General features: G+C 49.8%; 9 protein-coding genes across 18 annotated transcripts in view; 6 read left to right on the top strand and 3 right to left on the bottom strand.

Annotated features, from left to right (window-relative positions):
* Positions 1-1,322, top strand: part of LOC125958038 (potassium voltage-gated channel protein Shab) — an 82,990-nt gene extending 81,668 nt beyond the window's left edge. For 3 of the 4 annotated variants that reach the window (XM_049691134.1, XM_049691135.1, XM_049691132.1), the window contains 2 exons: positions 1-71; positions 138-1,322. The exon at positions 1-71 is cut by the window's left edge and continues 111 nt beyond it. In XM_049691134.1, the coding sequence (XP_049547091.1) occupies positions 1-68 (68 nt within the window). In that variant the 3' untranslated portion in view covers positions 69-71; positions 138-1,322. The remainder of the gene's footprint in view (positions 72-137) is intronic. The other variant, XM_049691133.1, reaches the window with a different exon arrangement.
* Positions 1,323-6,968: 5,646 nt separating this feature from the next.
* On the top strand, positions 6,969-11,854 carry LOC125958050 (retinol dehydrogenase 11-like). Of its 2 annotated transcripts, none has more exons than XM_049691158.1 (4): positions 6,969-7,990; positions 10,600-10,705; positions 10,780-11,345; positions 11,410-11,854. In XM_049691158.1, the coding sequence occupies exons 1-4, from the start codon at positions 7,482-7,484 to the stop codon at positions 11,621-11,623; spliced, it is 1,395 nt and encodes a 464-aa protein (XP_049547115.1). In that variant the 5' UTR covers positions 6,969-7,481; the 3' UTR covers positions 11,624-11,854. The 2 variants fall into 2 exon arrangements, with proteins under 2 accessions (XP_049547115.1, XP_049547116.1); XM_049691159.1 differs by lacking the exon at positions 6,969-7,990 and adding an exon at positions 8,684-8,807.
* A 362-nt stretch (positions 11,855-12,216) lies between these two features.
* On the bottom strand, positions 12,217-13,741 carry LOC125958063 (27 kDa hemolymph protein-like). The gene is made up of 5 exons (XM_049691181.1): positions 13,407-13,741; positions 12,875-13,327; positions 12,637-12,781; positions 12,425-12,542; positions 12,217-12,326 (listed from the first exon to the last, which is right to left on the bottom strand). Exons 1-5 carry the CDS (start codon positions 13,447-13,449, stop codon positions 12,312-12,314), a joined length of 774 nt encoding a protein of 257 aa, XP_049547138.1. The 5' UTR covers positions 13,450-13,741; the 3' UTR covers positions 12,217-12,311.
* Positions 13,742-13,789: 48 nt separating this feature from the next.
* On the top strand, positions 13,790-15,178 carry LOC125955685 (uncharacterized). The gene is made up of 5 exons (XM_049686827.1): positions 13,790-14,242; positions 14,321-14,405; positions 14,476-14,619; positions 14,679-14,779; positions 14,842-15,178. The coding sequence occupies exons 1-5, from the start codon at positions 14,214-14,216 to the stop codon at positions 15,176-15,178; spliced, it is 696 nt and encodes a 231-aa protein (XP_049542784.1). The 5' UTR covers positions 13,790-14,213.
* Positions 15,179-15,200: 22 nt separating this feature from the next.
* LOC125958059 (27 kDa hemolymph protein-like) lies at positions 15,201-17,769 on the bottom strand. Its single transcript, XM_049691176.1, has 7 exons — positions 17,612-17,769; positions 16,995-17,271; positions 16,332-16,659; positions 16,089-16,252; positions 15,868-16,027; positions 15,668-15,797; positions 15,201-15,572 (listed from the first exon to the last, which is right to left on the bottom strand). Exons 2-7 carry the CDS (start codon positions 17,041-17,043, stop codon positions 15,459-15,461), a joined length of 945 nt encoding a protein of 314 aa, XP_049547133.1. The 5' UTR covers positions 17,044-17,271; positions 17,612-17,769; the 3' UTR covers positions 15,201-15,458.
* A 277-nt stretch (positions 17,770-18,046) lies between these two features.
* Positions 18,047-23,008, bottom strand: LOC125958064 (calcyphosin-like protein). 2 transcript variants are annotated; one of them, XM_049691183.1, is made up of 4 exons: positions 22,853-23,008; positions 19,060-19,337; positions 18,824-18,976; positions 18,047-18,753 (listed from the first exon to the last, which is right to left on the bottom strand). In XM_049691183.1, exons 2-4 carry the CDS (start codon positions 19,335-19,337, stop codon positions 18,537-18,539), a joined length of 648 nt encoding a protein of 215 aa, XP_049547140.1. In that variant the 5' UTR covers positions 22,853-23,008; the 3' UTR covers positions 18,047-18,536. The 2 variants fall into 2 exon arrangements, with proteins under 2 accessions (XP_049547140.1, XP_049547139.1); XM_049691182.1 differs by lacking the exon at positions 22,853-23,008 and adding an exon at positions 21,800-21,978.
* Positions 23,009-24,913: 1,905 nt separating this feature from the next.
* LOC125958067 (uncharacterized) lies at positions 24,914-28,977 on the top strand. 5 transcript variants are annotated; one of them, XM_049691188.1, is made up of 5 exons: positions 24,914-25,032; positions 27,063-27,198; positions 27,287-27,363; positions 27,432-27,576; positions 27,644-27,862. In XM_049691188.1, the coding sequence occupies exons 2-5, from the start codon at positions 27,105-27,107 to the stop codon at positions 27,757-27,759; spliced, it is 432 nt and encodes a 143-aa protein (XP_049547145.1). In that variant the 5' UTR covers positions 24,914-25,032; positions 27,063-27,104; the 3' UTR covers positions 27,760-27,862. The 5 variants fall into 5 exon arrangements, with proteins under 5 accessions (XP_049547145.1, XP_049547142.1, XP_049547143.1 ...); XM_049691187.1 differs by having other exon boundaries at positions 24,937-25,045; XM_049691190.1 differs by having other exon boundaries at positions 24,943-25,028.
* On the top strand, positions 25,501-26,941 carry LOC125958069 (uncharacterized). The gene is made up of 3 exons (XM_049691192.1): positions 25,501-26,269; positions 26,356-26,432; positions 26,591-26,941. Exons 1-3 carry the CDS (start codon positions 26,158-26,160, stop codon positions 26,741-26,743), a joined length of 342 nt encoding a protein of 113 aa, XP_049547149.1. The 5' UTR covers positions 25,501-26,157; the 3' UTR covers positions 26,744-26,941.
* Positions 28,978-43,735: 14,758 nt separating the features above from the next.
* The window catches only part of LOC125958040 (uncharacterized), a 49,885-nt gene continuing 27,126 nt past the window's right edge, over positions 43,736-66,494 (top strand). Inside the window, exons 1-2 of the mRNA XM_049691139.1 lie at positions 43,736-43,895; positions 53,766-55,011. Of these exons, the coding sequence (XP_049547096.1) occupies positions 54,102-55,011 (910 nt within the window). The 5' untranslated portion in view covers positions 43,736-43,895; positions 53,766-54,101. The remainder of the gene's footprint in view (positions 43,896-53,765; positions 55,012-66,494) is intronic.

The following is a 66,494-nucleotide window of genomic DNA, read 5'->3' as shown; positions in this document are numbered from 1 at the left end:
CCACCAGCCGGGGGAACTCACTGGAGAACCATGGTGGTAGCAGTGGCTACGGTGCTTCATCGTCGTAGCAGGTACCCCCCGCATGAGGCAATACAAGTTAGTGCGTGCAGGGTGCTAGTAATGTGTTTCTTTTCCAGCAGGACGAGCTGATAGCAGCATACGATGCGAATGGAGAGGATCGTCTTTATCACAGCACAGCCAGCAATCACCTGGTCATCTGAACTGTTCATTATCGGCCAAAAACAAAAACGAACAACCATTACTCTAGCTACGATGACACGATTACGGAATGGAACGCCAAGGATTAGGTATCGATTGTATAAAGGTATCGATCGATTCGACCACTAGCACAGCAAGCCGTTAAAGGGAGGCATGGTGCCCGGACCATAAACCTATCAATGGATCAACTTTCGAAACATTTCGCTGCCACCGCTGCAAAGTACTGCTGCAACGGATGGCGGCGATCGTGGCTGTGGGACCCATTAGTAGGAAACCGCAAGAGAACACGGGAACCCGAAGGAGAACGTGAAGAAGAAATCAAGCATCAACTGCCCTCCATACGAGAATCGTTTTAGTACGTCTGTGTGCGTGTGTATGTGTGTGTGCGTGTGCGTGTGTGAGTTAGTATGTGCAGCACGCAACACGCTATAGGGCGCATATAGAGCGCAATGTGTGAGAATGGCAGACGTCGACAGTAGTAACCAATAGGTAGAAGTCAAACAATGCCTCTCGATAAAGGCAACAAAGAGGCAGCAACACAACGTTTATCTAGCATAATTCAACGGTACGACGACCAACTAAGTGTCGTACAAGTGTTATTAGCAAGTACCCTAGAGCCTAGAGACAGAGAGAGAAAGAAAGAGAGAGCAAAAGAGCGACACCTGTGAACCAACTTGAAGCTGTACAACAAAACCAAAGATAAAACCCGTGACGTTGTACATAGTACACACACATACACAAACGGACCGGGCCATTGCAAAATGGCATTCTGGAGGGACCCAGAATGAAGATCAGAGGAAGCAAAAAAAGAAACCGAAACAAAAAACACTTACTCGAATCCAATGCACTGAATGTTTAAGGAATTCTCTTTTTCGTAGAGCTAAGGCTAAGGTAGATCGTAAGGAATTCGAAGCTGCTTGCCTCCTCCCGGTACCCGGTTGTCGTCCCTAGTCCTATGTTGGCCGAACTCGAACCGGTGGGGCAAAAAGGCAAAAACGAAATAGGAAAACATTGCAAAAAAAAAACACAGAAGAACACTTCCTACAGGAGAATTGACCGTGAAACAATCGACTAAACTACGCTCGGGTGATCGAACAAGTTCCATCCACTAAATACCACTTTGCCCCGGTTTTATCGCGCCGGGCCCCACTCTAGCAAGCTTAGCGCTTTCCGCTTTGTACACGTTTTTACCGGATTGACGACAGTCGAGTAACAGGGCTGGCTGGCTGGCTGGCTGGCTGGTCAGTTGAGGGTGACATGAGGATAATCAAAACCTACTACTCCTTCCGCCGCATGCTGTCAATCAGGAATCGGGATTCTGTTAACGTTTGTTTGACATACTGAAAGCAGAAGGAAAACGATATGCAATTTAAACAGGAATTTTGATACCAACGCGACCTACCCCCTTCCACTGGCAGTTGGGGTGGTGGCCCGGGTGGTTACCTACCTTTTTAAAACGATTACTCTTATTCCAGTTTGCTAATTACCTTGTAAACGAAGCTAGCGCGAGCAAAGCCGTGCCGTGAGTGAATCCAAAACAAACAAACAAAAAAACAACAAAACGACGAAAAAAAAAACAAAACAAAACAAAACCTATCGTTCCATACACGTTACATACAGTACACCTCATCCGTATACTCTATTCCTCGGAGTGAAACCTTTTCGATTACTCTCAGACAATCAGTATGATTTTTGGAGAAAAATAAAAGTTACAAAAGGAAAGGGTCCGGCGCAGAGTGCAGCGATTGGTTCAATCTACTAATCTACGCAATATGCGAAAGCTGGCTATTATCGTGATCAAATGGATACTAAAAATCAAATGACTCTTTGGCTTCTCTATCTCGATACTCCTCAGCTACATCATCTCGCGAATGATCATTCACTCACACACATACCAACACAGGACGTATGGGGAGCGTCCGAGAAGGTAAATGGCAAGGCCAGACAGGAGGCTACCGGATGTTGATGAAGGAGGGGAAGAAATACCAAAAACCTACCACTAAGCTGTACTAATCGAAAGCAATACAATCCTTCAACCCACGAAATCCACAATAATGCATACTTAATACGCTAGTGAGGGTGATCGATGCGTTACGGTCGTGCGAATCTGTAATCGGTATCGTTATCGCCATTTTTAACGTCTCTTTACTCCTCTGCTCCCACGGCTGGCGAAGAGCGAAGTACGAACTAGCGATAATCAAATTCGATTCGATGCGCGACAGGAGCAACTAGCGGTGCACTTTGCTGTAAACGCAGATATAACGCCTGTAACCCAGTGTGCTTCACGCGAAAATGGCAACTTACCGTACACTAACGCTTACCGTCGATAACGCTTGCACAAGGAGAGCTGTCACATTGCTTGCTCTACTACGCCTGGCATCGAGCATACAAATCGTAAACAACGCGCAAGAGGGTGCACAAAATAGAAAATGGAAGAGATGTGGAACATCTAGTCACAGACACACTCACACACACAACAACACTACTCCATTAAAATGCTTGCCTACCTTTTAACCGCTCGCAAAAGCACCACTACGAAGCGCTGGGAATCATCACATCGAAACCAAGGGTAAAACAATGATAAATCTCTAATCTGTAAGCCGATTTCGATAGCATGACACAATCAAACGGTGACAAAAGGATGGCCATAGGAGGTACCCAATGCAAAGTATCAGCAGCAGTGATGGCGACTTACGCTAGCCAACAAATAGGTGAATAACAAGCAGGCAGCAAATCACGAGCAACAAACACAAAACATAAAAACACACACATAGTTATTATATTACACACTTAAAAAGAATAAAAAAAAAAGATGGCTTATATCTGTGATTTAAATAATGAAGGTAAAGAGAAGGATTAAAAAGAAAAAAACGAAGCAAAAATACACAAAAAACAAACAAAGAAAACACTTATAAATTTAACGAAACTGTTAAAAGAGAACATGGGAAGCGGTAGCAGGGAGCGATAGCATAGTTTAACCAGTCATGGTTGGTCAGGTACAGCAGGAAATGGCACGAAGTGTCAAGCAGGAAACGGAAAAGAAAGGTGAACAAAGTGTGGTTAAACGGGGAAGGGGAAGTAATGGAGTAGCAGGAGCAGGTACTACGTTAACATGGAATTAAAAGAACAGAAAAAAACCAAAACAAAAAAGGTAACAGAAAACATTGAAATGTGCTTTTTAAATATTTTCTATATGAAGACATAACATTATATATACTTATACATATACAGATATACATTTACAAGTACTGAAGAGACAAACGGTAACGATACACTCACTCATTCACTCACTCAAACTCATCAAGCGCAGTAACGTATATAAAATGACCTAACCGAAGCACAATAGGAGCAACCGGGCGGTTGCTAAGAAACCGATATAAAGAAGAAACCGAGAAGAACATCGTACAGTACATTATCAAGATATTAAGTGAAATTATGAATCGGATACATAGAGGAACAAACAAAAAGAAAACAAATGGGAGAAAACTTGAAACCACAAATCTAACAAATTACGAAACCAAAGTTGAAATTAAGAAATAGATTTATCCGCGAACGAAAGCCGGCAAACGTTAGGCAAAACCAAAGAAACATTAGCACACACACACACACACACACAGACAGACACACAGATACACGATAACACATGTTGTAGTCCCATTATGCCCTTATACATAAAGTAGCGGTACAAGCTATGAAGCTATATTCTGAATAGATTGATTATCACATAAGAGTGTAAAAATATAGTAGTTCTTCGCTGTTACGACCCCGTATACACACAAACACACACACACACCGTTAAACAGTTATGTGCGCAAACAAGAAATACGAATCGCTCGGAAGCTGTCGCTAGCCCGGCACCGAACGTCCACTGTTGTCAAAGCTTTCGCAATGGCGTGACACGCATCCTGCCCCATGATTCCGACCCCCTTCCGGTCACATCGTGCTAGAACGAGGAGAAAATAAGGGCTTATTGTTATATAACACACATACACACACACACACACACACATACACACACTCACACAAATACTAGACGCCTTTTGTCGCTTTTTCAGGCAAACTGACAAACGTACGACGCGCGACATTATCCCTCTATGTCGACACAGTCCTTAGTGTTAAGAGGTTCGTGCTTGCAAAACCATCTTGCTGTTACTATAAGCGAACGGATTGGATGGTGCTGCTTGAAGTAGTTCAATTAGTGAACCAGTTCCGAAAGCGCTATTTCAATTCAAGCTGGAGAAAGACAAATGTGAGGTGTACGCAGTTACAAATATGGCCGGCCAATGGTGCAACAGTAGGAACCGAGCCGCGCTGGTAACAGTAAAACCAACTGTGAAGTCCCTAGTACACTTTCTAGTCAATACTTAGTGAATGCAGATAGTTTATATACGTTTCTTTTCATCATTCTTTCAACGATAGACAAATTATTGTGTACGAAATCCAGGTTCTTGTTCGGTTTTTTACTCTTTTCATGTTGTTAGTAGTGACAGCAATTTTAAGTTAATTTTTTAATGTATACATTGTGTACCATACAGCCCTGGTCCTGGAAGAGTTTTTTTTGGGAATGTGTTTGGTATATTTGCACCTATCCCACCCCATAATACTCGCTTAGTGCGTCCTGCAATGTAAATGGTTGCTTGAGAGCAGCCTTCGGATCAACCATTTATCGTGCTATCATGTTAATTGCTCTACATACTCTACGCACCCAACGAATGAACGGCGCTGTTCTTGTATTTGCTTCGATTCTACCTAACTGTACTTTTTAATGAACACAGCAAGAGGCAGGCATCTAGGAAGTTGTTTGAGAAAAAAATACCAAATCTCAAAAAACACAGCAATCGAGAGTGGTTTAATAAGGTCTTAGATTTATTTGTTTTTCAAAACTCCTAATGTGAATACGAGAAGAGGGAAAATTACACGAAAATAACACACAAAAGACACACGATGCGACAGGAGAACGTGAACCCGGTGGGGGACAAAGGAAAGAAGAAGAACGTACGGAAGGAAATCAAATAAAGCTACTTACCAAAGTAAATGACAACTGAATTCGAATAAAACTAAAACCATGCGCAGCATTTTACATTAACCGAAAGAACTAGAACCTAACATGACTACATAATTCGAAGATATTCCGTAAGCATAAGAAACGTAAGCCAGGCCGCCAGAGAAAGGTAAATATTCATCATCACTAGCAACATTCATGTAACTTCTAAACGGGAAACAAATTGAAGACCACGAAGACAGTGTGGTACCAAAAATTTAGCAAATCAAACAAATTCATCCAGATTCTAAATCCAGCACATTCCATTGTATATTATGCTTGAAACACAACACCTGTTCTACGGATTGCTGCCAAGGGCAACGAGACGACTATCGAGGGAGACGAATCGAATGTAAAATCCCTTTCAAAACGCTTGAATATTTCAAGCATCTAATTCAAAATGAGTTCTTTATTTTAACGTTGTATCATTATGTTTGACAGTGACAGTGCGATATAGCTTTGTTCAACGAAACAGTCAAGGTGGTGTATAATACGACAAAGGATTGTGAGAAACCGAACGGAATATGCCTCTTTGTTGTACGCATAAAAGACATTGCTAGCACCAGCCGCCACCGGTGGTAGCCGCTGGGTTGCAAAACGCAAATATCGATCAAAATGAAATAGACGCGAAAAAAGAGTAAACTATATGTACACATAAAAGTGACTATTGAAAAGGATTAATAAAATTGAAAATTTTATTGCAAAAAACACATTGTCAACATGTTACGTATTTGTTAAAATGATAAAAAAGCTGTTTTAATCGTATTCAAACTAAAGATTTGATTACAGAACGAGTTAATTCAATTTTATGCTTCGTTAATTTTTCACAATACCTGTTGCATCTTAAAAATCGTGAGTTGCCATTCAAAAATATGTTCGAAAATGTTGATTAATTCCGCAAGGTAAGGTATAATAACGCAAACCTGTAATTTACGGGTACATAACGCATAACCATAAAGAATAATCATAACACATAACGCGTAACACTTGTAACGCAAATCTATTACGATTTTTAACAAATCCGTAACTCTGTAATTTTTGCTTCGATTGATGTGAAACTCTCACAGCTACTTTAAAATGGTTCAACATTAAAGGAAAAATGTTTTAATAAATTTACCACTCCAAATTCATTTTTCAAATTATGTTTTTGACCACCGATTCGCGCATTGTTTCGCGGTTTCCCATCTCGCTCACGCGCACCGCTATTTGTGGAGTGAGCGAGAAAGAAAAGTCACGCCGGCGGCCAGAAGCATATTGTACTGTCGCATAACCTCGAAACAAGTGCTGAAACTAAAAGAAAAGTAATTCTTCGCAAACAATATGGTTTTATCCGTTTAAAAGACTCTCCATATTACGACCTCAGTATGAATCATCGAGCATAAACTCCTGGAATACACTCCTAAATCCATGATTTGCTCATGTAGCTCTACGAAAGCACCATGTTCTAGACCCATCCCCAGCGTGAATGCGGAAAAATCGGAATAGAAATTTCCGAAACATGAACGCCCGCGCACTCCACGAGCCACGGGGTGGCCCGCGATCACCGTGTACCAAGACCTTACTACCTCGAGGAAACAATCGAGGTTCGTGTTCGCACACCGCAACGGCAAACGGTGCTCGCATGGGGGGCGGCCGCCCTCGCTCGGGGCCACGATCCACGTGCTCATTCTAAATGTTGCTGTCCGCGCGTTAAGATCGGCATCGGCGGATGTGTCGGCGGATGGCGAGCGAACGAACGAGTGCGAGATGCGAACAATGCTGCCTAACGTGATATAAATCGATTTATGATTGTCTCCGCGCGAGTGAATTACTGATAAATGCTGGACGATCCGTTAGAACCCGGTGGTGCTATGATAAGGGCAGCAGTTCCGTGATTAGCATTTGTGCATGTGAATCGTTGCATGTGCTCGATTAATGTGGTGTAATTCATTCAATTGAAACGTGAAGAAAGAGTGATATGTGATGATCATTTTGGTCACCGAAATTTTTAAAAGCTCAGATTGTGTGATTCTGTGCCGCTCATATTCTCAAGTGTCAATCCTTCAATCCAACACAGGAATACGTGAATGAAGAAGTTGGCAATTGATTGGTTTTGAATGAAAAACACCCGGAAAAGTTGCGTTTCCGGTCAATCGGTGTGTCCTTAAGCGTCTGCCTGTCTGTCCACTGTGTGTCCTTCCTTCCCGTGGTTGCATCCTGCATGCACACCAACGCCTGATGAATGACCAACCTCCAGCACCAACATCAGAAGCACGACCAGCAGCAGCAGCAGCAGCAGCAGCAGCAGCAAGCGATCGCAATTACTATTCGCGACACACGCACCACAGCTGAAGGAGTCACGGGCGAACGGAAAGTGAAGTTCATCGTCAATCGGACCACACCGGCAGAAGCGCAAGCCGCATTCCCGAACCAAACGCTTCCCGTGCTGCCACCATCGATGTCTCCAGCACCACCACTACCGCTGGTACCACCGGCTCCACCACAGATACCGCCAGTGGATGGAGCAGCGGCACCCATTGCACCCATTCTGCTCGATACGCCAGTAACCCACAAGGTACCGGCCAACCTCTACTACCAGCAGCATCACCAGCAGCAGCAGCAGCAGCACCACCAGCTACAGCACCAGCAGCAGTTGCTGCACCATCAGCAGCAACAGCACGACCTATTCATGATCGCGAGCATTTGCCTTGGTTCGTTCATCCTCACCTTTGCGATCGTATACTTCGTAAGGTAAGAGCGCACCTTCCTCCCTCCCCTTCCAGTCCAGAGGCTATTTGCCGATATTTTTATGCGACATTGAAACTGTCGATGGCCATCATCGCCGTTCGATCGCCGGCCGATCGATCGCGCACCGTTTGGTTGGCAAATTGTGCGCCGCGATTGACGCTGTGACCAACGTACCGTCCTGGGGACGGTCGGTTCGCGTACTTGTACTCGCTGATCGCTTAATTAGTGCCGGTGACCGTAAGCGATGCGCGCTGATCGGCTCATTGCCATGTGCCTTACCTCGCGCGGGCCCGGATCGGTGGTCGGCGGTGATTCGGATTGCAAGGTCGCATTCGCTCGGTGCTTCTAGAACCTAGATTTCTCCAGTGACTCCAGTGACACCGCCGTCGATGCTGTAATACACAAAACAATGTGCTCTTTTGCCACATTCGGTTTGTTGTGAAGGAAGCGCGATTAGAAGCGTGATACGCGCGACACGCCGTAATCACGAGAAGAAGATAATAACCGATGCTCGGTCACATTTGCAACGCGTCGCACTAACGACGTCACGGAGACACCGGTGGCGAAGGACAGATAAGATACGAGCGTTCCTTCTAGCATCATCCATGGCCACCACATGCCACCAAACACACAGCTCAGTGCGCCATTCTGGACTGTGGTGTTTAGTCAGTTGGGTGTTTGGCTCCGGTGTCACCCGAAAAAAAAAACATTTCCCCCCCCCGCGTTCAAAGCAAACAGTATCGGCCCATTTCAGCAGCAACAACAGTATAGGAAGAGACAGATATTTTTAGCCCCTAAGCCACGGCCAAACCAGCAAAATGTAGGTATTTCTGGAGTTCCAGACACACTCCATAATGAGGTGCCCGAATTTCTACGAATTACCCGAATAGGAATGTTTGTTCGTTCGAGTGTCTGTGCTCAATTATTGGGCAAAAAATGCTGCCCGCCAACGAGCACATCAGCTGTTTACGTCAGCTCGGTAGGCAGCAGCAGCAGCAGCAGCAGCAGCAGCAGCAGCAGCAGCAGCAGCAGCAGCAGCAGCAGCAGCAGCACAGGGCCAGTCCATTCAGTTCAGCTGCTCGTCAGTCAGCCTGTCGGCCGATGCCTGCAGCGATCCGTGGCACTTAATTGCAAGCTGAACGCTGAATCGCCTCGCCCGGTTTTCCTTCACCTTTCAGAGGTTCCCTTCGTTTGCGCGCGCGCGCGCACATACCCTGAGTCGCGCGATCGCGTAATTATGGGCGGTGCATTCTATTGTTTGTGCCTGGCTACCTTTATTTCAAACCTTCCATCACCTAATCCCCGTTGCGGATTGCTCGGAAAACTGCAACGAAGGTCCGAGCATCTCTCTCTCTGTCTTGCTAGAAGCATGCCGCGTGTGTGTGCGTGTGTGTGTGTATAGGGAGCGAATGACTAGATCGCTAGATGGTAGTGCAGTGTAGGCATACGCTATGGGAAGACACCAGGGAAGGGGTTTCAGGTGAAGGGATTGCGGTAAGAGTGTTCCTTCCCACGGGCACCATTGACCCTAAACCGGCCTGGCGACGATCGAATCGAACTCTAGCTATTGATCCATCGAAACTTGCCAACGGCCTGCTTAGACATTGTCAATGACAGTGCAGGTTTCTCTGCTAATCAATCGATGGGGCAATGTTTGTCGCCAAATCGGCTTGGAGTGACGGCCCGGGAGGGTGTGTGATTAGCGATATCGCCGCGTGGTCGCCACAGTTTAGATTGCTGACAATGGGATTGTTCGGTTGTTTCGATTCATGTAGTGGCGATTGATAGATTCTCGACAATTCTATGCTTAGTAATGGATACAGTTACATTGCGTCCAAGTCATTTGTCATTCGGCACCATCATGAATAGGACTCTAGAGTCATTAGATTCAACTAAAACTGGAGTCGGATAGCTTGGTTCCCATTTAAAGACAAGCAAATTGAAAGACATAGCAACCATTAGAGTAGCCAATGATGGCGCAGTACGTCATCTTACTGCGTGACAGACGTCAACTTTAATTATGGATTTGGAGCTACTAGATTGGACCACACCAGGAGGGAAATATAAAATTAAATTGAAAGCACTGATACCCCGGCGAAGCACGTGTTTTTCCGTTCCCTGTCTGGCCAGTTTGTTTCAGTTCACCCGGATACACAACCACAAAGTGGCTAGTAACGCGTTTTTCTATCGACAAATTGTTTTTGCTCGGGAAAAACTGATGAAAATCATTCGCACCCTTCGCGTCTAACCGGAAGATCGCGAGATGCATCAATGAGATCGGCCGTTTGTTCGCATCGATCCAATTTACATACCACGTCACGCCATATCGCAGGATTGTTTCTTTTTTTTATGGCGGGAGTAGCGGCTTGATGTGACCCCCCCTGATGAAAGTTGGCTTTTGCCGGTTGGTTCTGCTCTACTGGAGTTATGCATCGATGCCCCGCAACAATACTCAATTGCTCCGGCCCGGCCAGATGTTTGAAGTTATTTTTAGCATTTATAGATTGCAGTTCCATCGTCATGGCGGCGCTACACAAAACAATGTTCAACATCGCTATGGTTTTTCCTTTCATTCTTTCTATCTCTCTCTCTTTCGCTGTGTTTTTGTGCAGGAAATTCTTTCAAGGGGGTCAATTCAAGAACAAAGACATCCGATTGGATGCTAAGGTCGTGATCATAACGGGAGCAAATGCCGGCATCGGCAAGGAAGCAGCCATCGTGAGTATCTAAACCAAAGGAGGACTAAAAAAAGGGAATAATCAGTCACTAAGTCAGCATTTCTCTCCGCACAGGAATGTGCGAAGCGCGGTGCCCGGGTCTACATGGGATGCCGGGATCCGGGCCGGATGGAGAAGGCCCGCCAGGAGATACTGGATAAATCGGGCAGCCAGAACGTGTTCGGGCTGGAGCTGGACCTGGCGTCGTTCGAGTCGATCCGTAGCTTCGTCAAGACGTTCCTCAGCATGGAGCGGCGGCTTCACGTGTTGATTAACAATGCGGGCGTGATGGCGTGCCCGAAGGCGTACACGAAGGAGGGCTTCGAGATGCACTTCGGAACCAACCATTTGGGGCACTTTCTGTTGACGAACCTGCTGCTGGATGTGTTGAAGCGGACGGCACCGAGCCGGATCGTGACGGTCGCTAGTCTCGGTCACAAGTGGGGCCGCATCAACAAGGATGACATTAACTCGGAGAAGGAGTACCGCGAGTGGGACGCGTACATGCAGAGCAAACTCTGTAACATACTCTTCTCGCGTCACCTCGCCAAACGGTTACAGGGCAGCGGTGTCACCACGTACGCCATTCATCCTGGGGCCATCAATACCGAGCTGATGCGTCATCTGAATCCATGCATCAGGTATGGAGCACAAACACAAGGACAGCTACGCAACGGTACTCAACACGCGCCCCTTTGTTTACAGGACCATGGCGAAACCGGTGTTCTGGGTGTTCTTTAAGACGCCCAAATCCGGTGCCCAAACCACGCTGTACTGTGCCATGGAACCGACGATCGCGACGCAAACCGGACTGTACTACAGTGACTGTAAGCTGAAGGATCCGGAACCGCACGCGCAGGACGATGCGATGGCCGAGTGGCTGTGGAATCTGAGCGAAAGGCTAACCGGGCTGCGTTGAGTGGAGATGTATGACGGCGACGTCGATGACGATGACGCATCCTATCACTTCCTATCACTGCATCCCGTGTGCCCGTGTTCTCATTCTCGCCATCTTAGAACGAATACGTAGAGGACTTCAAGCCTATGACTACTGTAAATGAATGTTTGTTTGTCTGTGTGTGTGTGTGTTTTAGAGTGTTTATATCAAATTGATAGGTGAAGCTAATATACAACGTAATGCTCATACAAAAAGAAATGATGTTTGGCGCCGTTTTTTTTCCTTTCCTTTCGTTGAATTGCTCGCGATAGGATGGCGTTCTACTTTCATTTCTAGGAAGCTGATAACAGCTGAAATGTGCTGCTACGTCGTAAACAAGTCACTGCGCACCTCTAGCGACTCGGCCGCTTATCGCTTCTAAGTAGAAAGTAGCAGCTCAAATGCGCAAAGAGTTGTCTAAAACACTTTCTATACCGTTAAAAAGATCCACCAGCATAGACGCCCCTAATGCATTAAGCTTTGTCAGAACGAACAGGATAGAAAAAGACCGAATCCTATCACGTACGCTCTACTTTCGGACAGCAGCAGAAGATAAGAACCACGGGTCGGGCATGTGCACGTATCAACATTCCTAATTTATTTAAAATCCGGTTCGGATGCGATCCCATGTCATAACAACGCACGGTCCTGGCCACGGATTGCCCTATTTTCATCCAGAGTTGTTCTGAGGAGTGGACATGAGGAAGCAAAAAAAAGGGGAGAGCATACGTTGTAACAAATCGGTCACTAATGGTCCGAACCAGCATTAAGCATTGAACTCACCGCACACGGGGATCCCTTCTTGATGTACCGGAACAGCGATTCGACTAGATTGGCGGGCGTTGATTCGTCGCACTCCTCCAGCTCGCGGACCATACAGTTCTGCAGCTTATTGAAGTCCCTTTTTACGGAAGAATACGGCATAGGGGGTGGGGAAATTGTAATGGTTTTCGCATGACCGACAGTACACTCAAGTCAAGTAGGAGGACACTTACTCGCACTGCTTCGGTCCAATCACCAGCTTCGGTATTGCCTCGAGGTTCGTTTCCGGGACGTAGCCCGAGAACGTTTCGTTCGCGCACGCAATCAGATCGTTCTTCTGCTCCAGGAAGCACTCCGGACCTTTCTCAGCAATGAATACTGCAACACCGAGCGAAAGAGAGAAAGCGAGAGGGGGGGGGGGGGGTCAGAGTCAAAACACCCTCATGCCAAGCGAACATCCGCCACACTCACGCGCAATCTGATCACCATCCTTGTGACAAACGAAGTTGAGCAGATTCTTGAAGATGTCCAGCCCGGATCGCTTCACAACCTTCTCGTCATCCTCCAGGCACGGATCGATCGCGTTGGCGAACGTGTTGACGCACTCGATCAGCGTGTTCCGCTTGCGGCAGTACTTGTTGAAGACGGTATCGAGATCACCGGTCGGTTTGGCCGCTTCCACCTCCTGCTGGAACTGGTTAATGTCGATCAGGCCGCGACCACACTCGAAGAACGTCATGGCGGCATCGCGCGCATTATCGAACGCATCGTCCGGTGCACCCGCAGTCGAACACTTATCCCGCAGCAACCGCTCAACCTCTTCCAGCGACGGTAGCGACAGATTTCCCGGGAGTCGTTCCCGGATGGCATCGACATCGATTTGGTTCGACACACCGGACGGTAGGCTGACGATGGGACTGGCGCCTAACGCGGATTGGATTGAAAATCACTTTGATGTGCTGGCTCGCCGTCTTGCACACTGCTGTCCTGCTGTCCTGCTTACCCATAATGGCGGCTAGCGCGAGGCAAAGGTACTTCAACGCCATTGCTTCGATGGTGGTTTCGATTCGTTCGAAGGATTGTCGCGTCGTCCTCACAGTGCACTCCGTCAGTTAATCACTCTCTAACGCTCCACTGACTGATTATATATATACGTACACGAGCCGTTGATCCTGTCCTGGAAAGGGTCGTGATCCGTGTAACACATCAACTACACACGACGGACACGAATGGACTGATACGGTGAAAGGCGAAGTAAGATCGCGAGTGCGCGCACGCCGATCATCTCCGTGTTGGCAGCTCTCTATCAAAATCCGTCCGATCCCATCCAGCCTATCGACGACTGACCGACCGACCGAGCAACCGTCCGAACGACCAGCGCCCGGCCTTAATCTTACGGATGTGAGCTAAATTGAGTGCTTTTGTCCGGGTGAAACCGACAACGACTTAAGTGAAATGGTACACGGTACAGAGCGGCGGTGGGCGACCGAGACAGAGGCGGTGGGCGACGCTTGGGTTCTATCGGTAATCATCCCTTTCGACGTCAGCCCTGTAAGTAGGCCCGATCGGCAGACGCGTTGTCGTTGAATAAGCTGCTTCCGCATGATTGAGCCAATAACGGCGATCGATGCAGCTCGCAGCAACAGAGAAACGTTCTAGGAAATGCTTTATCGTTTTGTCAAAGACTCCTTTGGGCTTGGTTACGAAATTTGGTACTTTTTACTTAACAATCTTAGTATGCATAGATATTTTTCTTGCGCCGTTTATCACAGTACAACAAGCAATCTGATAGCTGCAGCATGTAGTTACGATGAACGCTGCTGAACCAGAAAATATAGAGTAAGTTTCTGGAGTTTCTCTAAATTATTATCATCATTATCTTTAAGCGCTTTCATTGGCTCTTACTGTTCCCTTCAGCCTGAAAAGGAGTGAATTCTCCGAGAAACATCAAATCGGTGACCACTGGGAGCCCTCTGCCAAGGATCTTTTGGAGCTAGAAGGTGTATGTAGAACACAGACATACTTCGCTGAACGGTAGTTGTTCTCTTACTCCGAAATTCGCTTTTCCGCAGGCAACAACTGATAGTGGTTCCGAGGACGAAAGTGCTTCTAGCGAATCCAGCAGTGACGATGTGTATGAGGCGGAGAGCAACATCCGGTGGTCCAAAAAGCGTTCGTTTGTCGATCGAGGAGGCGGTGATGCGGACGTCACTTATGTAAAACGAAACTAGGATGGTCTATGGGCTGATAGTAATAATGCTAACTTTCTTTCTAGGATTCAGATTGGAGTACGGACACGGTTATTGTGGACCGACCGTCAAAAAAGGAACCACTTCCAGAGTCAAAAAGCGAAGCCGAACCCGAAGCTAGAGCAATGTGAGTATCGGGATCGACCAGGATTAAGACGAAGAATATAAAACTATAGTTACATTTTTCAGAACTCAGGAGAAACAATCAACGGCGGACCTGCAACTGGAATCTTTATGCGAACAGATGAAAGAAATAAAATTGGAGTACCAAGATAACAGTACAAGTGTCCAGCGACCTGTTGATCAGGCGACTATTGGTAACATTTTTAAGCGATGCATGGACAACAATGACGAACTGGATCGAGAAAAAGAGGAGGAAGCGAATGCTAAAAAGCAAAAGAAACAAATCGCCAACGAAATCTTCCAGGCATGGTTGCAGGAGGAGTACAGACGTTGCGACGGTGAACATTTGTCTACTACCGAGCGTACGATGCCTCGACCGGAAGAAAGTGTATCCGACCACTAGTACCAACCGGTCACAAACCAGGTTCATTTCATCCAAATGGTCCTTTTATTCGACTCACATACACCGATGGGGGTTTGTCATTAAAATTGCAATCTTTTGATGTTGTTTCTTCAACCATTTTATCAAATTAACACTATTACCACTTTTTTACCGAATAAAACACACCGCACTAAAAAAAACCTTTGTATCATCACTAACTTGGCTATTTTGTTTGAAGAGTGCTTATCACCATTGAGCAAAAGAATAGGAACAGGAGTGCACCGAGGACGGTATGGTGGGCCTATCTTACAAACAGTTTCGCCATCATGGCCATGATCAGCGTAGATAGCAGTATGTGTAGCGATGCTTGCGATAGAGTGCCCGTACCACGGCCAGTCTTTCGGGGAACGGCTTCCTGTGAAGGTGAAATGAAGAAATGGGATTAGATATGGCTGGTTGAAGGTCACCAGAAGGTAGGCGGTGGAATTGAGACCAAGGCTCATAACTTACACCAGTCAAATTGGCGCAGGGCGTTTCCCGCCGTACGAACTTGAACAGTGACTCGACCAGATTGGCTGGCGTCGACTCCTTGCAACCTTCCAGCGCTAAAACCATACAATTCTGTAGAGTTGTCATTTCACTGGAAAATGGAAACCATTAGGAACATTACAGCACACGCTTGCTTGGATGGTTTCAGTGCGGGATCTTACTCGCATTGTTTTTTGCCCATCACCAGCTTCGGGACACCGCCCGGTGAGGACGAGGGAGCGGTTTCTTCCGTTAGGTATCCCGAAAGCGTACCATTGATACAATCCACCAGAGCATCCTTTTGATCGGAGAAACACTCGGGACCTTCCTCTGCAATGAACACTGAAGAGCGTTCTCGTCATGAAACTCGTCCACGAGTCAACAGTAAACAGCAACTACTTACACGCAATCTGATCACCATCCTTATGACAAACAAAGTTCAACAATCCGTGAACAATGTTAACCATCACGACCTTGCTTTCCTTCTCCTCGCTCTCCAGGCAAACGTCCACCTTGTTCGAGAACGTGTCGATGCATTCGATCGCCGCGGAACGTCTCCGGCAGTACCTGACGATGGGATAGGTCAGTGGAAAGGTTAATGAAGAGCACAAATGTCTCACCACCCACCTTTCCCAGTCATAATTACTTATTGAAAACGGTGTCCAGATCTCCCGTCGGTTTGGCCTTTTTGATCTCCTCCTGTAGATCGCTGAAATCGACGAGATCGCGCATGCACTCGCCGAACTTTTGAGCCGCCTGTTCGGCCTCCTCGTACGATGCGTCACTACCGGCCACCCGGGAGCACTTGTCCTTGATCACCTTCTGTATGTCCTCGAGCTTGGGCAGCGTGACGTTCTTGAACTCCGGTGGCAGTATGTCCGCCAGCTTTTCATCCTTCAGCAGCTCGTTCAGATCGATGTCCTTCAGGTCGATCTTACCCGGTTCGGCGGCATCTTGAGTGGCCGCTTGTAGCGCTAGAAAGAAGTAGAAAACACACATGAGCACATGGTTTTTTAGAGGGAATTTCTTCCCCTTTTCTCTGGCTCTCTCTCTCTCTCTCTCTCTCTCTCTCTGTCGGGCGCCACTCATCAATTATGCTTTGTTTCAGCTCCACGCGTGTGTGTGTGTGTGTGGCTTGTGCCCCAGCATGAACTTTGAACGGCTGAGCGATAACAACGCGATCCCACACGGCACAGTACTGCCTCTGCTCTTATCATGCTAGAAGGCTACATCGACACGAATGTCACTGCGGGGCTATGAGTAATATCGAAAACCTCGGTTCGGCTATAGGAGAGATCCAATTACTTACCGAACACCACCAGCAGGCACGCGACAATGCTCTGTTTCCAGGAAAACATTTCTAAATTTCAATCTCAAGCACTCGATGCTGGACGAAAAGCACGGTGACGATCCGTTCCCGAGATCACGCAAGCACCACTGTCACGGTAGGAATGTACCGAATGCCACCGCGCATTGATTCCGATGGATGGATGGATGAGAGGCAACCAACTGAAGCACTCCGAGGACGCCTTATCACTGTGCTGCACCGAAACGACGGCAACGGCCGGCTGTGTAATCGCCGATACCTGTAGACGAGTTGATAAGAAATCAGTTGATTCCGCAGCAGAGACCTTCGGCGACGGTTCTGGCCTGGCGCGCACGAACGGTCGCTCAACGGTGTCGTCACCATCTCTGTGAGGCTATTTGTTTTTGTCCAGACCGGCCACTCGCTGTGCACACATACGTGCGAGGTGTCTTTGTATGTTTGGTTTTTGCTTGACGCTGCATATTTTCAATTGAACTTTTCAATTGAACACCAACTCAATTGCTGGGATAGGATTGGAATGCTCTCTTTCCCAACCACAAAGATCAACGAACGCACGATCACGCACGAAGTGCAGCAGATCAACATTAGAAACACCTCACCTAAAACTCGACGCTGCCGCTGGAAACCACAAATCAAATCAAACACCCGAACGATCACTCGTCGATCGCATCGTCCGCTCTACGAAACGTTAACAAATCGAATGCCGCCGAGTGGACCGAGGAGCAGCTCACTGGCTGCCGCTGCTGCTACTGTCCAAGAGATGAACGCGTGCGGCCAACCCTTGCCCCGCAGTCTGCGCTGCCCGTCCAGTTGTCCATTCATTCGTGAGTTCCGAGAACGCGTGGTGGTGTGCGTTCGTTTCAGTGGTGCCCTTGAAAAATGTGGTGCCATGCTTTAACGATCGGTTTGCGGGCAGAAGCAGGTAACGAAGAAAAAAAGATGCATTTGCCGACTCGAATGCTGACCGCATGCAACAACAAGAAGAAGAAGGAAAGGTAAGAAGCAGCGCCAGAGCGAGCGAGCGAGCGAGCGTCTTATGTGAACTTAAGGCTGTTTTTATTGAAGGATTTCTTTTGCTGTTGTTGTTTTGAGGAAACACTCTTGGGGTGCACTGGTTTTAGTATCGAAACATTACTCCATAGCTCCTTGTCGTCGTAGCTCTACTCGTTCTCTCTCTCTCTCTCTCTCTCTCTCTCTCTCTCTCTCTCTCTCTCTCATCCTCTATTATTCCGGCACCTGTTTCTTCAGAATATTTTGCTCCAGCTTTGGTTTAATTTCCAGCACTCCCGCCGACGATCGCTGTTCCATTCCGCTCACGACACTATCTTCTCTAAGGCAGTTTTGTCATGTGTGTGATGTCTGTTGCACGCATGTTGGTTAGACAAGTAAACGTATATGCATAAAAAGAAGAGGTCCCCACGATCGCGATCACGGTCTCGATCCTACTCCTGGCGGCGCCGTAGGTTCCTGGTGCGTTTAGAAGGCTGTAGAAGGCTCCACTCGTACGTCATCGACCGACAGGCTTTACAGCTTGAACGCTTGACGCATCATCAGATCGAAGTAAGCGTCCGAATCAATCGACGCACTCAGCCCGGCATAGTAGTTCAGGAACTCCTCCTTCGTCACGATGCCATCCACGTTGCCGTTCTCCTCGAAGTTGGCCAGATACTTCCGCAGAATGACATCCTCCGTTTCCTCGCCGCTGATGTACAGTGGGTGGTTCTTCACCGAGTACACGTTCCTGTTGAAGAGAGAGATGGAAATGAAATTAGTAAATAGGATCACAGTGCTCTTCACAGAAGCTCCCCTACTTTAGATCATCGATCGTGATCGAGCCATCGCCCGTTTTATCCAGTTTGTTGAACGCCTGGGTCACGATGTTTACGCGCGACTCGGACATGTTGGGACGGATCGCAATCAGAAACTCGGTCATATTGATCGAACCACTACCGTCTGTGTCGAACCTAAGAGCAAAAGACAGCAACATAAATTGAATTGGCCTCTCGTGGTCACCACTCTCCTTCCGTGCCCGGGGCCCCCCGCTTACTTGTTAAACATATCGGTAGCCTCCTCGGTCGAGATGTCGAGCCCGGTATCGTGCAGGCCCTTGATGAACTCCTCCAGATTCAGCTGCTTGTTACCATCGTCGTCCATGCGGCGGAAGCAACGACCGAGACCGAGAATGCCTGATGCACCGCGGGCCAGACACATGTGGCGCAGCTTCTCGATCGAGTCCGTCAGCGTACCGGACGACAGGGCGCGCCGGCTGCGGTTAATCATTTCCGATTCTTGGCGAGACATTGCACTGACGGGGCGATGGGCCATCTGGAATGCGAGAAGAACCGCGGATGAATGAATCTGACTGACAATTCGAACAATCTTTCAACGTGCGGCGTCGGCGACTGATGTGGGCATATGATTCACGATTAACTCGATTCGACGCAACGGCATCGAGTAGCTGGAGTAGTGGACTAGAACCATGTGTTAATGACCTCGAACTAGCGACGGTTCGGTTATTGGTTACTAAATTATCTAGTAGGCCGCCTACCCGGGGCGGCCTACTGTTGTACAGGATTGCTAAGCAACACGTCACGCCCGAATGAATACGCCAGGATTGTGGCGCTGTCGGACGGAATTTGGCCGGATGTTTCGAAGGACGAAAGACCTCCAATGCTTTTCCACGATAGAAGCAAAAGGATTGTATTGTGTATACGAACACCCCCCAAAAGGAGACGAGATGATTAATTCCCTTTTGGACAGCCGAGACTGATACGAGAAGCGTCCCTGCTGACAGGAGTGCCATCGAACCCACGATGATCCATAGACCAAAGTCCTCCCCCCTCCCCATTGCCATACAGTTCCTTTGGCTATCAAACGCACCAAGAAACGCGCTCGTCGTGGGTGGTGCGAACACTTAATTATGGTGACCTCGTTTCACGACCTTCTTCTGCTTCACTCTCTGCAAAGGGAACCTCCGCTTGGGAAAAAAGGGGGTCGTCGTTGTCGTCCAATCGACCGGCGACCGCCATGAACTCGAAGCCAGAAGTCACAGTACGCGGTCTCGCGGTGATTCTCTTAGTGTTCCCCCATACCTTCAGCGGAATGCGATGATTGAATCGATGGATTGCTCGCATAGTGGTGAGTTTGAGGTACAGTTTGGACTCCAGGATGGTTTGTGACGAACGGCGACGGTAGAGGAGGAGAAGGAGGAACTGAGTGCTGTATTAATCAGAGGCGTTTTGGTGAGGTAGTTTGCAGGGGATGCGCCAAACGAGTAGTATCCCCGGATCACGCGTGTCCCCCCGTTTTTTTTGGGTCGATCCCCTTTTCGGAATCCCGTTCGGTGTTGCCCGTTAACCGTTGCAAGCGGATCCGTGTATCGGCATTGGCACTAGCACGCGGTACATTTCACAGTCACTCTCAGTGATGGCACACAAGCACACACACACACAGACAGACTGGCACAGTGATCAGAAAGGGACCTCTGACTATCCTTGCTGCTGCTGCTGCTGCTGCTGCGGTACAGCGCGGAGGCACAAATCGGACTGGACCATGGGTCCTGGCATACGCTCGGTGTCGTCGGTGTGTGCCATTACTCAGCCGGTCCTTTGCTTCTCCGGTTAGTCGCTAGGACAGCGGCCACTGTATTGGTGGTCCTACTCCCCATTCAGATCGGAACCGAACGAGAGAATGAAGAGAGTTCGTCCATTTTGCTGCTGTTGTTGGGTTTTCAATTCCCGGCCGACCGGCCTAGTGGTAGTTTGTGGGCCGTCCCCTGGTGCTATTGAGAGTAAAAATGTAAATGTATTCCATCGTCACATCGCGAGACAGCACGCGAGGGTCCTTCGGTAATGTACATGCGAGGGGTCAATCCCCAAGCGCTGGACATCCACGTGGATTAACAGGCTGGCTTAAGGACGACAGAGCGAGAGAGGGTGAGAGAGAGAGAGACACGCACACCAGCACCTGGTTCTCCGGAGTGTGGTCAATCAATAAGTGCCGGATCGTGTCACGAAGCCGCGGCCTCTCGCGGTATGTTTGCAAACACCTCGCCATTGCGGAGAGCGAATTCCATGGGTTGCTGTTGCTGTTGCTGCTGTTGGGGATCTTAAAATTCCACCATTCCGCTGCTGCGTCATATGCCTCATATATGGGTAAAGACCAATTATAGCGTGTGATAAAGGGGGGGAGTTTCAGTTGAGTAATTTTTGCCGGTAAAAATGCATTACTCATGAGATGAAACCGCGACAACACAGCGCAAGCTGGAAGCTCTGATGCATGAATGTGTCACACCTCGACTCAAACACGCACATACACACTGGAAGCTGGTATTTTCTCGCGATCAGCACATTCGTGAGCCGGATATTGAGGGGAAAACTCCGCCACAGAACGATCGGCGATGTTCGGTAGAAGATCGATTCGCCGGCGCACCATCCGTTTATCGAATTAAACTCATCTTTCCGTATACGGGCGCGTAACAAGAACGAACCAAAAACAGTGCCAACGGCGCTCCAAAAAACCCAAAACACGAAGATCGGCGAGGTCGAGAGAAGGAAGCGACGAAGGAGAAGAAGCAGAAGAAGCGAGGCTCGCGGCGAATTCGATACACGGCGCAACACTCCGTGAAGGTCGTTTTCGCGGTTCGCGCTCGGCCTAGTGTTGGTGATCGTGCGATCGTGGAAGGCCGTCACTCGCTGTCTGAGTCACACAAGGCAGTTCCGAGAAACGCAAAAACCGCCTCCAAACACTCGAAAATGTTAACAAAATTAAGAAAAGATCATATTTACACAATGGTATCCGACGCCAAAAGATGAAGCTGTTGGAGTGGGTTGTCACAACAGTATTAACACCGGGATTGGACACACAAACACGTTATCACGTCGGGGATCACGACACGCAGCGCGAGCAAAGTATAGCCGGCGGTTTGCGATCTGATCGCAACCGTGCACCGAAGACGAATGAAACGGATTGTGTGTCCGCGAAGCAGCTGCACCAAGCAACAGGCCCCCGGGGATGCCGGATCGCAAACAGTATTACGGGGTGGCGGTTTTGTGGTTGTGTTAGAAGCTCACTAGCTTGGCCTTCTCTACCCCTCTCCTTCTATATACCACCGCCTTCCGAGGAGGGTTTTCGGTTTGATGACTAATGAAGTAAAGTAGTGCAACCGATTGGCGGTGGTTCCACCACGTCAATGGCGTTGGTCAACGTTGGCATGATGTGGCCGGGGGCTGTCGATGGTTAAAAGCCCATTTCGATAGCCCTGTCCTCGCCTGCACGGTGGGGTCGGTGGTATGGTAATGATAAGTGTGCAAGTTATCAATCGTCCCCTCCCGTTGGGAACACGCAACTCGAAGGGGGGGAAGAGTAATATCGAGTCGAATATCGATCCGAATATCCGCGGTGCGATAGGATCGGTTTTCGTGTCCGGTGGCCCTGCGCAATAGTGTTTGAAGGATCCACCATCCACCAGATGGTGGAAGTATGATAGTGGCGTTAGCCAACGGCCACCGTATGATGTATTATGCACCACAAACACAGCACACTAGCGCACCGGGATAGATGGACAGACGGTGTGTCCAGAACCATTACTTTATGGATCGATTGGATGGAATCACTGGTTGCAGGACGCCAGCACATCGTTCGTTCCTGCTGCAAACGGATGCTCTTGACCTTGGCCTGCTTGGACCTGGGCTTTGATGATGGATATTGCTTTTCCCGTTCCTGCTATTATCGCTGACAGCAACACGCAAACACACACTCACACATCAACATCTAGGTTAAACTGTTTAAACAAAGTAGTTATCTTGTGGTGCAAGCCACCTTCAGCGAGCTTCTCATACCTTTGCTCTCTGATTGTGAAAGTAGAGAAGAAAAACTACCGACTGTTTCACTGACGCTGACAAAATGGCACTTGGACTCCCGTTACTAATTCCGAGGAAATGCCTAAACGACGATACTAAACGGAAGGAAACGATCTGGCTGCTCCGGAGAAGGTTGAACGAATGCAAAGCTCTAGTTAGTGCTCTCACTGACGGTCGCTGACGGTTGCTCCAATAAAAGTAGCGCTCGGCGTCGGTATCGGTTTGCCACGGTCTCCACGGTGCGTACTTTTGGCTTCTTTTTTTTTCTTCTCTGGCTTTTTTCGGAAAATTATACCTCCCCAAGGGCGCGGCATCGGCATCATCAGCAGCGGCACCCTCTCGCCCCAGAGTAAATGGTGTGTCGCAGGGGGTAGAGACGCTCCAGCTACTTCCGATCGTCTCTGCGTCCCTCCTGCCATCGGTATCGTCTGCTGTCGCCAGGAAGTTAGCGTGAGACACACGCCAGCATGCCAGCATGCCATCCGATTATCTTTGGCTTTGGCTTGCGTCGGAAAATGCCAACCAGTCAGTTGAGAATCTATCTACTTTTATATAAATCATCTCTTGGAGTAGTTGGAACACTTTATGGAGTGTACTTTCAGAGTTTTTGATGGAAAAAAACATATGATGAATGACTTTCCAAATTTTTAAGTAAAGTTAGTATACTCGGAGGTGTGTCGCTGTCGGCTACTGTCGTCTGTCGGTGTTCGGTTTGAGACGATGCTCGCTATGTGCTGGGCATGTGCTAAACAGCTCGATGGCGCCGGCTACCACCACCGCTTGTTGGCACATTTTCAATATCCGCAAAGGCACGGGGCGCCGCAACATCGGCTGCGACCTCCTCCTCCCTCTAATGCTGTTCTCCAGCAGCAGCAGCAGCAGGCTCTCCGTCCATCTGGCCTCATCTCTGCCGACGGCTGCCTGTCTGAAGCTTCCAGCACTCCAACCCCTTGACCTACCCGCTCGTGGATCGTAAACGATACACGCATCGGTGGGTTTTGTGGCCTGGCTCTGGGCACTGTGCCAGCAAGGCAGGCGGCGGATTCACTTTCAATTCCATGCCAAACCAAGCCAAGGAATCGGAAGGTGAACGGTCGGTACGAACTCACATGCGCTGTAGTCTCTGGTCTCGCGGACATCTGGTGGCCCGCTACGCAGCTTCACGCTTGACGAGCGTCCCAGAACAACAAATGGCCGTTCAATCATAACGCTCATGAGCCGAAAGAACAAAAGGCAAACCATCGGTTGATCGGGTTTGTAAAGGTTTCGATTCGCATTAGTGATTTGTCTCAAAACTAAATTACATTTGCGTTAACCAACAGCGAACAGCTTGCGGGAATTGTGCACCTTTCGCGAATTATTGAAGCAGTAACTGCTTAAGATTCAATTAGTAGTAGGTATTTGTATTTTCGATTGGCAAAAATAAGTACCCCAATTTGGTTTCCATTCTTCATGAGGACGAAGTGTCTAAAGAATAATTAGTGTAGGTATTTCCTAATCGTAGATTGATGAGATAGGGTAAGAATGTCATAGCTTAGTATAAAATAAATTATTAAATTATTTAGTTTCTACCGAATTAGTCTTTCTTTAATTAGTTTGAACACCTAAATATTTCTAGGAAACATTTCATAAACATGAATTTCAAATGCGTAAGCTTTTCGGCAGCATCAAGCATTGTAACACATATAACGCAGCAGCAGAACGAGACAGAGATACATTGTGGGACTCACTGGGCATGTTTTGATGGCTGAGTTCTTTATACAGTGTGCGCTTTAAAAACAGCGTTCGACTTTAACAACATAAACGATTTTTTCCACTTTTAATGCTCCGAACTGTCTTATGCTTCTATCTTTGTACCATTAAATCCATAAGGGACAAACATTACATGTCAATACAGTGTATTGGGATAGAAAATGTGTCGATTAATCGTGTGCCCGCCAGCTGATTGGCCAGCATTGAGGCACACATACGCACACGATGCGGTCACTCACGAGGAGGGCGTGCGTGAGCATGATCGCCCACAACGATTGTATCGTGCCACCCTCCAGTGCCAGTGCCAGTGCAGCGGACCATTTGTACGAACATGTGAAGTGAACCGCCGCCTTTCAGGTCTTCCGTCCACGATAAGCAAAGCACCTGTGGCTTCCTTCTGCGTGTAGGTATGTCCCACAGGTAACAGTAGTACTGTTAATCCCCGCCCAAACCCACCGTTGTGTAGTTTATGTTGAATCGTAAATGTGTTGTTTTATGATGAGCCTCTCGCCGTCCGGTGCCGTCATCATCCGATCGATCGAATGATGCAAGTTTATTTTTAAACATTTCTCCGCACCCATGCCTATCAGTGGGGAATGATGAACCGTGGAGAAGAGTGGCAAAGGAAGGGGCATAGATCCGGTTCGAATGTGTGAAGCATAAAAAAAGCTAGAACTAAAATTATGCTCGTACAGTATCTCACCTCCGGTATTCTCGTGTGTAAACAAACTGTATTTACAGTGCTATGACTAGCAGTTGCCATTCTCTAAATGAATCAAAAATGATTTATTTATATACTACTTAAACGAAGGGAGTTTGACAAGGAAAAGGAAAATGATAAAAAATCATTTTCGGTGTAGGTTCTGAGGAATTTCTAAAACCGTTCTACCTTTTCGTAGAAATAACATCCTGTCACTGTAAAAATTCTGACAACTTCAATTCAGAATGATTCTGTCATCCGCAGCCACTCACGCAGCCGGTGAGAAACGCTCGCACGCTCGTTCTTCGCCAACAAACCCACCTCTCATTTGAAAATACACCTCCTAACGGTCATGCGCACATGCTTTGTCGGCCCACCGGGTAGGGGTAGCATGAGAGCGAACCGATGTTTTCCTCGATGTTTCGCTAGCAACACCAGAACGCTGTTGCCGCTAGAAAATGAAGTGAAACCGTGTACGTTTTCACGAACCGTTGACTGATTTGGTTTAGAGTTTTGTCACCAGTAAAAACACGTCCAGCCGTGGTGCCGTGTAGTTGGCGGAGACCATTTTGTGTAACCTATCCGGAGCTGGCAAGAGAAAATGCTGCTCTGGATGTGTTGACAGCAGTTTTCCATCGTGCGGAAAACGAGCGCTGTCGGCTGTCGTCAACGTGTTTTAGTATCGTCTTAACGCTCCCGGTGGCAATTCTGTTGGAGGCATCCGAGGCGATGTCACGATCCCACCTTACCGCAGTCAATCTGTCTCGTTGTGTGTGAACATTGTGAAAACCGGATATTGTTCGAACGACGCTACCTGGTGCTTCACGCCAACATGTCGTCCTACAGGCTACACAAAGTGTTTCTGTACAGCTTGGCCATCTCGCTGATTGCCATCTTCATTACGCTCGCCAGCAAGATATTCCCCATCGCCAACCTGCCGATGAGTAAGTACAGCATACTCTGGATTGTCGCCCCCGCAAAAGGAATTAATTGTTTGCTGATCTATTGTTTACGTTTTTATTTCTTGAAGGCACGAACATTATCATCATCTGTACTTGCATGGCCAACTTTGCGTCTGTCATCGCCCTCATCGTTGGCATAGTAACGGTACGTAACGTCAATGCTGGGTGTTCTTCTGCACAAGAGCTCCACAGGTTGTAACGCTTCTAGCGATTCGCGCGGCGACTACATTCAGTCAGTTCCGTGTGTATCGAATCTATTTATTACTATAACTATATCTCTCTTGTGGCGCTACCTATTTCCAGCGACGTCCACGATTAGTGAAGATCGTTAAGATTTTCAGCTATGTGCAGCTTGGAGCTATTTTCGTCCTAATCTGTCTGGCCGCCGGTTTGCTGTATCTGGTGAAGGTGGACGTCGAGCATGGCGATGTGCCGGTGACACCGTCCAAATCGTGACCGACGGGTCGTTGAGGGTGGCATATGCAATGGAAACCATGGATCACCGATCGTTTGCGTTTGCTCAACGAGAAGCTAATATACAAGGAATGAGGAAAATTAGAGTGCGACAATGATTGGAACGAATGTTGTTCAGAAATCAAAATAAATAATATTCCAAAGACCGAATTTTGTACTGTTGACTGTTTGCAGACCAAACCATTTTACCTGAGGTCCCTAATTTCATCCTTCAACTAGGTGTTGTGTTTCGATGTTATCGGTGTTCCCCAATCGCACTGGACGATGTCAATAGTATGGTTTTATGTTATGCCTGTTGTAGGACCAGCAAGGCACCGGTAGCGGTAGCAGTGACGTCGCCACGATGTGCAAAGTACTCTGCATGCTAATAGCGGTGGCCAACTTTCTCGCTATGCCCGCGACCATTTATGCTATCATGCAACACACGGACGATCAACGTTTGTAGCAGCAGCAGCGAGCAGCGCATGCTTCAAGGTATGCCGAGCAAAGCGTCTTATGTTTAATTGTTTTGTTCCCTGCTTTCAGCACTACTGGAGGTGTTCTACTCGCCCTGCCTTGGAAACATGGTTTTAGCGGTGCTCTTGATGATCGGTCTTATTATGGTAACGGTGAAACGGTGAAACTTCGGTGCAGAGCAAAACCGGTGAACCATCTTGCCTCTCTGTTACAGGAAGAGTTATCGCTCGTACGGCTGTTCAAAATCTTTTTCTATGCCCAACTCGTATTCGCCCTGCTGATGGTGGTGTACGGCCACCGACTGTTCGATATCCCCAAAAGGCCTAGTACGGTTAAGATCTTCTTCAGTATTATGTTCGGTAAGAAATTGGTTGAATTCGGTTCGGTTTTCTGATCAAGTTTCATCAACCGCTCTACTCTTTCCAGTTGTCTGCGGCATCGAACTTGTGATTGTCTCTGCTTCCTTGGAATCGATGCGCAAAAAGCTCAATCCCAGCGAGGGTGTGGTGGTGTATATGCCGGCACAGTGCGCCCCAGTTTGAATGTCCGTCCTAATGTACATTTCTTTTTACGTCCAATAAACGTATACGTGTTTTTGTGGTCCAAGTTTAGCTCCAATAGTGTGCGATGAAACTCTAACCAATGGTGTACTCTTGTGCGTTGCGTAAAATAGAAAGAAAGACTCCAGTATCGGTAATTTAAAGTTGTTGAATGTTAATAATCTGTATTTTCTCCATCGTATTCTCCTTCAGATGTGCCTTAACGAGCAACCATGTTGACCACCCGAGCGTACAGAATACTGACCTACCTGTTCGGTAGCATCAACATATTTTTCGTACTTGTCATATTGAGCCAAGGAGCAGAGCAGCTACTGATTGATTGTAAGTCCCAAATTTACTTCATTTAGCAGCCCCATCGTGTTTCTAACAATGCCACAACATCTTCCTTTCTAGGGCGAGCCGCACTGTACCAGATCGTGGCACCATGTGCCTTAAACATCCTGTTCGCCATGTTCTGGATGATCGGTGCCGGGCTTTGGCGGCCTACGCTGATCGCTCTGTTCAAGTACTTCACCTACGTACAGATGCTGCTGCTCGCGGCCATCATCCTCTTCTCGGCCTACTATAGCCACGTGGAGGGTCTCTCGTCAAATCTGCTCACGGTTATGTCACTGCTGACGTCACTGTTCTGTAAGTGTCAAAAGTGACAGGCCAGCATCCGGAACTATTGTTTAAATTTCTGTGTTTCTCCTTCTTGCATTTCTTTGCAGTTCTCTCGCTGATGGAGGTCCTGATTGCGATTGGTACCGAGCGAGCGATCGCCAAAGAACGGGATGCTTATCGGCTGACGCACATCGAGATGGCTGACTGGAGCCACTCGTAGGCCACACTACGCACGATTGCCTTTAACTTTGTTAGATCGGAAGCCAAACAAATTGTTGCAAAAATAAGACATAGATTGTTAGAACGATAAGTAAGCTTTGAGAAAGCATTTTTGGTGGCCTTTGAAGCTATGCTACGCTTCGCATAAACTGCCTTCGCTATAAACGCCTTCCTCGCTACGCTGTGGCGCCTTCATTTACTCATTTACCTCAACGTATGTGTCCTACAAAAAATGATATTAAACCACGAACGCAGGGAGAGCACCATCTGGCACGACGCTGGCACTGTTTCTCGTGTAACACGATGCAGCCTCGCTACTTGCAGAGACCTGCTCGATAGATGATACGATTGTACAATAAATATATATATATTTACAGCTCAGAATGTGTCCGTCCTTTCGATTCGAGGCCCCGCAAGGCCTACAGGGCCTGCAACCGTACCCCACGTATGCCAACCGAAGCAGCTGGTGCCAATACGTCGGATGCAAATTGATGAAGGATCATGATCAACAAACATGCAGACTGGCAGGCAGTCGCAGACGCCACCATCTGTGTGGCAGCGTGTTTTGGTTTTTGCTACTATTTTTAATTTAGATCCCGGTCTACCGGTCAGGGCCGATGTGGCGACACAATAAATTCACGCAATAATGCACATAAACGTGGACTCGTGGATTTGCGTTGTAAATTCTCGCGCGAAACGACCGGCTATCACCTCGGTCCCGGTATCTCCCGGGGGGGTCAGGGCCGGTACAAGGAAGGAAGGAAGCCGAGAATCCGAGAGGACGCCATTACCGCGTATCACGTAATCATGGGCGGGGAGGGCCGGGCTTTTCCGTACGCCGGTGAATCGGTCACGCCACGTGGATGGGAGCGGAAAAACGTGCCCGATTGCGTAAACGAAATCGTACCAAGGGGGGCATCGGTGAGGTATAGCATCGGCCAGTACACTCCGGTGCACCAACAATTCCTGGGGAGGGTGCAATTGTCGCACAGGAAACCGATAGTGATCGAACGGTGCGGTCGGTGTGCGTGATCGAGAACACTTCCTGCTGGTTGAGAGGTAAGGTAAACGCAAACGCCACGGATTACCTTGACATTCGTGGTGCGTTCATTCCGTGGTGGCTGGGAAGAGTGGCGTTAGCGGTAGATGAACACTCCGTCCGTCCGTCCGCTCGTGAGATGAAAGATAAACCGCTCCGTTCCGTTCTCTTCACCGTTCGACGCTCGACGATGATATCGTCTTCTACTACCAGACACTACTACCACTACCGCCAGGCATCGCGTGTACCAGCAGGTCGGCCGTGGTTTTGGGCCGCGCGCGATGAACGTAAACAAAACTCACGTGTAGCGGCGTTGGCCACGTGCGCATGTGCGGTCTCGAGTCGAGATGGGTTGCAGCAGCGGTGGTGGTGGTAGCAAAAGTGGAGACGCTCGTTCGTTCGTTCGTTCGTTCGCTCGCTCGCGAGATTCAAGCGCGTTATGTAAGGACCGGGGCCCCGGCGTTTAACGGCGACCCTTGGCTGTGCATGCGATGCGCCAACCTTCACACCGCTGCACACCACTTCACACCTCTTGCCGTCCCACCCCATTTCGCGTGGCGTTGCAGTGGAATGCTCGAGCATCGAATGTTGATTGCATTTGCGTTGCACTTCGGTCGAGGTTCGTTGTTGTGGTACACCTCCCCCCTTGAACCGGAAGGGCGGGTTGTGCGAAACACTTTTAGCTCGCTGACGATGACGACGACAACGCCGCCAGTTGGTTCGGTTCGGTCCGATTTGAATTGGATGCTGAATCATATCGCAGAAGAAAAAAAAAACCAGTGGATGACTCGCTGGCTGGTCCCCGTTCAGTCACTGATTCACTTCGGTTATTTTCTAGTCGTTGCGTTTGCCACGTCGCTCTTGAGAAGAGGGCAATTTATTGCCCAACCTTAGCTATTGCTCTATTGCTGCCCCGTGCGCTTCGGATCACACGCAATCAGTGGTTCCACTCGGGACCGGGATGGTCTTGACTAATGCATGTCGCTTCTCGCTGTCGCTCGATGATTCTAATGCTAACGAGATCAGACAGAGGTTGGTTGGAACCCAGGAGCGTTAGAGACCGAGCTAATGCAAATACGTTCTGACCAATTATGCAAATTTTTTGGGTGGTATCGTCTACGCCAGTCAACCATTGTTGTCGCTTTGCTGAAACGCCGAAAAAAGGGAAAAGAGATTGAAATGCTTAGCACCGTCTGATGCAATCTTCAATTAGAATAACGTCTTGAGAAAAAGCAATGAGTAAGTGTCTTTGAATATGTAGAACCTGGCTTCAAAATCCTGCTTCAAGGTCTTTTGTAGCGATGCTCAGCAGACTAATTCGTGCCTGGTACAACCCCTGGGCATGAAACAAAAAACTGGGCGCCTCCATTTGTGGTGGTGGATGATGATGATGATGGAATCGGTCCTTACTCAGGCATCATCCCGTTTCATTTATTTTAAACAAACATTCAATTAAAGAACAACAACAAGGAAATCATGAACCCTGTTTGAGTTCCGTGCACAGTGCTATAGTGCAATCAGAGGCCCACAAATGAAGCACAACGCAGACGAGTGCCGGAACTGTATGTATGGGAGGTCCGTTGTTATAATTATATGCCCCTCTTTTCTCTCTCCTCGTGCGAAGTATACGTTCCTTTGCAGCATCATTAACAGAAGGAGAGACCGTTTGCATCACACAAGAGTGTGTGTGTGTGTGTGTGTCGCGGTCTTTCTGTTTGGCTCACATGTCACCGGGTTTCCCTGAAGGAATGCTCGGATCGCAAACCGTTGTACACATGGTGTAGGTTCACTCCACCTTCCCACTTTCTGGTCTGTTTCATACTCAGAATTTTCTCAATTTACTCTGTTACACCACGAACGTATGAAGCACACCGTGCCCGTGGTGTTTCATATTTGACCGTTTGGGCGTTCGCCGATTAATCCGCCGACCCGATGCTCAATGGTGGCGCAATCCGCGGTGCTGGTGGCAGAAACAGAAATAACGGTACGGTACGGTGCCCGAGACCGAGAATCGAGAACGATTTTGTGCGAAAGCAAAGGTATTTTTGTGTGCGCCTTCGCACCAATCTGCATATCTTTTGCGGACGCATCACATCACGCAATCGTTTCATCGAACGATTTCATCTTCATTGTGTCTGGTTTTTCTAGTTCAGCTCGCCTTTGGTCGGTTTCCTCATGCATTGAGCGGCTTTTTTTCCGTTGGCAACTACCGTGCGGTACTGCTGCTACTGCTGTCAAGGGGATTTTGTGTGACAGGAAGTATTGTTGTCACCGTTTTGTGGTTGAACTTGTTTTAATTAAAGCATCGAGATTGCATAACGAAAGGAAGAGAGAGCAAGAGTCCTTCGCGCAATGTGAAGTATGGGTGCTATGATGAAAGACAATGGCCACCAGACTGGCAAGCATCGTTATCAGCACCCAGTGTGCTCGACCAGAGTGCTTGAAGCTCGAAGCAAAAAAAAAAAAAACAAAAAAACTACCGAGAAAACATCGAACTATACGCTCCAATTGATTCTCGGAACCACGAAGGTTCCGGCAAACGACAAGAACGCGCTAGTGAGCAGAGGTACAGAAGCAACCCTCTCGGCGCCGGCACTGATGCGAATAATTAATTAAAAGGAAAACGAAAAAAAAAACTACGAGAAAATGGGAAAACAAAGTGGACTCGTCCTCGCCTCTCGCCGCTTCTCTTCCTTTCTCTCACTCGCTGGTGGAGGAAATTCCAACGACACACCAACGAACGGCTGACGAAATGAGAAGCAGTAATAATGAAAGCAGTAGCACAATGAATAATGTTTAAACAGATTAAAACAAGCTTCCCCCCGGGGGGAGTGTACTGAAACCATGCTAAGCAGCGGGTTTTGTTGCGGCAATGCGAAAGGAGCAACAGCAATAACCGCACGAAACGGAAGCGTGGCCTCTTTTGAAGCCAAAAAGCAGAGCGAACGAATGGTGATGGTGAGCACTTGCACCGTGAGCAGGTATTTCATCAGCGATAATGTTCCGGAGTTTCTGGTGGTTTTCGTGTTTTTTTTTCGGGCTGTGAGGCCAGGACCTGGCTTTCTATTCCATTCTAGCCATCCGGAAGAGGGAGGGAGGATCATCAGATTGTGCCTTCTTATGCATGCACCGGCATTGCACACGATGCACACAGATTTCCATACTTTTCTTATTCGATGTTTTGCTGGTGCAAAACCCCGGGCTGGCGTGCATTTAGAGGTGAGTTTTTTGTTGTTAGAACCCCCCAGACCACCTTTCACCATTTTTTGCTGTCAAGTTTGTTGCACAAAAAGTTAAGCAAATGTGCACAACGGGACTGGCTGGCACCGGATGTGCACGATGTGCGGATCGAGAAGTGCGCCACTTCCGCCATTAAGCCGCGAGCCGGAGAGGAGAGACCGTGCGAGACGGAATTCAATTTCTTAAAACTCGTTGGCACGTGTTTGTGCTGGGAAAATTCGCTTCTTTTCCATTTCTGCAAAGCATTTAGCTCCTTAGCTATTGAGGCTATGCTGTTTTGAGCGACGGTTATGTGGCGTTATAAGTTCGCTACCTTTGGGGTCTAATCTGCTACGAAGCTTTCCTGGGTTCCTGGGACGAGGCCACGTCTCGAGAGTGAGAGGATCACAAGCATCCCCACACGATGAGACCACTTGACTGGGAGTGACACTTTGGTTTGCACTGCACTACCTCGTACGCTGCGGACTGCACTTCAAAAGCTGCGTGCGAGGGCGAATTTTGATTTGCTTTAACCAAGCAGTGGGACCACTTGACCTTTACCTTGCAGGCTGTCGAGGAATTGGCTGCCGATGGCAGGCAATTTATGGTTTACGTTGGTGTGTGTGTTTGTGCTTTGCCCACAGGACCGCATGATGATGATGATGTGGAACGTTAGCTGCTCAGAAACTTCATCATGGGGTTTTATGTTAAACGAACCGAAATTGAATAGTTTACCTCCAAACGAACTTGACTTTCGATTACTTCTCTTCGTGGAGAAAGGGAATGAAATGACATTGGAACGTCTTCTCAAATTCGAATTCAAAGTCTCGCCATCTTCTTGCATTTGCTGTCATCAACTCATGAGTCTCTGCTCTGCGCTGGAGTGCGTGTTTAATTCACGAACTGCGTGGGCTCATCAAATCGGGCAATCTAGTAGGCCACCACTGTCGTCGCTGCAAATCCGACTGTCTCGACGGTGACTCCAGTGAAAATGGAATTTTCGCATGCAAATGAGATCATCTCATTGGATGGCGATGTGTGTGTGTGTGTGTGTGTGTGTGTGTGTGTGTGTGTGTGTGTGTGTGTGTGCGTGGAAAGCTGGAACAACCTCTGCTCTACTGACGCAGTGCGTATATTGGCGCCGCAGCGTACCACACGCCGAGCAGCAGCATCGAGAAAGGACCACATGCTGATGCCACGGAGCACATCCTGTTGTCAGATCCAATTTACTCCAGCGCTTCGGTCGTGTTGTTGCTGCGTGAGAGAGTGTCACCACTGTCACCCCTCCACGGCCACACGCGCTTCACGCCGAGATCGAGGTGTCGAGATGAGTTAGGAAGTGATAGAGTGAGGTCGTCATTTCTGCGACAACTTACGACCACTTCGTTTCCGTTGAGAACTCGTGTTGAATGAGCCGAAGTTGCCTGCCTCGAAGTAGTGTCCTCATAGCTGGCTCCTAATGCTACCGCCTGAGAAAGTTAATTTCATTCCGTTCCGACCTCTCCTTTTCCCCGCAAATTTCGTTCTCCAAGCAATACAATCGCAGCACATTTAAGCAACGATTGGCGTTGTTTGCAATGCTCCGATGATGATGGTGATGGCGTGATCTAATTACTCGCTCCACACGCACGCACACTATGTGACACACAGCAACACCCGGCTAACACGAGGTGAAATGTAGGTTAATTGCATGCCACATGGTTTCGGTGGCCTTCACACGGACACACCAGCCGGTCCGCAGGCGAGGTTTGACCGAGATCGAAGACTTTGTAACGACGTTTGCGATGAAAAATGGAAATTCTAACGCACGCGGCGGGTGGTCCGTCGTCGGCGACGATTGGCCAGTTGACAGCCGCGCACATCAGCAAGACATTCGTTTTCGTTGCTTGCTCCCATTTCTTCGCTCCGGGGACCAAGTATTGCTATCGAACGGAGCGAAAAAGAGAACCGTTTGGAAGGTTTCCTGATGGCGATCACACTGATCAAAAGCTAATCACATTTGCTCGCACACACACGCCTCTCGGAACACCATCTGGTGTCTGGGCGTGACTTACTGGCCTCCACTCTCATAGTGTAAGATATTCTGGCAGTCTCGAGGGGGATTTTTTTTCGTTTGGTGGCCCCTCCACACGTCCGTGCCGTCGAACCCGCTCCAATAGCGCAGTAATGGTTTTATTTTTAAGCCAACAAATCATCTGAAGCATGCCGCCATGACCGCCTGTGGCAGCGTGTGACAGGTTCGCGTCGCGTCGCTCTGTGTCGCTTTCGGCACCACCGCGGCCACCTCATGCCACACATGCGATCGTATCGCCGATAAGATAAGCCGCCTCGTGTCTCGAGAGAGCACCACCAGGATAGCGGGTAGATATGTTTCAAAACCACCGCAATACCCCCGTCCCAGCAGGGCCACTTGTTATGATGCTGTCGCTTCGAATTTGGCCAGGAATTCGATGAAATATAGAGCAAGCAGGCGGGGCCGGGGCCGAGGCCGGAGCCGGGTGTCGGATGCTTACTTTTGGGAATTGTTTGCTCGTCGGTCGGTCGGGCTAATGGTTAAGGTCGGCCCTTCTCCTTCTCCGACGATGATAAATCCTACACACATCCTGTGCTCCAAAGAGGCTTTTCATGATTTATTGTGAAGCGGCGGCAGCAGGCCATGCTTTTCCGTATCCACGCGGTGAAGAATGCTGCAAAAGAAACATGGCGTCGACACTCTGTCACTGTGAAAAGGCGCTGTCCCTGTATGTAGCAATGTAACGTTTGTGTGTGTATGTGTGTGTGTAGAAACAATTAAAAGTATCTTTCGTGAACTTTTGGCCCTCGACTCGGTGCGATGCTCTGCACCGAATGTGCCGAGAGGTGTTTCAAATTCCGTTGGGTCTCGTGCCGAGTCGCGAGGGGTTGCTTTGAAAAGAAACATCTATCTCTCTCTTTTCCCCCCGCCCCGGGGGTAAACATTCCGAACATCACACACAAATACGTTGGGCAATCGAAATCGTGTCCTCGTCTGGCTACGAAACCTTGCATTGCGTTGGCTTTTCGACCGATGTACACTCTACCCCCCCTTGGCACTAGTACACTACGCAGCATGATTATGTTCGCCGTTCGTCGGACAGATGATAAGTGTCGGTTATTTACCGGAGCCCCCAGAGGTGCCAGAGAGAGAGAGAGAGTGAGGGAGAGAGAACAGAGCAAACAAGCGCACGCCACGGACCGGCCACCGGTGAGCTGCTGATTGAGGCCGTGGCCTGAAAGAGGTGCGCCTGAGGCGAAAGGAAAATATCTAAAATTCTAACTGCATGTGTTTGTGTTTGTGTGCGCGCCCGCGATGAAAACATAATACATCCGGTTCCTGCCAACAACCAAGACGACGACGGCGACGGATGCGAGGATGTGTTAAATATTTGATCCAACTCCGGGCACTCCGTGTGCCTTCAATTCAGGTCGGTGCATGGTTGCCCCCCGCCCCGGGGGGTTAGGGTCATCCAGTATGTTTCAGTTTCCATTCGCCCAACTTGAACCGAAAACTCATTCATCCAGAGACACCAGAGCATCGTTTGCGCTGTGGCGACTACTACCGAGGTTCCTGGTAATAGGCCTGTTTCCGTCCACGGATCGTTCACGGTCTGCTTGATCTGCTACGTTGCCGTTTGAATGCCGAACGAATATTTTCATGTGCCAGGTCCTCCATCCTTGGCAAACAGAGCACCAACAGGGAAGCAGGATGATGCTGATGTACCGGAGGCGCTATCGCCATTACTTGGAGCATCGCGCAAAAAGGATGCTGGAAAAAAGTTATATCAGCGCTCGACCGACTTGAGCGCCGGTTCGCTTGGATCAACTTTGATTACTCCAGAAACTCCCCGGAGCGAACTGGCGACCAGTATTATAACCGATTCGAATTGCATCCGCCCGGTGCGCTGGGTGCGTCACGGTTCATCTGGCGACCATCCCCAGCATATTGCCCGAGAGTCGATGCGATGAAGGGAGGATGAAAGAAACGAGTTTCTTAAAAACAGAATCCCGGGGTCCTGGGACGGAGTTTAGGACAAGGATCGGGGTGTTTTTCTTTTTTTCAGGACCTCGATAAAGTGGAACATCACTAAGCGAACGGATGAACACGTTCTGCGTGATTGAAGCAAAGGGTAGCTAGGAAGCTCAATCAGCTCATATACTGCCGCTGCCTGCAGAAGGAGCGGCAGAACGGGCTATTAAATGTAATTTAAATAATTCTCTGAAACACAATCCTTCCGCATTCTGAATCCCTTAATGAAGGGGTAGACGATGCCACCCTACTCTGCACGCTGCAACCTGATCGTGGACTCGGACCGTGCCCGTCGTCCGTAGCTTCAACGTAACGCATGAGATCTAATTAAAGTTCCCTAGCATCCCTAGCGTATTTTGATCCGAAGTGCCGCTCGCACTTCGGCACCGACGAGTCCATTCATTCTATTCTCGTTATCATTCCACAACGACGCCCGTCCCCTCATCGTTCGCCTGCCAGCCAGCCAGTCAGCCAGCTCTTCATCGTCGTCGTCGTCTTCGTCGTCTGCGTGCGATGCGAAGAGTTGTTTCAAGAATTTTCAATTATGTAGATTTGTGCAACGAGCAAACGCACCTAGTGCTCCCCGGGGAGGGGAAAGAGAAGTGCCCCCTCCTTCCCCCTGAGATGATTTCCTTTGGCCATTGGCAAATGATTCTCTCGCTGGGTTCTCTGTGTTCTGCATCTGCGGGTGCGATGTGATGTGTTCTTTCGTTCTGTCGTGCCACTGAGTGTAAACGAAGCATGCCTTGAAACCTGAACCCGAGGAAAGACGCAGCCTCAGCCTACTTAGAGTGCTACGCACAATGCACCTACGGGCAAACAGGGGGGAACGCATTCTGCGAGTACTTTCGGACTCGTGCGACGGACATGAGTACGATTGCAGCGGTACAAGGACATGATAAATGCGTCCATCTTCTCCTTTTGCTTCATACGATATAACCCCTTTGACTGCGTAACTGAGTCCCAGTCGAAGGTTTGGTTTTGAGGGAACATTTTATGATTAAAGTGTCCGTATAGCTTGGGACCAAACGTCTTCAATTGAACATCCATCGGGACAGCATTTAAGTTCCTCAAGTGATATAAATTCCAAGTATTAAACAGTTCTCCAACAACCCCTTACACCCTGCCCTTCTGGGCCCCGGTGGGGGGGCACACGAATTTACATAAAACATAATTGCTTCCAACGAAACAAGTTCCGGCCTTCCACCGGTGTCCTCGGTGCTCCCGAGTGTCAATCGCTTCTCCTTCACGTACCATACCAACGGGGCCAGTAGTTTGGCAAACTATCATGTACTCGGTGTACGTGAGGGCCACGCTCGACGACGACGACGGCCGACGACCGATTCCGCTAGGCTCAACCCAGATACAGACGCGGAAGATGCGTTGCCGGGAGGGCGGCTTTTAGAAACTCCGACAAATGGTCCAACACGGTGCGATGCCGGGCGTGAAGGATACGATCTACGTGACGAGCATCTACATACATCTAACTCCCCCTCCGTGTTGTTTGGTCTCGGCCGTAACCCTTGAGTTGTGCACTATGGTTCTCACGTAACGCAAATATCCTCGTTTCTGGTATTCTGAGAGGAGGTGGGGGGTAACTTTTCCAATCCCCGCAGGGAAGAGGGGATGTGGGGCTTCTGCACCGCACATTACACATTCCCAAGCACCCCAGGCAAGAGGGGTTGCGACCGCAATGCTGCTCTGCATGATACCAGATTATGTGTTGCAAATTAATGAACGGTGATAAATCAAAGTCGAAACATGCCTGGTAGGCAATTCTGTATCTGTCTAACCATCCCGAGAGAGAGAGAGAGAGAGAGAGAGAGAGAGAGATTCGGAATACCGAGTGGTGTTTGCTGGTTTTGCGGTTTAGCAATCGGTATGGCGCCATGCTAGAGCGATCGTTGGGAATTCGTTGTCAAAACAGAGCTCAATCTCACTTTTCTAGATGCCAGCACACGAAAAAGTACTCCGTTTCAGTTGCGGTAAACTATCGTTGCAGTATCGGTAACTGTTATTTGATGCCGTTGCATCTTCGATTTCAGCCTTGCACTGATACACGAAAGCAATATTGCTTTGAAAATATCCCGTCAATGATCGTTGAGATTATTTCAAACAAATTTATAGTCGAATTTAAGTAAAGGTACAATATTCGTTCTTAGCGGTAAAGTTGGATTCATGTATTAGCATCTTTAAAGCAGCGTATACTCCCACAGAACTCACTCAGATTCCACACCTAACCTTACAGTCCTTAAAAACCATCGCATACGATGGCCTTTAACGTCTTTATGTGCTTCGAATTACGCAAAACTCTTTCCCTTTATTGAACCGCTCTCTCCCCCTTTTGGAAATGGGGCGTTCGCCATTTCGAAGGCTGCGGAAGCACTTTATTCCATCCGCATACGGTCCCAGAAGTACTCTATTCCGAGGCCTGAAAACATCGGCTGGTATCGGCTGGCGGTTAACAGTGCACCAGAACCAGGGTAAAAAGCTGTTGAAAAACCATCACCACACCGCACCATCACTACACGTGGCTAAGGCGTCCGTTGAGCACCTCCTTCCTTCCTAAAGCGAACGCACCACTAAGGTCTGACTTCTTATTGAATTTTTACTCACCTCACCCTTCCGGTATGGTGGTCCGTGGCTGCTGCTGCTGCTGCTGCTACTGCTGCTAAAAAACCATAACCGACTCGGTCTCACCCACCACGACACCGTTGTCACCGTGACTGTGGTGTTCCCGCGCTCGAGGGAAAAGCTTTCATCTCAGCTCAGCCACCCGGTGGCGCTCCATTAGGGGGCATTTTCACCTCACACGCCACTGGGCTTGGGACGGCAATTTTATGTCATCCCTTCTCCTTCATCACCTTCCTTCGTGGTTCCATTACTCGTTCGCTACCTGCGCTGCTCGTTGTTCTAATGTTCCGGTTCTTATGCTGAAGGTTTGCGGACGGGAATTTCATGAGAGCATAAAGTAGAGCTCGGAGGTTTGGGTAAACCCGGAGGATGATAGTGATGCTGGTGTGTATTCCCCAGACACTAGACAGACGATGATAATGATGATGATGATGATGCCCGGCTGCTGATGCTGCTGCTCCTGATGCCGCCGCCGATGGTGCTGCGTCTCGTACGACGGCCGTTAAAGGATCAAACCCCTATTCGACCGCACATCGACCGATCTCCGGTGCGTTCGACCGGCATCGGACGGTCCCATCGCCCATCTCCGGTCTGTCCCGATGACAATGGCAACCTTGAGCGCTGCGTTGTGCTCCAAAGTGCCAGGAAGCCGCTTATCGGCTGTTTTGCTTTTAAGTTAACCGACTGAGCCACCGAGCGATAGCATAGCGTGGCCATTGTAAGTTAGTGTAGTCTGTGCCTTTGCTGGTGGCTATTAGCTTCTCTAATGAGTAAAGCTGGCGCGCGATTCTTTAAGGAATGCTGCAACTTTGTCAAGATGTGGCGAACCGAACACCGAGGGAATAAACAGAGAGAGAGGAAGAGAAGAAGAGATTACATTCTTTAAATTCTTAAACACCAACCATTATCCTCGCCGGCCAGGGAGAGTCGTCCTTTCGTCAGCGTCAGAACTTTATCGTCAGCAGCAGGGCGCGGCGTACATTATCATTCGTTGGCGTGAAGCTTTCGCGTTTAGAAAGCGGACACATCATTAGCGCTCATTAGGAGCGTGTACAGCACGGTCATCACGACAATCTCCCACATTTCATGGCTGGTGCGATGGTCTCAGCTTCAACACTCAGCTTCTCAGCGTTTCCTGCTCCGGCCCCCCGCGCCAGAGAATCTTCTTTGTGGAATGTTAGTTTTTTGCGCTCTGCGGTGCTGATGCACATTCTGAGCTTCCTCTCGAGGTGCTGCTCCTTTTGCGTAACGACATACCGTGGGCCATTGTAATGCTGGCCGGCTCGCAGCACAAGAAAGGAAGCGAAATGTAATAAAAACCGGTAAATTTGAAAAGAGGACCCTGCTCCTCGTGCTGCTGCTGCTGCTGCTGCAGTGATCAAGGATAAAGCTGTGGTCGTTCGTTCGGTTGGCCGACGAAAAAGCGTTCGTTATCGATGGTTCTTTCTGTTTCGTCGCCCAATTAGCGGTGAGAGCGGACAGCACTGCCAGGGCCGATCCTTCTTATCTTATCTTTCCGTGACATTTGAGACGCTGCGACTTTCTTCTTCTGGCGATTCTGGCGTGCCGATATGCAATAAATTGCGCTCGCTCGCTTCTCTCTCTCTCTCTCTCTCGAGCGGAGGGATGAAATACCAAGGATCCTGTCGGTTGTCCTTTTTTTTGTGGTCAGTGGAGCAGGGTGACCCTGATTGCTGTGCGGCGGGATGCCCGGATTCGTGCGCGGTTAGAATTATATTAATGTCGCTCTCATTATGGACGCGAAAGGTTTTTTTGTTTTTCGTTGTCGCTCTTCGTATGCAGAAGGGCGCTTTATCTAAATGCCTATCACGTTCACTTTGGCATAAATTATATTATATTTTCGTTGGTTAAAATGGCAAAATCGCAATCAGAACACTTTATGTTTGGGCCTCGTATCTCCAATCTATGTGGATGCGTCGTTATGATGCTGCACAAATGTTTTTTTGTGTTTGCCTTATCGGTGCTTCAAGAACTGAAGGCTAGTCCTTGCTTTGTTTTCCTTTAATGGTTAGTATTGTGTCTGCCAATTAACAGTATCATATTTAATGATCTTTATGGATTTTTTTTGCCTCTGACGAAAATATTTTTTTAAAATTCATTCTCGAGGAAGTGTGGGTACAAAAATGCTCTTTTGCACCAAGATGTAATATAGTATTTTTACCGCTTGGTGATGAATTTTTCCGTGGATTCTTAACTATTTTTTATTTAACTCCTTTTAAAGGCTCTTTTTACGTTCTGCGGCAGATTTAAAAGGATTTAAATATTTGATCACAATTCGACGGAATTACCTAAATTATGTTCAGATAACATAAAACTTCTGTATCTTTATCTGTTTGGTTCTATTGATCCAACATGTTTACACGATATAGTGAAAAGTGGATAATTTCAAAGAAAAAAATCGTCAGAAAATTTTACACAAAATTCACCATTAAAGTAACCATCACCGTATCCAATTTCTAGTGCATAAGGCGAGAACCCAAGTGTTCTCTTCTTAGTACATTTAATTGAATCATTCCTTTTTTTCGCTTTTGCTCGCAGAATCCATTCAAACGCTGTTCCCACCCTGTCTTCCAATGTACTAAAAGCACTTACCACCAGTCTGGTGCAACTAAAAAAAGAACGCTGTGCCTTTTGCCAACTCGTGTACCATTGAGGACCGTCCGTTCTCTAGTCATCGTGCCGTGCGTTTCCCTTCATCACGGTTCCGGCTCATTAGTGTGTCCGAAAGAAGCCAGCAGCTTCTTCGTGCGCCTGGAACATTGAAAAGCGCAACATAGTAAGTACATTACATTAGGGGGCGCACTACTCCTTCAAACCAAGTGGCTTCCTGTCTTGTGGCACGAGAACCACCGAACCGAAGACAAACTTGCGCCAGACGCTCCCCAGATGTCATTAAAATAAATGAAAAGAACCATTCCACCATCCCGTCGTGTCCTCTGTCGCTCTCTACAAGTTGCAAACTGAGCAGCTGCAGCAGCGTGAGTCGCGTGGCACCTTTTTTGTGTGTGACTCCCTGGGGGAAGGGAAAGTAAAAGTATATCTAGTACACCCGCTACTTTGCCTAGCGCGTGTGTGTTCATTGGTCGTGAGCACACCCTCGCAGGCCACCACCGCTGCTGCTGCTCGGCAGAGAAGGACAGATTGCGCTTATGCGATATTGCACCCCACTAACAACTGACCCGCTTCTGACTCTATTGCTGCAACCTTTTCGGAGGAGTGGTTGTGGGATGGGGGGCCAGTGTGAGTACGGAATACGGGGCACAATGCCAAACGCGTGCCGCTGCGTTGGTTTTGAAGCTCAGCACGCGACCGGCTGTGAATCGGCCACTGTCGGCCACCATCGGCCACGAGCACCAGCACCGCTGACCATGGTTGCTACTATTGCGAAGGATGCATATTGTAACATCAACGCATCATCATCATCATCATCGTTGCCGCTCTTTTCTCGGTTGTTTCAACCTTTCGCAACCGGCGTAACACGTCTTGCGATGCGTCGCGTGCTTCGATGGTGCGAAAGATGGTGGTGGGGAGTTTTTGGCCGGGACGGTAGTAGTTGTATTGTTGGACGGAATTACCACCGAAAAGCATCGCAGACGGTCTGTAATACTGACCTATATAACTGCGACGACGATGAGCACAAGCGAGTGCAGAAAAAGGGAGCTCCCGCGTGCGTAAACATGGCCTCCCCTTCACCACCGTCACCCCTCTGGGAGAGAGGTCTTTTTGTGCGAAAGAGAGAGAAGGAGAGAGAGAGAGAGCAGACCATTCAATGAAGGAGAGAAAAAAGTAAAAGAGAGACAGAGAGGGATCGAAAGTAAGCGATAACCGAGCGGCTATGTTGCGTGAATATGGTGCGTTACATAAAAGAGCATAACCGCCACCGCCGCTGCCGTCGACGTTGTCGACGTCGTCGTCGTCGTCGTGATGGCGCTGCTCTCACGATTCGCTCCGATATCTGCGCGCTGCGCTCTCATCCAAGAAGGCCTATCCCCTGCTTGTGGGTTGCTTGATGGGTTTCGGATTCATTTCGTTCGTTCGTTCGTTTCGTTCGGTGGCGACCGCGCAACAAAGTTCGAGTGAGCTCCGCTGTGCACTTCGCTTTGGGGCGGTCATTTCGATCGTGGCCAGCAGCGCGCGAGCACGCTCAGCGTCGTTTCAGCAGCCGTTGCCGTTCGTACAGTTCGTTGTTGCAGGTGCTCGGTTGTTGCTGTTGTTGTTGCTGTTGCTGTTGCTGCTGTGCGGCCGCCACCGTTCGTTCGGTTCGTGCTAGTGTTTTGGTCTGCACGGACCTCTCGCTCTCGCTCTCGCTCTCTATCATTCGCTCTCAGCAACGCTCAGGTAACGCTTACGCCGCGTGTACGCAACAACACATTGCGCGACGACGACGACACCGCGAGAAGCGAGGCCGCCGCCGCCTACGTAATCAGTTGTAAGCGGGAGCATCCTTCAAAAAACAAAAATCGGACGTGGCATCGGACGAGTGGTGGGCCACTAAATCGGGGCGTTTGGGGGGGTGGTTCTCGGTGCATCTCTGTTGGTGATCCTGGTAGTGTTATCCTGTGCCACATTTGTTGTGTGTTCGAGCGTGTGTCTCATAACAGTGACCAGGCGCGCAAATGTGTGTGTGCGCCCATGTGTGTGTGTGTGGCAAAGTGTTTTGTAATCAAGAAGATCCGAGGCCTCGCCTTTTGCGCCTCGTAACGAACGGCCATTCAGAAAAAAAGGTCATTTTGCTGCTGCTGCTTCTGCTGCTCTTGCAGTGTTTTATTTCGTCTGTCTCTGTATCTCTGTGCGTGTTTGTCAGTCTGTACGTGTGTGTGTTTGTGTGTTTATGATGTAAGTGTCCCTCTAGGTGTCCTCCGGCTCCCCCTCCCTAGAAGTGTAAAGATCGTTTGCGCTGAGCTACTTTGATTACCGAATCAGTTCTCGTCGTCACCGTCGCCGCCGCCATCGCGCCGTCGCGCGTGATGAAGAATTGTTCCAGCGTGTGGCCTCCTCCTTCTCCGGCAATGATGATGTTGTTGATGATGTCGGCGATGATGATATAACATCTGAGTTGCAATCGAGGCTCCCTCTCTCGCACTCTTTCTCACACTCTTACTCGCTCGCTCTCTAGAACTTCATCGCAGATGCTCCAGATGTGTTATGTGAATTATCAAACGCATTATTTTGCATTTTTTTTTTTGGTGTGTGTTTGCGAAGCCGAGCGCCGGTATCAGGGCCACATCAGTGGCCACAACACCCCGTAACCAGCTGCCTGCAACCTGGGGGTCGCGCGCCCCGACTCGTTACGTATTAGCGCGGCGAAGGTTTGTTTGACTTTCGCGCTCCGGTTAAAAAGGGGGCGCATATGTTTGCGTCACTCGGCCACTGGCCACTGGCAGGGCCTTCGCTTCACGTTCTGCCGTCGCCGGTCGGTCGGCAGGCAGTGCAGTGGCAGTGGCAGTGGTGGGGATGGGATAGCATACGCCGCAGTTACATGGCTGAACGAGGGCGAGCTGTACATTGTAGTTGACCTGCAAAGACAGAGACCGAGTGTGTGTGCGTGTGTGTGTGAATAGATAGTGGCACGGGGGACACTGCATTCGATAACAAGAGTGGCTTGCGGTACGTTCTGGTCACCACCATTCTAAGGTTTCCAGCATATTTAGAACGCCGGCATGGCGAGTAATTGCGCGGTGCTTCTTTTTTTGTTTGGGTAAACAACGACGCCGCCCTCCACCCCCGCCGGGTGGTGCCTTATCGGAACCGGGTCGACTATTCCCGATTCTCCGAAGCTAACATTACATACGCGCCACGATGCACACACACACACACACGCCCCATATTGTGATTACCTAACCGCGTGCTCGTCAGATTTTTTTCTCTTTCTTCTTCTTCATCATCTTCTTCTTTTTCGGTCTCTTCTCTGCCCCATACGTACCCACCCTCTTGCCTTAGTGGCGTAGTGGCCGCCTTTTTTTTGTTTTGCGGGATTACCAAACCACCGCCGTCGCTTCTTCGTGAAAAGGATTACGTACGGGTGAGTGCAGCAAACGGCACTCACCGTGCTGGTATAGATTGGATAGTGTTCACTTTAAACTTCCTCCCCCCTCCCCCCCCGGTTGTTCACTCTGATCGCGTTTTAATCGCGTTCGTGCGCCACACTCGCAGTGCGTGAGTGTGTGTTTGTGGCTTCATTGTTGTGCTAAGAAGTGTTCTCCAGAAACGCGAATCTCAGTTGACGCTGTGTTTGCTGGCTGGCTACTCATCGGCTTTATAGTGAGAAGTGAGCAAGGACACTCATTACCCGCTCACTAGTTCACTAAGTTACCCCCCATTCACGCGCGCGCGTTCGTTGTGAATGGTGCGTGCGTGCGTTCATCGGTCGCCGATAATCATCTCTGGCCAGCCGCCAAACTAATGGGAAGAGAATTCCTCCCGGCCTTATCGCGCCGAACAACCGCTTCTACTCAGCTACTGTTGTGTACGTGTGTGTGTGTGAGAGTCCCCCCTAAAACCGACCGATGAAGACGAAGAGAAAATCGGGATCGACCAGGCGGGGGGGGGGGGAAAGGGGTGCGTGACGTGACGCGAGATGGACGCTATGGGAATGGCCTGTTGGTTTGCATTCGCCGGCTTGCCGCCATTCTGGAACGGCGCGCTTGAGCTGCTCGCTTCCCGGTGACATAATCCCCCTTCGTAACGTAGCGCGGCGCAGCGTGTCCGACCTTTCTGGTTACCGATTACATAACGCTCCATGCGCATATCCCAGCATATCATCCAGCACCCAAATGCTGAGCTCATTAATAGGTGCGACATCGGATGGACGGTCCTCCAGTATCAGCATCGCTGGCATCAGAACGTCAAAAAGATGTTGACTTCTAGAAGACGAATCTTCTCGGTATCGGTTCCACCCGATTTGATGTAACACCCGCGTCGAGCGCTCTGTTTACATAACAGCGGGAACGGTTGGGTCATTGGTTTTTCCCGCCCCCCCCCCCCCCCTCTCCCAACACCCTGATAATGAGTCTCGTACGGCGAACAACAATCGGAGTGACGCATCTGAGCGGCGATTAGAATGACGCCATAAATTGGTTAGAATAATCAGCTCTTATACCGGTTATAAAACGGTCCAATATACCGAGGCAAATGAGGCTCGTTGTCGATTAACACGTTCCCAAGAAAATGGAGGCTCGTATAGAGGTCCTTATGGGCCTTCACTTCGCTTCCTTCACTTCACTTCACTTCCTTCCGGCCGGCGAAGTGTTATGCTGACACACGCCACGACACGGCAAACGATTATGCAACAGTTTTCTGTCCACCGCTCCTCTCCTCTCCTCCTCTTAAGGGAAGAAGGTTCTCTTCACTTTCCGCTCCGAATATGCTATGCTGCCACGCCGCCGCGGCCCGGTTTGTTCACATTTGTGTGAGGTGTGAGTGAGCCAAGGGTGCTGCTGGAATGGTTCTCACGTTTAGCTTTTTTTCGGAAACCAAACTGTACCGTGAATCATTATCACAAACAGAGAGCAGAACACAAAGGGAGAGAGAATGAAAGAGAGAGAGAGAGAACGAACGCGAGAGAGCGCGCGCAAATCATGGACGGAGAGTAACTCCATTTGTCGGAGTCATTTGTGGGACCAACAGCTATCATAATCATTAACACATCGCAACACCCCGGTGTTTGATTGTGTTCGATTGAGAAGCGACAAAGGAGTTCCGTTTTCTTGGCACTCTTTCCATCGCTCCGGTACCAGCCAGGAGTCGGAGCTGGCGGACGTGGCAATGGAGCCGCATGGTACCAGGACATTCTCGTCCTGTTGATGGTCCTGACCGGGAACTCCAGCAACTGCCAATTGCAAACGGAGCACTCCTGTCCTGTCACTCGCGGTCCAAGTTGCGTAATGCTGGGCCGGAGTTTGTTTTCCGGCGTAATTCCGCAAACACACACACACACACACACACACACACACACACACACACACCAGAGGCTCGATTACGTTCTGCAGATGGAAGGCGCTCTATTTTTGTTCGTCCAACGGTGTACGCTCCGGGACGTTCTGGTTTCGTTCGAGGCCCCCGCCTCGAGTTATGAAGGCATCACCACTTCCGGCACTGTTACATGATGATTCCCGGTAAACAATACCGCGGCCAATATTTGATAATATTTTACATAACCGTGCGGTGCGGTGTGGTGCGGTGCGGTGCCATGCCAGGTGCCAAGTGAACTATCTGTGATTTGCCAAAAACACACAAACACAACAACTCCTTGGAGAAGGATTTTCGATTTTTTTCCCGGAACAAAAAAATCCGGAATTATGCAAACGCGAAGGGGGAAGGGGAGTGGACTGCCAAATCAATATGCCTTACCATAACCACACTCCAAAAGGGCTCTCTTCCGGTAGCGGTGTGTGGTGGTGCAAACGATCGCGATAATTTGCCGCTCGGTCACACCCGATGGAGGCGCCTCGCCTTTTCAGCCCATCAGCAGCAGCAGCAGCAGGGGGTTGTGGTTTGGTTCGGTCGCGGTTTGCCAAAAACCCGAGCCAACTCCATTAGGGGTTTGCGTGAGTTTAACAACCTTTCGCTGTAGTGTAACAGGACATACACACACACACAAGCACACACGTGCGTTCACGTTTTAACTTGCTGCTCATCGCACGCACCGTACTATAACATCGCGTTATAGTGTTGTAGTGTTTGTTTACATCCGTTCCTTCCGTTGCGAGGCGTCCACCCCTCCACCCCCCCCTCCCCCCCGTCCCCACAAATAGCTGGCAACGTGGCCACCTCGTGTGTCTGTGTGTGCCAAGTACCGGATGCGTTGCGGTGGTGGCGACGACAACGTCGCCGTCGTCGTCGAGCTGCTTTTTACGATCCGATCCACCAGTGGCCCGGCAAATAATCTGCCTACGCGCGTGTGTGTGTGTGTGCGTCTGTATGTCGTGTGTCCCTTTTGGTTCTCTGGCGGCCGCGATAATTTTGCGGTTTGAACAGAACAGAAGCGAAAAACCGTTGGTTTCATAACACAACCTTCAAAACGCGCCGTCGGTAGTGGTTGTTGTTTTTTTTTTATTTATTGCCAACAGCCACGCGACCGCCAATCCGCTAGCAGTAGTAGTGGTAGTAATGGTGCTAGTAGTGATGGTAGTAGGCGGAGCGCACACCACTACAACGCGCAGGATGATAAGCATGCTCCTTTGGCATGAACCACGGAGCGTTCTCGCCACTAGAGAACTCGCGAGCACGAGCACGTACAAGGGAGAGAGCAGTGAGAGCATAACCCACACGAAGAGTGCTCCCCATTCTCATCTCACGTAGTAGGCCCAGAGCTCTAGTACCCGAGAGTATGGCCCCTATTGCGATTGTCTTGTCTCGTTTCCAAGACAAACGTCAGTCTGGTGTCGGTATTGCGAGTGTCTTGCTTGACACCGATTTCTGTCTTGGAAACGAGACTCAGCTGTCTTGTACTCAAAGCTACCAGACTGGGAGTCTGCCAAACAAGACTGCGATTTAAGATTACCGTAACAGTTTTTTATTTAGCAGACTGGCGGTTGATTTGGAATTTTTGGTTGAATTTAATGGAATTAATCAATAACCTATTACCAGTAATCGATTATGTTCAATTGTACGAAATGGCACATTTTCTGAGAACCATGTAATGGGCTTAAACCTCAGCATTTGCTTTCGTGACGATCGAGTTCCTGAATAAAAATGCATCAGAGATTGAGAATAATTGAACAAATATTGTACGATTGAAAACATTTTTTTGATGAATTAAAACACGTTAACGGTAAGGAAATTCAAACTGCGCACGATTGTTTACAAACAAAGCTGCGATTTTGATGGCTTTTGACAGCCAAATGAACACTTGTTCATTCAAGTGTTCATGCGACACTCGCAATACCGATTTTAGACAACCAAGACTCGGCGGTTTTTGCCAGACAAGACTGGTCGAGTCTTGTCTCGGAAACGAGACAAGACAATCGCAATAGGGGCCTATGTTGGCATTCCTGGTGCCGCGTACACCGTTATACCGTGCCGGTCAGTTTCGCGTGGCTTCTCGACGGTTAAGGACGACAACGACGCCGACGACGCAGCATCGGATCGAATTCGAATCGCCCCCAACGGAGGGAAGCCAGCATCAGTTGCTGGCACATACGCGGCTTGTAGACAGCTTCTTTGCTCTCTCTCTCTCTTTGTACAACCGGTGAAAGAAAAATCATTTACGTGTGTTTTTGATGTGTGTGTGTGTGCTTATGTCTACCGAGTGTTCTGTTCTGAAATCCCGCTTCATATCTCGTGGACGTCGTGTAAGTGGATCAAAGCCAGCATTGGTAGCCGCAGCATCAAAGGAAACATTAAACGCACGGCATGGCATGGCATGGCGTGGCACTGCGCCGCGTTCCGGATGACTCAATCGTCCAGATGAACACGCACCGTGGCCGTGGTGGTACGCTAGAACAAACCCTCGACCGACGGCCGACCGACCGACAAGCGAGACCGAAGCCGTCGGTTTCGCGTTCGTTCCGTCGTCTAGCGCGCGTTATGTAACGTGCTGCGAACGTGTGGCCGCCCATTCCCGTGCTGTGGCGAAGTGAGTTCGCACCCTCACTGTGCTTGTCTGCGTGTCGGTGTGTGTGTGCGCTGGAGAACGCTCAAGTAGAACACGATTGGAACGAAGTGCGTGGACGAATTTGGGTTTTAGGTTGCGTGAAACGAAGGTTTGGTGAAGTGCTTGAGTTAAATGGAGAAGAAAAGGGAGAGAGAGAGAGAGAGAGAGAGAGAGAAAAAAGACGCCCGTTCCAGAGCGAAAGAATGTCGAAGAGACGACGGGAACAGAAACGGATGCAGCAACAGTTTTGAGGCTTTAGGGGGTTAGATAATCCAACAGCGTCACCATTGACGACGGCGAGCAGGCTACTTCAGAACATCGCAAGTCCCCGCAAGTGACCGAAGATCGAAGCCGGCACTTCTCGCACAAAGCACACAGTGAAGGAACAATCGACACCTCGACACCGTGTTGCTGTGTTGCGTTGTTTGGTTGGATGTTTGTTATCTCAGCTGTTCCGGGCTGAGTGAAGCTACCATATGGGAACCATGGTCGTGCTTTGATGCACTTGCTTCGATGCTTGCTGATGTTGGTGCCACTCCCCTCCCGATCATTACGTTCTTGAGACGAGAACGCGCGGTGTGCTGCTGTTTGTCACGTAGCATCTTCGTACCTCACCACTACCCTCTCCCATGGAGAACCGGAAGTCGCGTGGCGCAATCATCGCGACCATCACACGCTCCAACGGATTTCCACTTCCCGATTCGGGGAATTTTTCGAATGACGTGTCCCGTCCCAAGAACCTGTGCGCGGCGCTCCGTGCTGACTGTCAGTCGGTCGGTTGCGTAACCACTCCAGGCAGTCGCGTAAAGTGAACGCGCGGGGCGCCTACTTTTGCTCCGTTCCATTTCGATCGTGGCTCCTTCGATTGTTTTGAAATACGCCGAGGAGTCCATGTCGAATTGGGAAAAATGGGGAAAATTAAGCAATTTCGGGCCACATCACAGCAGGTCAGCGGCCATCCTGCTGCTGACGACGAGTGCAAACGATGGAAAATCGAGCTCGCGAAGCGATAAAATGTCATGTTTACTTGGGACGAAGACTACTACGAGACAGCAGGCCATGGAGTGGCCTACAATCAGGAGCCGGCGGTGGAGCGGGAGCAAGTCTATTTATAGTTTCGTAGGAGGAAGATGGTGCTGTTGCTGCTGCACGCGACAAGCGAACAAACTGTCCAAATTCGTAAAATCAACAAAACCGCGTCGGAGGAACGCGTAGCGTCGCGTCGCGCGGTCGTGGCCACCGCCGCTCGCCCGCTTCTTTCGGGTTTATTTGGAAAAAAAGAAGCAACAGCAGCAACAGCCCAATATGGGGCAGAAAGCGAACGTTGGCATGGCGCTTCGCATACACACACACACACCACACACCGATGGTCAGCGTACTGCTGCGTCGTCGTTGTCGTGGTCGTCAGCAGCACCTTCTAATACGCGCGTGCCGCGTTATGTAACTGTTCTGTTCTCCACCTTCAAAACCCCAAAACACATTGCTTGGTCAGCGGTTTGTTGTACCAGTCAGCGGTCCGGTCCCTGGTGTTAGTACAAACCACGATGGCCTGGTGGCGGTTTCGCGTTCGTTAATGCCGTGTGCCTCCCCCCGCTTGCTCCCATAACAACAGGTCGCAGTAAAGGCCGCCGCCGTCGTGTCCGGGAAAAACGAGGTCGAGGTAACGGAATTGAAGCCGCGAAAAGTGGGGACCACCACCGCACAAAGTGGAACATCATCCTTCGTGGAATGGAACCCCGCATCCCCGCAGTAGCTCAGACTCAGACCGAGGACGATGGCAAACGGGCATAATTTGTTTGCTAAATGAATCAATTAAAATGGAGATTCGGTTTACCCGGGAGTAGGGGAGGAAAACCGTCTCCTTGGTTGGGTTGGTTTTTTCCATTTTCATACTCAAGAGATGCTCGCGATGAGTGAGTGTTCATCTTATCAAGCTCGCGCATGGATTCGCAGAAGGGAGAGTATATTGTGCGCAGAGACATGGAGTGAGCTTTCCTCCTCCCACAACAAACATGGCCGGGCGAGGACGAGCACAAAGAACCCGATAACGAAGGTCAAAAACAATAATCGAGGAGTCGCCCGTACGACCGTTCGACGCGTACATTCGAGAAATCCCAAAACAAGCGACGAGGCGTGATAAGGCGCGAAATCGATTGGATTGATCGATAAGACCGGCCGGCGGGGGTGGCTGGAATGGGCTTATCGGTGTGGGGTGTGTGGGTGGCTAATAGGCCTCTTCTGCCATCGATAACGCTCCGCACCGGATGACGCATTTCGCTTGCATAAAAGTTCATGAATTTCCATGACACTGAACCTCGCGAGAGCCATGCAACGGGAGCAGTGCTGGGCCCATTACAAGTGTCTTGTGGGAGTTCTTCGGGAAATTCGGTGATTAATATCCACGAATACTGATTCATTCTTTATTTACATGCTCTGCTTCCTCCCCCCCTCCCCTTGACCTCAAGTGAGTCATGGTAAGGTGACGGAAGGCTATTTTCGGTATCACAGGATGACGGTGATGATGATGATGATGCTGAGAGGAAGATGTTGATCTGAGACATTGACACCAACCACCACCATCATTGACAGCGCACGATTGTCATCGTCGTGCTCGTGTTGAGATCGTTCGCTATATCTCATCTGTTCGCAATCGCAAAATTACTTCCTGGAAGTCGTGGCTATGAAGGTCTTGTCATTGGAGGGACAATCGCGTTGCTATTTCCGTTCTTCCTGGAATCAATCAAATGCTTAATTCTATTCTCCTATAATAATGTGTTTGTGTGTGTGTGTGAATACTGTGAGATGTTAACTGTAAAATCTCTTTAGAAATATGACAGATATGGAGCAATCTTGCGCGATCCTGGAGCAGAGCAAACGGAACATGAGATGCAGTCGGTTTTTTTTTCGGTCGAGAGTGTCGTCGAGCAGCACCTATTACGCCGGCCGGTCGTCATCATTTTTCTATTAATAAAAGGCCATGACAAGAGCTAATGACGATGATGGAGCTGGTCTCTCACTCGCCACTGCCATTTGCCACAGCTGCGCGATCGTCGTTGATCGTCTCATCGCGAATGATAATCGCGAATAAAACGATCCGGATCGGTTGTTGGTGGTGTGAGAGAGCGAGTGTGTTACCCCGTGTGTGTGTGTGAAAGTGACACGGCCGCAAATTTGTCACCAAACCAGTACGCGAGTGCGTGCGTGCGTGCGCCCCCCCCTGGGTGTACACTCAGCCCCAAGACATACATTAGAAGTGTCACGACATTTTAATCTGCAACGTGAAACGGCAACCACGGTCCTTATGACTGGTATATCCCTTGAGACCGCAACGCTCTGCGGCCACAGCACGTCCCACAAAGAGGTTCTCGGTGCTCACGATCACGATGATTACATAATCGGTCTGGCGTCGATCGGCAGCAGCAGCAGCAGCATAAATCCATCCACAGCTCATTCCGACGCATTTTCTCGGTCTCTCGAAGCGCCGTTCATGGTCTTGCCGGCTTGAAAAGGCCTCTGAGGACCTCCTTAGTCTCCTGGTAGACATCAAATACGACGGAGTTCTTAATGTTACTCATTTTTTTTTCCTCTCTCTTTTCTTCCGTCTTCACTTCTAGAGTTCAAGAACATAGTATAGTACTGTGCGTGCGTGTACGTGCGTGTGTTCCTATCTGTGAGTGTGTGTGCGTGTGTGTGTATCGTGGTGTGAGAAACACAGAAAACGCGGAAGCAAATCTCGTGAAAGCCCACCCGCCAGGAAGAAGTGACGACGAGACGCGGAAGAAGAGAAAGAAGAGTTTGTGTGCATTTAGTGAATGCCGCCGCCGGTCGTGTATTAGTGTGCGCTGTTCGTGTTCGTGTCCGTGCGTTGTGCGTAAATTCCGTGTGATTCCCTTTCCTCCGGGGCCGGGGTGCCCATATTGTCCTCGTGCAACTCCTCCTCCGGGAGCACAATGCCCGCCACATCGCCCGTTTACTACGGGAAGTCACACTACTACAAATGCACCGACCTAGAGCTCTACGATAGCTCCGAGGACATCCGTGATGACGGATGGGATGACGGTGGTGGTGGTGGTGGTGGTGATGGTGGTACAGATGCTGGTGATAATGTAGAAGGAAGTGAGGAGCAAAGTGTAGAGCAAAATGTACTGGAACTGGAGAGCGCCAAGGATGCAGGAGCGCTGCTTACAGTCGCCATCGCACGTCCGATGCCATCAACTACCACCGCAACATCCGCCGAGGTTGTACGGGACTTGCTAGTGTCCGCGCTGGCCAGGTTTAATCCGGAACCGTCCGTGAGCTCCGGCGTGTCGTTCGTGAGTCATCTCCTCGAGTACATTGTGGCACGTCGGGCAGAATTTGTGATGGCCAGTGGCACCACAAGTACCGCGCCGCCAGCCCAGCAACCGTTAGTGGACGGTTTGTGTTGTCCCATCTGTGAGGGTGTCCTGCGCTACCCGGTAACGGCCACCTGTGGTCATACGTTCTGCCGGCAGTGTTGCTTCGGCCACAGTAGCTGCACCGTCTGTGGGCAACGGTTTCCATCGATCGCCCAAACGCCACTAGTGACCGCCTCATCGACGGTCGTTTCCGTCGTGGCATCCCCATCAACGTCGAGCACAGTGCCAGCCCGTACCAGCGATGCGTCGCTGGAATTGACACGCTATGACGCAGTTGACAGTTCGACGACCGCCACGACAACGGTTGTTGGATTCGAGCAGGACATTCTAATCCGGCGGCTCGTCGAACGCTGGTGGGGTCCGGAGCTGAAGGCGGCCGAACTGCAGGAGGAAGCACAACGCCATCTGGAGGCGCACTCGCTCGACGAAGCCCTCCGCTGCTGCAATCAAAGTCTAGAGCACGGTAAGTCCGGCGACCTCCAAGGGACCACGCTTGTGGTCACGTTCGAAACGAAATTAAATGGACAAACTTTCGAGGCGTGACCTCGCGCAAAGACAACCCGATAGCCAACAGAAGCGGAGGGGACAAATGTTTTAATTACCACGCCACGGCCACGCGCCTTCCAGCGGATATTCTGGACAAAACTGTTGCGAAATGATTTTGCGAGTCGCCAATTCCGTGCCCCAATTGGTTCTGTGATGCTGTTTCTTCAGTTCAGGTCTGAAGAAGTTACTTAAGAAGTATTGCCAAGTGTTACTGAGGGACGCGACGATTGAGGCCAGTTTTTACGGAAGTTTAATGGTTGGATTAATGGTCCCGTACCTGTGCTCTTGTGCACGAGGAGACGCGACGCCATGACCACGGACCATCACACCTCGCCGGATACGATTAGGTTTTATTGCTGGTGATGAAATTAGGACCAGCTGGTTCGGCTGGTGTACTGAATTCGGTTTGCTGGTACTATGGCCGATTATCCCGGAGCCAATTTGGTTTTGTTGGAAAGTTTAACGAGCTCGGCGCATCGTCAAACTACTTCCTGTGCCAACTGTTGGTTGGAGCAACTTCCATTAACCTTCCTGATGGTGTACTATCCGAGCAAGGCTCCAGCAGTCCAGTGCCGTGCCCAGAGTAATCCTTTTAGGAACATCGAGTATTCCCATCCGAAGCCAGTGGAGCACCCATGTAGGGTCTACATGCATGGTCCTGGTCCGTCTACTCGTTCCAGGATAAAACACTCGCGGCGACTACTACGCGAATACCTTTACTGTAACTCATGACCATAGTTTTTCCTCCTGTGCTCAACCCTACGAGTTGGTTTTTGGGAAAACGTGACCGTTATATGTGCGCGAAAAGCGTTCCAAGGAGGGAACGTTCCGGCAGAAAGCGTTCCAAACGTCGTTCTCCTCAGGCATCTCACGCGGGGGTTTAAGCCGGAGTTTCGTAGAATTTATAGCCCTCCCCCCCCCCCTCCCCCTCCCATGGGTATCCTGGCACCAAACCGTACCGAGGCCATAAAAATCATCCACTGGTTTCCCGGTGTTCCCAGCGCGGTCCTGTCCTCCGCGGGATGGCGCGCAACGATGAATGTATGCATCTCCTCGTGGCGTGGCGTATGAGTGTGAAATATCAATTTAAAAAAGGTACAACCGGGACTCCTGAATCAATTCGACGAAACTAACTTTCCTTTTAGCGAAACATCGCCCAAAAATCGACCGAAATGCGAACCTGCACCCCGGGATTGCCAGGCGGCGGTTGGCGGTATGCTGGGATTATTGGGGTGCATTGAGAAATCAATTTTCCCTTCCATCCACGCGCGAATTCGCGATGGAAAATGATATGAACTTCCCATAAAGTTTTCGTTTATTCTTTTCCTTTACCCCACACATTCCCGGACCCTCTCCCCCTTTGGTGTACTTAGTTCGATGTGTTCCTTTGCGGTTTTGTTACGCGAACATCGGATCTGGTATGTTGCGAAAATGTTACCAACTGCTGCACCACCTGCTCGTGTTGTAAAAGTTATTGGAAAGTTATTGTTAACAGAGAGACGAAGAGAGAGAGAGAGAAAGAAGTAAAGCGAAGGTAGAAGAACAATGTAGCTGTAGAGAACGCGCTGGATTTGTGCGTTGGTTTGACATTTATTAGAAATCCAACGAGAAATCCTGAGAGGAAACCTCCACCGAGGAATGTTCGTGGAAATAATGCTGCATGTGTTGCTGGGAAAATGGTCGGAGCCCTCATCTCATCTCGTACACAATGTTTCACGTTACATTTTTGTGGTATTTCCACTGTAAGTAAAATGATTAACAGCAGAGGCTTCTGTTGTGTTGTAGCGCAGACGTAGAAGCAAACAATGACTGCTCTGGTCTGGGGGGTTTTAATGCGATACTCGATCGAATCGATCGAACAGTCCCGCCTCTAGACAGTGCCAGACATGCCAGCACACATGAGCATCGTAATTCCATGTTGTTCTAGCGGGGACTTGGGCTCTTTTCGGTGCGAACACGAACACCAGCCTCGTGTGAAGGACCGCATGACAGAAACCGTGTGGTGTAAAGGGGTTCCAATAATCCGATTTACGTTCGCTGATTAATCGGCTTTCGATGCCGGGGGTCATCTCCGCATCGATTACGCAGTCCCATGGATGGGGTCATTGTATGAGCAGAAATTAGCTCGCCGTCGCCGTGCGCACCTCGCATTATCCCAGCTTTACGTTGGCGTTGATTGAGAATACACCGTGGCCTTCGTCTTCTTAAGCTCGCAAGAATTTTGCACCCGTAATGGTGGCCTCGGCGCCGGAGAGCACCACCGCAGCCACCATGAGCTAAACCGCAGAGCTTAACAACAAGCGCACAACACAGCGAAAGGTGCGTACGAACGCTGCACACACCCTCACACGCCCGGGGTTCAATCATTTGCATTTTCGCTTTTATCAAACTTCCATTCGAGATCCGCTCGCCCGATGCTGGGTGGATGGTTTGCCGGTGGTTTTTCAGCTGCTATTGTGCGCTACGCCAAGCCACCGGTACCGTTGGAAAAGTTAGAAAAGCCGACTCGAGGAAACTTTAATCCCTCCGCCCGGTATTGTGAGACGACGACGAGCCGACCGCCCGCTGCGAGAGTCCTTTAAGCTTTTGAGGCTCGGGCTCCGGGGCCAACGTTGGGCATTCTCCCAGAGACAACCGGGGCCACCGGTGGCAGCATGAAGCGGTTGATGAAGTATGGGATTTGGCGCTCGTCGTCGTCGTCGTCGTCGTCGTCCTTCCATTCTTTTTGGTGGCCACCTTTGGGTCGTCTCGGTCGCTTGCTTGCTCGTGTGTCTGTGTGTCTGGTTGATATGAAATTACATTTCTCCGGGCAATGCGTATCCTCGAAGGATTCTACTCTCGATGCTGCTGCTGCTGCTGCTGCTCAGCGTGAAGCTCAGCTTAACGTTTCTTTGCGTTGGGAAAATATTGGAATAACCCCGAAAGTATCTCGCGTTGCATCGCGTTGGTCGTGGTCTTGGAAAGGAGGAGGAGCAGCAGCATCCCGTTCCTTCCTTCACCGACTACAAGACGAGTAAAGAAAGTGATCCTGCCACTATCGTTTCGGTGCCATCCAATCGAATGTCGACGTACGCTGTGGAATTACAAAGAACGCAAAAAGGAAGGAAAATGAAAAATCCGGAAAATGCCACCCGGGAGGAATGTAATAATAAACTGTTTAACTTTACGAGCAATCAAGGATGAGCGGTGTACCCAGGGACACGGTTCTTCGTGTATGTTTTAAGGGGCACCGAAGAAAAAAAGGGAAGGGAAAGAACCCCGAACAAGGAGAACAACTCGAAAAGATGTCGAAGATGTTGCAGGGAGGGAAGGAAATTTATAGAGCACCAAAAGGGGACACGGACCAGAACATGGAGTTGAAACAGGGAGGTCGGAAGGAGGAACACTTGTACCTGTCGCGGCGCACTGATTGCACTCATCGCAGCAGCACCACGACGCAACCGAACCGAGGAGACCGATAAAACGGACGAAAGAACAATTTAATTTACACGTCAATTGGCCCGAGACTGGCTCGGAGAAGATTCATCGTTTCAGCGTCTTTCCTTTTTGGGACAGTCTCGTCCTCTGAGTGGACCGGACGAAATCTGGTTTTTCCGTCCGGAATCGTGTTTCTACCTCCCCAAAAAAAAAAAAAAACAACTCCTTCCTCGAGTTGTCGTCAGTTTTCGGCCGTACGCTCCCGACTAAACGGGTGACTGATTGTGCCAGCATATTCCACCGTCAGGTGAGCAGAGCAGGAGTCGAGAGAAATGAAAGAAAGAAAGAAAGAGCGACCGGAGAAGTACCGGTCGTTAACGGAGGCGCCTACAAGGCCATTCGCCTGCCCGGGCCAAACAAATGATGTAATCGTTCCGTCCAATCGTTCTCCAGAGGCGACTACTGCTGCTTCCGATTTGCTGCTTGCTGGCTTCACTTTCCAAGCCAAGACCCGCCAAGACGAGGCGACGACGACGACGACGACCGAACGTCAGGACACGCGACGCGAGGGCGAAAGATAAATGGATCGGATCGGCCTGTGCGCCATCGTCGTCGGCGATGCCAAGGAAGCGCTCGAGCTACAGGTTGCCATGTCGTCGTCTTCGTTGGTGTGTGTGTGTATGTTTGTCCTCGAGATGATCGAGGACACCTCACAGAGGACGATGAATCATTAACGAAACCAATTGCAACCAACCAACCAACCAACGGTGGCCAATGATACCCCCTTTTGTGGGCCGTTGTCATTGTCATTGTGCGCTCTCAATTGTCCAGCAGATTCAATATTGAATCTAGAAAAACCCCTAATAACTATTTGCACTTCCGGGGGGACCGTCCGATGCAACGTTTTTCCTTTTGCAAATGCTGTCCCCAATGGCAGACCCAAGCGGTATAGCACCAGGCGCGCACACACGCACACGCCCTCACAGAATGGCTATCATGACCGATTGCGAGAGAGCTCCACAGAAGTCTTGGAGTGAAGGGCTGGAACACACTCACCGTTCGTTCGTTCGTTCGTTCGTTCGCTCAGGCTCGTTGCACTTTGACTAGTAGCGGGATGGGGATGTGGGAGTGATGTGGCCACCTCCCGATGTTAGCTAACACCCACTACTCTCACTCGCTCGGAGTTCGGCGAGGCATCATGTAACAGTCGAATGCATCGCCAGACCAAGACCCTCGCCACAGACCCAGTCTAAAGACCAGAGCTAATCAACGGGGTTCGATCGACAAATTTCCAACCTGGCCATTCGCTCTCCGTCTCTCTTTTTCCTCCTCTTCTTCTACTATTGCGACTCGACAAACCGAGAACCCAATTCTGGCACCTAGTTAGAGGCCAATGAGACTGGAGGGAAACGTCGACCGACGTCGACAACCCGAAATGTCACAACGTGCGATGGAAACGCGTGGCCCGTCCAGGACCTCGTCTAGCTGAAAATGGACGTCGCACGTGGCCACGATTGGGCTACCACCAACCGAGAGAGAGAGAGAGAGAGAGAGAGCCTTCTGGCCTTCTGGATAAAGGGGAGGGAGGTGCCAGCAACTGACGAAAGAATGAGAAGCACAATCTGCATAATTGGCGTAACGCAACGCAAGCCCACTGACGGTGCTGGTGGTGGTGGTGGTCTGGTAGGTCACTTGGACCTACTACTTGCCCCTCTTCCGCACCTCTGCACCACGAGAGGGAAACAGACCTTTAGCGCGACGAATTACGTTGCCTCACGTGAACCAACAATACGTAACGCGCGTCACTCCCGTCCCCCTGTCGGTGCACGGTGCCTATCTGTGTGTGCCTGTGTGTGTGTATGTTTGGTTGATTCAAAGTTCGCACTGTTGCATGAGCGAGCCCCGTTTTGCCACCCACGCGTATATTGGGAGGGCGAAGAAGTAAAAGCATAACCAGGTGACAAGCCCGCTCGCCGACTTCGCGCTCGACGATGACGACGACGGCGACGACGCTTGACAATCGAGTAAATGCCGGGGGGATTGAGGGGAAACGGTTGCATGACCGGAAGTCAACGGACACCGGCTCATTCCGCCTTTCCTTTTTGTTGTGGGCCGTTCGTTCTGACACCGGGATCGGTGCCTGCGATTTGTTGTTTGCTTGTTTGAATAGGGAATAGCAACTAAGCAGCCATTTTTGAGCTTTCCGAACACTAGAACTCGGTTTTCGAGTAGCTGCACACGAACGAAGACTTGTAGCAGCCGCACAAGCATTAGCTTTACTGTACTGCACGTGTCTGGTCTTGCACGTGCCCTCTGACGATGTGGATCTGACGCAACAACAGAGCACCCCAAAAAGGAGCTCCAGTTTCTGCTCTTCATCTCTTACACCATCAGCTGACAGAGCAGTTGGTTTAATAATCCATCCAGTGATCCATCTTTCGTCTATCTATGTGTTAGACACACACACACACACACACGCATGAGCGCCCCCTATTACGATTCTCGCATCGAAAACGCTTCTCTCCTTCGCTTCGCTTATGATAAGAAGTTTTGCATACGCAACGCAATTGTAACGCTGCTTTTCGGTTGCGATTCACTTGCGCTCTCCCTGCGTAAATGGTTATGCGGCAAACATTTACATTGTGCTGTGAGTGACGAGCGAGCACGAGCTTACGTCGGTGTTGCGCGTGCGATGCGGCCCGGCCAACAGGGGTGGGAAAAAGGGGAAAACAGCCCCCGTGAGGAGGTGATGAATGAAAATGGAAAGCCACGAGGTTGTGGCTCCTTTCGATTTTCGTTTCTTCACATCAAGAGCATCAAGCGTCTATTATGTGATGTTCTTATTAGTGTGATCTCTAAGACCAGCAAGCATAGAACACGATTAACGCTGCTCCATTTTGCACAATCAACCGCGTTTTGTGCGCCATTTGCAATGACACTCGCTCACTTATCTAACCGCGCTGCTCCAAAGCTGAGGCACCGAAGAGCTCGTTCTCCTTTCCTGCTGGCGGTCCTGCTGGCTAGTTTCGATTTCGAAACACCAGAGAGACCTGGCAGATGACATAAGCTGGTACCGGGCGCCCCCTTATTTCGATTGCATTTCGAATTCGCTGCATTCGCACGAAAGGATCAACCGTCACGCCGGGGCCGCGGCCTCGAGTTGATCGAGTTTCTCGAGGCGCCCAATCGGGCGGGCATTGCAACGGTCGTCACCCAGCACATGGCGACCCACAAAACAAAATCGACGGATTACGTCTCACGGACCGACCGACAGGTCACGAAAATAGTAGAAAAAAAGAAGAACCTAAAACGAAACGAAACGAAAACGGGACCAGGACGATGCCGAGTTTCGTCGTCGCGCAATTGATCTTGAGCCGTTCGCTGGTCGCTGGACCGCGATCCGTGTCCGGGGTCTGCGTGGTCTCGATGAAATGAGGTAACCTGATTTCGGTCTTCGGTCTTCCATCCAGTGCATCGTGGTGCGGACTGCTACTACTGCTACTGTTACTGCTGCTGCTGCTCTAGTAACGGTCTGGTGGTCTGGGTGCGGAGCTGACCAGCATAACACACCTCGGGAGTGAGATAATAATAGGCAACAACGGAAAGCGCGCGGATCAGAGCGCGCCATCGTGATCGTAACACGATCTTCTCCCTCGTAGCCGCGATCGCATGAACCTTGGGTCTCTCTCTCGCTCTCTCTCGATCTTGGGTCTCTGTTGCGATCACGTCGCTCACCGCCCGGTCGTTGCAGTGAGATAACGTGCAACTCGGTCTGCCTGGCCAGAAGACTGGCTCATGCAGAAGACCATAGTCGCCGGCAACTAATGGCGCTTGGTGGCGAAATGAGCTCAAGGTTAGCAGACGTTACCCAACCAGCAGCCACCAAAGAGGAGACGGAAAGAGACCGAAAGAGAGAGCACCAAACGAGAGAGAGAGAGCACGGTGTGCGAGTGTCAAGCGCTCGAACCGTTGATCGTCACGATCATTACCTCACAATCGGCTCGATCGGTACCAGGCAGGCTCACCTGGTTCACCTCTGGCCAGCAGCAGCAGCAGCAGCAGCATGGCCATGGTGGCTGGAGTAGGTGCTCTCGCGAGACTTGCGCGATCGCTCACACACACACACACACGCACACGCTCGCGCTCGCGTACGTTATACAACGCGAAAAGCAAATCGAAAAAAGCGGCGAAAAAAGTGAAATAAAATTAAACGGCCAAACGGCAGTGGGGCAGTGGAAAGAGGCAGTGCAACGAGAAGGAAGAGGAGAAGCAGGAGGTCACCTACCACCACCAACCTACCAACCATCCAACATGCAGGCTCGGGACAATCGCCGAACGCGCTGCTGGCGGTGGTGGTGGCGTGTCATTACGCGGCCGTCACCATTGCCACCGCCGCGGTTATGACGACAAAAATGGCGCGTAACGCCGCGCCCCACAGACACACACGCGCACACACACACGTACAATCGGGTGGCGGTCGCGCCTTTTGCGGGTTTTGCATTTAACGTCCGCCGAGCGAGATGTTTCATCGGAGCATCGTCGTCGGACAACAACAATTAAGTGTCCGGTACGGTACCAACGGCGGCGATTAGGACATCAACACACACACACCTAAACCACAATAGTACGCGTGGTCACAATTACGCGATGGCCAGCTAGCCAGCCAGCCAGTTGACCGCAAAACCCTTTCCAAGCCAAAATGTACCGATGCTCTCTGATGCAAAATGCCCGGCGACCGAAATGATTGTTTTGTGTGGCTTCACCGGGTGGAACAGGTGGGAGTTGTTGGCCCCGAAAACTGTGTTTTGGGCCCCACGAAAATCGGGTCACCAGCGATGCCGACGAGTGAGTGAAGGTGCACGCCGAGTGCAGGTTCTGTTGCTAGTAGCAGCAGCAGCAGCAGCAGCATGCAAAGAGCGCACCATATGATGTTAAGCAATATGAGCATTGTCGTGTTGCGTAAGGGAATCACAGAGCATCCCAAAAGCAGCACAGTGCGCATGTCTGGGGCACCCGCCACCCTCTCTAGTGTGACAAGGCGAGCTTTGTAACCTTATGAGTGGCTTTGTTTGAGGTTATGGCGAGCGCTCCGCTTCTTCTTTTGGAGGTTATGTGCTTGCTACTCTAATTGTGCTTTTGATGCAAGATCATCTACGTTCCCAAAAAGTGGAGTAAAAGTGTAGCAGCTCGCATTGACGACGTTGTTGTCCTCGAAAATGCACAAAAAGCCACTTCTTGGAACCGGTTTTTTTCTCCCGGTAGGCGCCAAGCCACGATGTTGCAACCAGCCGGGGGCCAGCATTCATTCTGTTGCTTCACGTGCGGCAGCAGCTGCTGCATAAGGCTCTCTCCGTAGCCCTTTGCGTCGTGCAGTCAAGCGTTCTCGAAACACCTGGCCTGGGGTCTTGGGGACCACCGAAATGTAGGTGAACCCCATCCCCAGGTGGAAACAGGTTCCTCTGACTGGCAATAGTGCACCGGCCGGGGCGAGGGGTCCAGACTGACGCAACGGACACTAGAACTGGGCCAGGCGATTATTGAGCAACGAAACAGCAACAGCAGCAGCAGCTGCGATTGGCAAAGACATCGACATAATCGACTTATATAACATGCTTGATCGTTATGCGTTAGAATCGAAAGGGAACCCCCTCTAATTGGAGTCCCTTCTCCCCTCCCCGCCTTCCTTTTTTGGGTCGAAATCATTTCAAAGTTCTTAAGCAACAGCAACAGCCACAGACAGACAGCCAGCCAGCAGCAACCTTCACCAACAACCAAATGCCACTTTGCGTCGTCGACCGTCGAAATGTCAGCGTGTCGCGTGTCGCAAGGGCGCTCTCGCGATCGGATCGTTCACCTGCTCTAAACCGCCGGAGAGCCCTCCTTCTCCCGGGGCCGAACATTACACACGATCTTGCCTCCCGCAACCGATCGACCACCACCGATCGGTCGATCGATCACTCCTAAGGATCCGAGTGGTAAAGGGCACGATTTTGAAAAATAAAGAGCAACCATCGACTGCGCTGTGTGTGTGTGTGTGCGCGCTCGATGGCCTGATTGAGCAATGGCCGCGTCCCCCTTTAGCCGGGGGAGGTGTAACGAGCATAATTGCAAGCGTAACGCCCAGCGCGGCCTCTCGCGGTTTGTGGTGACAGTCTGTGACCGCACCAAAAAAAAACCAGCGACCAGCTGGCCGTTTGCTGATTATTTAATTCAATAAATCGCACGCGTCTCGCGCGTCCCTCTTGTCGCATCTTCTGCCCTCCTCCCCTCCTTCTGCTGGATTGAAAATTGGAGTCGTCGAATTTGGGTCGCCGACTCCAAAAAGTGACCGCAAAAGTGCTGTCGCACCGTGTGTCGCAAACTATACTGAGGGGCCTCTACCTCTCTCTCTCCGGTTGCCGGTATTGGTAAGGTCAAGCGAGAAGCGACTCACAGAAGCGTGTCACAAAGCGAACGAGAGAGAGAGAAAGAGAGAGAGAGGCAAGGGTTTAGCCCATCTGTTACTGCATGACGGACTGGCTGGCTGGCTGGCCGATCGACTGAACCCTGGCCAGCTGCAAGTGTTAGCCATATTACATGCACATTACTTAACCCTCTTAATACCGCGTCTGCTGGTCGATGGTTTATGGCCCCGCGATGGTTTTACTTCTTTTACACTCGCTCGCTCTTTCTCTTTCTCTCTCGCTCACACACACTTTTGTCGCTAAAATATCGCGCGATGGATTTTCGCACCGAACCGAAAATGGAGGCCACACCACGCTGTGCGTGGTGTTCTCTCCAGCTTCTCGGTCTGTGACCGTAATGCCGCGTACAGAACTCGACCCCGGGCCTGGCTGGCTCGCTGCTTGCTGGTTTTCTGTGTTGGACGATTGTCGTCGTAACTGTTACATAAGGGCGATGGCGGTGACGGTGGGGCCCGGTGTGTAAGACCGATAGCTTGTTTGTGAAACATGTTTCTAGGGCGGATGAGAGGGCGCACGCCTCCCGGTACGCCGGTGCTGGTCCCGGGGCCATTGTTGGTTTATATATATTTGTTTCTTACTTTTTTTTCTTTTGGCAGTCTTCTCGTTTTTTTTCTCACTTTTTTGTTGCTGCTTGTTTTTGGGGGTGCCATGGAGAAGCCTTAAACCGTGATGTCGTTACTCGAGGCCACACACACACACACGCTCACACGGGGCGCGTGGTGGCTTGATAAATATTGCATTTCAATTGATGGGGTAGCTGGGTTTGGGGTGGTGCGAAAGGGGACCCACTTTCGGATATGGCACACTTGTGGCTAGGTGGCGCAATCAGTCTAATTGCGTTTACCACGCAATGGAATGGCCGAACGAATGTGTTGTCGTAAAGTCGTGATAATGTGATGACACAGCGGAGCATCGTTACGGTTGCACTTGTGATAAGATATTCAACAATGTTTAGAACATCATAAAGGTAGTTCTAATGTACGAAAAAGCTATCGTTTATGTACCGAACTCATGGTTTTGTATCCCAATTCATCATGTTTCCTGCATAAAAATAACCTCTCGCTCACTCACTTTTCGTACACAAAAGAAAAAGGAAATGTTTATCACGATAGCTCACCAAATCCCTCCAGGGCTACTCGCGTTTCTGCACTTCAGAACGATTTGCTAAAGTGAATCTGAATGCTGCCACTGCTTCCACTGCTGCTGCTGCTGACACCCGACAACAACAGCTGCAAAACACGAAGCAAAACAAAACACCCCCCGAAGAAAAAAAAACCGATCCAAAAACTCGAATGAGTCGGAAGAAGAAAATTAAAATCTCTCCGGTACACTTCGGTTCCGGCACCCCGGCCCGCCGGTTGCTGTCCTTCTCGTCCCGTTCCTTCCGGTGGCTGTGTGCTGTGGCATTTTCTATTTTCCATTCCCCAGTGCTGCTGGCACACCACACGTCGTTAATCTGTGAACAACCGAGCGAGCGAGCGAGCGAACGAGCGATCCTTTGGGGCAGAATCCGGCAGAA

The sequence above is a fragment of the Anopheles darlingi genome, chromosome 3, assembly GCF_943734745.1.
Source record: "Anopheles darlingi chromosome 3, idAnoDarlMG_H_01, whole genome shotgun sequence".
Classification (NCBI taxonomy): domain Eukaryota; kingdom Metazoa; phylum Arthropoda; class Insecta; order Diptera; family Culicidae; genus Anopheles; species Anopheles darlingi.
This window is presented reverse-complemented; position numbering and strand designations above follow the sequence as displayed.

Excerpts from the sequence above, each read along its gene's own strand:
- LOC125955685 (XM_049686827.1), top strand. The coding sequence starts at position 14,214 with ATGAACGCTGCTGAACCAGAAAATATAGA. Across the intron at positions 14,406-14,475 it reads ATCTTTTGGAGCTAGAAGGT|GCAACAACTGATAGTGGTTC; the intron begins GTATGTAGAACA and ends GCTTTTCCGCAG. Across the intron at positions 14,620-14,678 it reads GTGATGCGGACGTCACTTAT|GATTCAGATTGGAGTACGGA; the intron begins GTAAAACGAAAC and ends CTTTCTTTCTAG.
- LOC125958067 (XM_049691185.1), top strand. The coding sequence starts at position 27,990 with ATGTTGACCACCCGAGCGTACAGAATACTGACCTACCTGTTCGGTAGC. Across the intron at positions 28,099-28,170 it reads AGAGCAGCTACTGATTGATT|GGCGAGCCGCACTGTACCAG; the intron begins GTAAGTCCCAAA and ends CTTCCTTTCTAG. Across the intron at positions 28,408-28,487 it reads ACTGCTGACGTCACTGTTCT|TTCTCTCGCTGATGGAGGTC; the intron begins GTAAGTGTCAAA and ends ATTTCTTTGCAG.
- LOC125958059 (XM_049691176.1), bottom strand. The coding sequence starts at position 17,043 with ATGTTTTCCTGGAAACAGAGCATTGTCGCGTGCCTGCTGGTGGTGTTC. Across the intron at positions 16,253-16,331 it reads CTGGACACCGTTTTCAATAA|GTACTGCCGGAGACGTTCCG; the intron begins GTAATTATGACT and ends TCCCATCGTCAG. Across the intron at positions 16,028-16,088 it reads GGATGGTGATCAGATTGCGT|TGTTCATTGCAGAGGAAGGT; the intron begins GTAAGTAGTTGC and ends AACGCTCTTCAG.
- LOC125958069 (XM_049691192.1), top strand. The coding sequence starts at position 26,158 with ATGTCGTCCTACAGGCTACACAAAGTGTTTCTGTACAGCTTGGCCATC. Across the intron at positions 26,270-26,355 it reads CATCGCCAACCTGCCGATGA|GCACGAACATTATCATCATC; the intron begins GTAAGTACAGCA and ends TATTTCTTGAAG. Across the intron at positions 26,433-26,590 it reads TCATCGTTGGCATAGTAACG|CGACGTCCACGATTAGTGAA; the intron begins GTACGTAACGTC and ends ACCTATTTCCAG.
- LOC125958064 (XM_049691183.1), bottom strand. The coding sequence starts at position 19,337 with ATGGCCCATCGCCCCGTCAGTGCAATGTCTCGCCAAGAATCGGAAATG. Across the intron at positions 18,977-19,059 it reads GCTACCGATATGTTTAACAA|GTTCGACACAGACGGTAGTG; the intron begins GTAAGCGGGGGG and ends TTTTGCTCTTAG. Across the intron at positions 18,754-18,823 it reads ATCACGATCGATGATCTAAA|GAACGTGTACTCGGTGAAGA; the intron begins GTAGGGGAGCTT and ends TCTCTTCAACAG.
- LOC125958050 (XM_049691158.1), top strand. The coding sequence starts at position 7,482 with ATGACCAACCTCCAGCACCAACATCAGAAGCACGACCAGCAGCAGCAG. Across the intron at positions 7,991-10,599 it reads GCGATCGTATACTTCGTAAG|GAAATTCTTTCAAGGGGGTC; the intron begins GTAAGAGCGCAC and ends GTTTTTGTGCAG. Across the intron at positions 10,706-10,779 it reads TCGGCAAGGAAGCAGCCATC|GAATGTGCGAAGCGCGGTGC; the intron begins GTGAGTATCTAA and ends CTCTCCGCACAG.
- LOC125958063 (XM_049691181.1), bottom strand. The coding sequence starts at position 13,449 with ATGGCGTTGAAGTACCTTTGCCTCGCGCTAGCCGCCATTATGG. Across the intron at positions 13,328-13,406 it reads CGCGCTAGCCGCCATTATGG|GCGCCAGTCCCATCGTCAGC; the intron begins GTAAGCAGGACA and ends AATCCGCGTTAG. Across the intron at positions 12,782-12,874 it reads GGATGGTGATCAGATTGCGC|TATTCATTGCTGAGAAAGGT; the intron begins GTGAGTGTGGCG and ends TCGGTGTTGCAG.